The sequence below is a fragment of the Populus alba genome, chromosome 4, assembly GCF_005239225.2.
Source record: "Populus alba chromosome 4, ASM523922v2, whole genome shotgun sequence".
Taxonomy (NCBI): domain Eukaryota; kingdom Viridiplantae; phylum Streptophyta; class Magnoliopsida; order Malpighiales; family Salicaceae; genus Populus; species Populus alba.
The window spans coordinates 9,101,344-9,172,712 of record NC_133287.1 but is presented as its reverse complement, the minus strand read 5'-3'; the positions used below and the strand labels follow the sequence as shown (position 1 = coordinate 9,172,712).

The window sequence follows — 71,369 nt, the reverse complement described above, 5'->3', positions numbered from 1 at the left end:
GACGCGAGCCAATTTTAATGGAGTTATATGTGGAAACACATATACAAAAAAAAAAAAAAGACAAAAAGGGATGTCATGATTCATGGATAGCTGAGCCGAGGCGTTTATTATAAATAGACTTGGAAACCTTTTGAATATTTTTTGGACTAATTTTTTTTATCAACATATTTAGCTTTTTTTTTCTTTTTAATGAAAGATATATATAATGCTCGCATGCATGCCAAATACAAAATGACCCTTTAACCTATTTGGAATACAATCCAGAGTGTGCTTGAAGGCTGGAGCAACTAGTAAACCTTATAGGAATTAGGTTTATGGTATCTATATTACTACGATTTGAGATATGAGGATATGTTGTAGTGTCTTGATCATAGGCATTCCACTATCCAACATGAGGCAGCCATCATCAGCCATTCAAGAGTTGGTTCAAGAAAAAATTGTTAATGCAAAGGTCGATTTGAGGGTCAAAATGAAGGCGCAATATGAAAAATAAAGTAGAAAATAATGACAGTAAATGATGACTTACATGTCAATTTATTATCTTCTCACTCATGGACTTCCAAGGAATTTTTCCTCCACCTATAGCTCCAACATTTTTCAAATATATTAAGATATTTATAATTGATTTTACAATTAAATTAATAAATTAAATGTGTTCTTTGATTTAATTTAGTTGTTTAATGTTAAATTATTTGATCCAAATAAGCATGTATTTAAAAAAAAAAAATTACTGAAATATGATGAAATCACAAGACAAACAAAAAATTCTACTAGTGATTTCATCAAGTAATACAAGCTCATTTTTCTAGAAGAACTATAAAAATTTGTAAACTACTTTGATATCATTCGCCGACATAATTTGTATGTTAGTGATTCTATCAAAAGAATCCATCAGCAATGCACAATCAATTACCAATGATTAATTTATCGTTGATCAATTGGTAATATTTACTGATGGATTAGCCGAAAAAAGTGGTCAATAAATTTTTTTTCAATTTTCTAGTTGTGACTCGGATCAAAATTACAAAATATGCATGAGCTAAGACATGGATTAATGTTACCAATCATTCCAGTAATTAACCAATAAGTTATGAACAAATTCCAAACATCTAGGGATGCATGTAAATATCTTGCAAGCACATAACTACGTGATGCATTTCCTCAATGTAGGGAACTAAGATCAGACAGAAAAGAAATATGTATTCACACTATTTAACACAAACATCTCTTGGGAGTCACTTCAGTCTCCCCCTGCACTCTTTGTTGTTAAACCACATCCATATGTATCCCTACCTAAAAATTTGAGGACTGGCATGCCTCGGTTTCTGTTAGGTAATAAGATGTTCCGAGGTCCAAGTTAAAGAATCCTTTAAAAATAAAACCATATTATTTTAAAATAAAAATAATTAATTCTAAGTTGATATAATGATCTGGTAATTCATAAAAAAAAAATTCCAAGTCAGTTTATCAAATTTTCTACTGTGCAAGGCTCCAATGTTTATTTGGATGGATTATGCAAAAAAATTTTTTTTTCAATTTGATTCTGAATTTTTTTTTTTTTACAATTTAATCCTAATTAAAAACTTATTGTTTTTAATTTTTTTATAAAATGGTGAGATTAAAAAAGGAAGGACTGAAATAAAAAAATATGGCAAACATGGATGGCGTGACATAAGTTTTGTAAAAAATACACTTTGATGCTTAAATTTAACAATCATGTAAATTATATAATTTTAGCACTTCAATGTTTTTTCAATTCAATTTTGATATAAAAATTTATTTTTATTATTTTTTAATCCCTGACTTTAGTCATCACTAAGCCTCCACTTCTCATAATTTTGCACACAGTTAGTAGCATAACTTGCACTGTAGATCAAAATTAATTCAGCAGCTACGCAGCCAAAAGGAAAAAAAGCGGAAAACCTTTCCTTCACTGACTGGAATCATTTCCTTTGACCATTTTTCCTTTTTTTGCCAAACATAGGAAAGCAGGAAAGTGGGAATTCATGCAATATAATTTATATCATTTTCTTATCCACTGATGTAATAATACACCTTGGATTATTGAATTACAGAACACTTTGAAACAATTTCCTTTAAAATGCTATTCTTGGTCAAATCTTAGAGTGGGGGGGGGGGTCATGTTGTGTGTAGATAAGAATTTTTTCCCCCCTTTTTGTTAATTTTTTTTATTTTTCCTCTAATATTTTCTCTAAGTTAGGTATGGGAGGTTGATGATGAAAGCTAGTGTGCGTGTATGTTGATGATTGTTCATTAGGCTCAATGGACATGTAGTCACACGAGCAATTGTCTGTTCCAAGTGCATGCACCAACAAAAAGACTAGTGATGAAGAAACAAATTCTTTCAGAAAGTAGTCAAAAATCGCAGATAGACGAAGCTTTTAAGATTCTTATGGTCCTTCTCATTCAAGAAAATCTAAGAACACATATTGCTTATCTTCTTGTGAGCATGATATGGCCCATTTAAGCTGTCTTCTATCTTATATATATCTTTGGATTCAATGCATCTGTCCATGTTTTTCCTCTCTTTAGTGCCATGAAATTATTCTACAATTTACTCATTACAATCATTCAAGTCTATGAATTGGAAACATCAATGGGATTCTATTCATCCATATGTTTGTAGGACCTATATTTCTGATAATAAATCCTTAAGATTGTTTGTGTCTTGTTATCGTCATTGTTGTATGTCGCAAAGCCTATCGTATGATTCTATTTGAAGTCTGCCTGTCCCTTCAACCAGGGCCGGAGGCAGGGGGTGGCTGGGCCCCTGCAAATTTTTTTTTTCCTGGCTTCGTCCCTGCTTTCAACGCAAACTGTGCTTTTCACCCGATAGAAACTCATCGTTATGCAAGAAAGAAGTGGTTAGGGTCAAGTGATTATCCAAAGGACGTGTTTTTCCTTCAAAGACTTTGCTACTAATCTTGATGTTGCCATGATTTCAATGTTATTGAGCCTTGATGATGAAGCAGTTGATTGTGTGGTGATGGATTCTTGGTTGATTAGCTTTGAGCTACTGTTTTTTACACAATGGAGCTACGACTGTTGCTTGGTTAATCAGTATTATGGAAGTTTTGATAGAAACCTACCACCTACAAGAACAAACACCAGAGAGCTAATAAGAGAATGAGCCATTTCTTGGAGGTCTATTCCATTGGACTTTGCCTTTGTATCATCCCTACAGCTAGCTACTTACTGGGAATTGTTTTTTCTCAAGGGTTTTGGCCATTATAGTTTTTCTTTAGCTGCTAGTAACTAGTTTCATGGACAAGATTGATTTATGCAGGTGATGGTCAAGGGGAAGTGTACTTGATTTGATTCATAGGGAAACAAGCACCAATTACATCTATTCACATGTTTCCCTATGAATCAATCTCATTCACATCTATTCTCATACACATCATATTCAACATATTAATCAATCTCAAAAAATGTTTATACTCCTTGCATGTACCATACTATCAAATTTGTCTACATATTTCTGGTATATGCAAGGAGTATAAACAGTAAATCGATAGTATGCATGTTCATATAAGATCATTACTTAGATTCTGTTGACAGCTGCAGAAGACTATCTTCTCTTCCTGTTTCTCTGTCTCTTGCACACTAAGAAAACCCATGAACCACATGAAAGTGTCTGGTTAAAAGGGTATAACAGATTCACCAAGTGGCCCAAACGCCAAATTCCAAATCATAAAGTGGGTGCATGTATAATTTTGTCACAAAATGGATAATGAATATACAAGCAATACATAAAGCCAAGAGAGCCTGTTGAATCAAATGGATGCTTAACTGCTCATGCCGACAAAGCATCATCAATACATCGGATGTTAAACACCACAAATCACCATAGCAGGTCAAATTTGAAAAAGAGAAAAAGAAATTAGCCCTCGAATTGGACAAGTAAATAGCAATATAATCTCTCTTTTTTTGTACTCTATTTCTTACTTTTTTGTGAAGTAATGCAAACATCATTAGCGTTTCTGCCACATAAATAGACATTTGATTTGCGGCAAAGGGTGATAGTTTGGGAGCATATTCCTGTGCTTTATAGCAACAAAGAGTAATTGCCAAAAATGCAGTCAAATGGAGGACCATGTCGAGTGGAAGCAAGTGGTGATCTCTCCAAATCTTTCTCTCGACCATTTCTGTGTCTCCTGTGCGTCATCAGTTGAATTTGTTCCCTGCAGAATTGATAGTTCAGAATCAGTCACTTTTGACATGCACCAGGACATATAGATAGTGACCAAATTATCTAATCAACTGCAATTAAACATGTTAATTATTAGGGCAAAGATAAGCTGGTCAAGATTCAACAAGTTAATGTAAGAGCACCTGAGCCTTCCTGGAAGATTCTGTGAGATTTTTCAGGTCATTAGAACAGCTGGCAGCGGCAAGCTCCATGGAGAGAAACTGGGTTTTGAAAACAAGGTTAATCCAAACATGCTGGTGCTTGGAACTACAAGATGAAACAGTAAAAATGTTTGTACCAGATTTTTTCATGGTAGGGTTACCTCAACTTGATTCTGCAATGAGTGTACATAATTGATTATCTCCTCTAGCATAACTGCCATCCCCATTGACTGTATGTTTATGAACTCATGTCAGCTACATCTTATGGATATAATCAAGAAATTCAAACTTCAACTCTGAATAAGCGAAGGTACATGTTCTTTATACAAGAATAATAAATGCATGAAATATACTCAAAATTAAACTTGTGCAAAGGATTCTTACCTTGTGGCATCCAGGAACAATGTCTTGCAAGCATCTTAACTTGCTATTGATTTTCTCTCTTCTTATCTGACACAAGAAATAGTAAATTCACTGTCAGATTCTTCATTTCTTGGCTTTCATTAGTACATTCCTGTTCTTACATGTTAGTTAGATGATATAATAAGCCTAGCCAGTGGTTAATAATCAGGATTTCTTGAATGTGTAAACTCTATTCAGTCAAAAACATACAAATTTACCCTTTCTGCTATACTGTGACTGTCTGTTGCCTGGCCTCTCTTAGCTCTAACATGAATAACTTCCTTTGATTTGTCCCCTTCCTTCTCCTTGTTTTTGCCTTTCTTACCTCTTCCTAAGCTCTGAACACAACAAGAAAAAGCACTGCTCAACTTACTTATATCACAAAGACTAGGAGTTAAAAACTGAAATTATAAAACAACCAGTAATAACTTCAAGAAACAGACAGACACGCACTTTCTTTTTCTCTGTGATGTTTATAGAGGCTGTGGGAGGAACGTTCTTGGAGCTGCCGGTTGATTGTTCCATTGCTTTTGGCCTCTTCCTTTCATGGAAAACATTTTGAGTGACAGAATGAACAAGTGGAGCTGTACTCAAGATGTCAGGATGGGAAGTGCTTGAAAGGTTGTTGTGATTATATGTTGCAGGAAATTCAGGTTGTTGGTGGGCCAAGAAAGAGTCTGCTGAGAATCCATGGATGATGCTGAAACTCTCCAAGATACTTGGATTCAGCTCTGGAAGATGCTTGAGCATCTCCATGTTCATGTCCATCATCCCTGTCAAAGGTTGAGAAGCCCCAAGCCTCTGCAGATATTCTGCAAACTCAGCCATCAAACTTCCAAGTACCAAAGCTTCTTAAAGAGCCTAACTTTGCTTACATGTAAGAGGGTTTTGAAATACAATTTATAAGATTCCAAAATGGTGCATTATTAGCTTAACAGCTTGTATTATTAGTAACTTGGATCTTGATCCATCAAAATCTGGGTATCAATGTAAATTTGTTTTGCTTTACAGTTAAGCAAGTAAAAATAGAAAGCACAGGAGAATTACACGTGGAAATTTCATTTTCCGAGTCTGAGTTTCAATGGTAGGTACATGCAAAAGATATACATATCCAGTAGAGTAGGCCATGTATGTTTTTAGAGTGGGGCTAAAATATTGGAAGAAATATGAAAAAAGTACACTTCTTTTTTGCTTTGTCAAAAGAAAAGAAAAGGTTAAAGTATAAGGTAAACTTCGTTTCTAGCTTGCCTTGAGGTCAACTTGGGACGCTGTATCATTTACAAAATAAATTATATGGGCAATGTTTTGAGCAGCATAAACTATTTCTAGCACCAGCTCACCATTAGTGAATTTTCTTAATATCATTATATTTTTATTCTTGAAATTATTCTGATGATATTGTAATTGGAATTTTAATGTGTTTTAAAAAAATCTTTTATTTTCTTTCTTTTCTCTTCTAATGCGTGGCATTTCACAATTTTTTTTAAATGTTGTTTTTTGAATAACATGAAACGCTATTATACATTTAACTTTTAGACACCGTTTGTTTTTGCGGTGTAAAAATATTTTTTAAAAAAATTATTTTTTTTTAAATTAATATTTTTATGATTTTATATTATTTGAATAACGCGGATGTTTAAAATAATTTTTTAAAAAATATATTCTTGTGTGTTTAAATTTCTTTTAATTTGCATGTTCTCGTGTACACAAAGCGTCAAGGAATATTCTAATATAAATTAAATTTTGATTTTGTGCAAAATAAAACTTTAGATTATAATTAAAAAATTAAAAAAAAAATTAAAAATAAGCAGGCCCCATTTAGATTATTGCGTGGAAAGCTTGACTTTCCTCCCTGCAGATTTAGCTTATCTACTAGATTTATGGACCCACAGTACGTTATGGGCTCAAACTTTAAAAAAAAAAAAAAATTGTTTGGACAATGTAAGTTTCTTTTAAATAAGTTTTAAAAAAATACAACGTGGGACATAAACCCTATTATAACTCAATTTTAATCCTTATATTTTTTTATATATATTTCAAAAAAATTAGAAAAAAATGTATTTAGTCAATTTTAACCATTTTTTTATTCTTTTCATTATGTGTCAAATTAAATTAGAAATAATCATAAAAATCACAAAAAAAATACAAAAATACAAAAAGAATCTAAAAGATAAAAAGTAACAGATATAGTTGGAAGTGAAGATGGACCAATAATTGAGTCTCCCAATTCAAATATTGAGTTTGGGAGTTTTTAAAATCCCAGGAATGGTTTAAGTTGTAATAGGAGATTTAATTGAAGAGAAATTTAAGAAATAAGGCTCAATTGGGTTTAATTTGGCTGAAAATACACAATTCTGGAAACCATGGACCAAACAGAAAAAGGGGTAAAATATAGGGTTTAAATCAGACTATTCAAGGGCTAAATTGAAAGAAAATTTGGAAGTGGGAATTCTGATGGGACCTAATTTACTGGCATTACGAAATCAGGTAAATTGTCTTTCCATTGCTGGATACAAAGGGCATGCTAAATCAGATATCATGAATTTAACGATGGTTGCCTTTTCTTACCTGGGTTTCTCGGTAATCAGAAGGTGTTAGCTCTTTCTTTTATATAATCATCCCACAAACAAATCTTGAAACTTGTAAAATACTCAGCATGCCCAACTCAACTGGTAGAATTCCTTGTAATTATAATATTAATTACGACTTTATTTTATAAGATTATACCTTTCCCAGAGAATATAAAAACTTTTTTGTTTTTCCTAGTCATTGCAACGTCGGGTAGCCATGGATCCACCCGGAAAAAAGATTGATACATGAATCAACTTTTAAAAAAATTCTTCTGAACCTGAAAAAGAAAAGAATAGTTAAAAAAAAGGTGATGAAGTTAAGAGGAGGAACAAAATTATAAAGTTACAAAAAAAACAAAGACTTGTGTCAATATGATTGAACATACCAAATATATAAGTCGAGTCATGAAACTGAAATAAGTAAGTAAAAAAAAAGGTTACAGTTAAATCCCAAACAATTCTTGCATCGAATGATAAATTTAAAAGAAAATCTCAAAAACCCCAAGCAAGCCAAACTCTCGAATCTGAATCACAACTGTGACATCGAATAATAAAATTAAAAAGAAGATCAATTAAAAGAAAATAACTAGAAAACCAAAGCGAACCAAACTCTCGAATATAAATAATGTGAAAAAGATAACTAAATAGAAAACAAATCAGGAAACATCATGCACCTCAACTCCAAAACAAATACAAAACAAATAGAAAGGTATTTGGAGAAAATCACAAGCTAATATGAAAAAACCTCAACCTTGATTGATGGATTCAAAAAAAAATTTAATTCTTTATCGATACAATGTTGAAAAATGAAATCTTTTTAAAAAAATCAATTGAAAAAACTTGTCAGAGTAAATCTAAACGAACCTCTCAAACCTGAGTTAATCTTTAAAATTTGCTAAAATGAAGCTTGATCGCAAAAAAAAAAAAAAAAAAAAAAAGCCAACCCGCCAAACTTGTGTTCGAGGTGATGGGACCAAATAAACGAATAGAAAGAAAATCATGAAGCCCAATATATATATAACCTTAACTTTGAAGGATGGAACTAAAACAAAAAATTAATTTCCAACAAATATTATATTAAAAGATAAAATCAAAAAAAATATTAATTTTAAAAAAAAATCAAAGTAAATTCAACCAAAAATAACAAATAAAAAGACTCGAGATAATGTGAGTAAATTTGGAAATTCATAGAAAATCCTACATAAAACAATAAAAAAAAAAAGTATGGAGCCTAATTGATAATAATATAAATGTTGAAGAATGAAACCGAAAAATATAACTTAAAACATTGAAAAAAACCAAGCAAACTCAAGCGAATATTCTAAACTTGAGCTAATATTTCAAACATGCAACCTATGAAATCCCAAACCCAAGCTGAATAAAAAAAAACTCAATTCTCAATTAATTTAATATTGAATAATGGAATAGAAAAAAGATATATCAACTTGGAGAATTAGTCAAAAAAGATTCATTAAAGAATAATAAATAAAAAGACTTCAGATAATTCGGGTCATTTTTAAAATTAGTGAAAAAATCAACATAAATAAAAATAATATAGCCTAGTCTCTAATTGAATAAATATTAAAGGACAAAACTAAAAAAAAATATACGATCTTAAGGAAAGGGGAAAAAAAAAAAAACTAAGCAAACCTCTCAAACTCGTAACCCTTGGGCTCAATAGAAAAACTCAATTTTCAACCAATTTAAATGTTGAAGAAAAATAACAATTTAGAAAATTTGCCAAAGTGGGAAAAAAAAAAATAACTATGAGAATCAAATTTTAAAGTAAAAAAAGTTAAGCATGATTAAATTATAAAAAAAAATCAATTCAAAAAATTATTTTAAACAAAACAAATAGCTTTCAAATGAATGAGACCCAAATTTGAAAGTTAAAAAAAATGGAAGCAGTGAAATTGAATTTTTTTTACTAAAGTTAAAAAAATAAAAATCAAGAGAATGATGATTAAATTTGATAAAAAAAAATAAACATAAGGAGGATGAAATTGTAAAACAAAATTAAAAATGATCTTATACAAAACAAATAACAATCAAAAGAATGGAGATCTAATTTGATATGAAAAAAAAAAACAAAAAAGGATGAAATTGCAAAAAAAAAAAAATTATAAAATGATCTCAAACAAAAAAAATAGCAATAAAAAAAATTGAGGCCAAATTTAAAAGATAAAAAAATTAAAAGGGGATGAAATTAAAAAAAATATATATAATTTTATAGATTATTCAAAAAAAAAAAACAATAAAAAGACAGAGACTAAATATCAAGTAAGAAGAAAATGAAAGGGCTGGTCTACAATTTTGAAAGAGTTAGCGTGACATTCGAAGTGGAAAGAGAGAGAAGAAAGAAAATAAAAGAAATTGTCATTAGTACCAAATCAAAGGTGTATTTAGCGCGCGCACCACTATAAAAGAGATGTTGAGATCTTTTAAATACCATCATAAAAAACGGTGTTTGGTAATCATTATACTTTGTATGCATTGCTAAAAGGGCACAAGAGCTATATATTTAAAGTGTGTTTGACAGTGTGGTAGCGGTTGCTTTTTAAATAGCTTTTTGTGCCGAAATACATGTCAATGATGTTTTTTTTATTTTTAAAAAATTATTTTTGACATAAGCACATCAAAACGATCCAAAAAGTACAAACCGCACTTAATTTTAGCAAAAAAAAATTCAAAATTTGATAAAACGTAGATACAAACGCAATGTCAAACGATGTCTTAACTGTGCGTGTGTGGCAGACGTCCATAATTTTTTGTTAAAAATAATATTTGATAAATAAGAAAATGCCCTTGAGTCTTTTTTATATTAACAAAAAAAAAACAACCAGCTACAGGGATCAAAGATCCTGTGGAGTTTAGTGGAATATTTTTTAGGAGTAATAAAATTATTTTACTGTTTTTAAGAAATTGAAAAGACTAAAATGCTCATAAATGTAAGTTAAGCTATTTTTTATGTGAGGGATAATTATGTAATTTTATTATAAAAAAATAATGAAAAAACTAGCATTTTCTTGCAAAATTTTTTAAAAATAATTATATTACGGTGAAAAGATCACATCGTTGTCAATGCTCGATTAAAAAAAGGCTAAAGGAGATTACAAAATCTTATCCATGAGTGAAAAACTGAAACTTTTGGTAGTTACCCAAGCTTGATAGCAATGGCTGCCTTTTCTCTCCTCTCCCAATTCCATCCAAACCCCTCAATCCCCAAAACGACCACAAAACCCCTTGCTGTCCTCAACAAAGCCTACAAAATGCAGGTTCCTTATGAGTTGAAGCAGGGGCAGACACGTCTTTTCCACCAACTTCCATCTGGTCTGAACATGGAAGTGATTGAGCAAAAGGGTTGTGTTCTGGCAGACGAAGAAAACACTAGAAGCCCAGGAAACAGTGAAAAAAACCCACCTTTGGTTTTTGTTCATGGAAGTTACCATGCTGCTTGGTGCTGGGCAGAGCACTGGTTGCCTTTCTTTTCAGGGTTTGGCTTTGATAGCTATGCTGTTAGCTTGTTGGGTCAGGTCTGTGTCTTTCCTTTCTCTCCCCCGCAAATGTTTGATTTTTGAATTCTTGGTTTTTCAATTATTGTTATAATTTCTGTGTTGAATGTGCCATTTTCTTGAAAACTTGATACCATAAGTTAGTGTATAATAGATATGTATATCCTATATGGAAGAAAGGCTGTATTTTGGTGGAGCTTTATTCTTGTTGCTGTTTCTCTCTATCTTTTTTTTTTTTTTTTTTTGCTTTGGTTGACTGTTGAGAAATGTGTGATGTGGGCAAAAAAAAAAAAAAGATATGTAAATCGTTTCCTCATTATTTGGATCAATTAGTATAAAATTTACATGATTGATTAGTACAAAATCACGCGTTTTTGACAATTTCTGTCCGGTTTAAGTGGGTTTTAACAAAAAAGAGTTTGGAAGATTTGGTAGGAAAGGCATTTCTTCCTGTGACTTGCAAGCAACCAAGCAATGATCTTACATTCAAACATCACCAAATTTCAAAACTATAAGTTCGTTGTCTCATACTTTTATGTCTGGCTTGTAATCTTTTTTATTGTTTCATTCTTCTTCTTTTGAGATATAGCAATTCAGTCATTTATTGCTTAATGCCATCCCTGCTGTATGAGCTAGAAGAACCGTTTTCCTATCATATGCATTCGAAGGTGTTAATTATACGAGGGCATTGAGATGCAGTGGAACAAATACCTGGAATTATTTTGATTGCCATTATAGCACTGATTAGGCATATGTTGCCTATGTTTATGCAGGGTGAAAGTGATGCACCAGCTGGTCCTGTTGCTGGTTCTCTTCAGGTAATTTAGCTCTTCACTAGAGCTGATGAAGTCCTTCACAGACTTGGATGCTTTCCTTCTATATAATAATCTAAGATATCTCACTATTAAAATGCTTTTCTTATTTCATATTCACTTTCAAATCTGCAGTAGACACATGCAGGTGATGTCGCTGACTTCATCCAGAAAAAACTAATGTCTCCACCAGTCTTGCTTGGGCATTCATTTGGAGGATTAATCATTCAGTGCTACATTGCAAATATAAGGAATAAACAAACTTTAGGTAATATCCATCTTCTAGTTGATTGATTCTTATATTCAAGATGGTCGGGTTATTTTTAGCATGAGATATGATTGATAATATACTCATACCCTTCATGACAACACTGCCATGTGCATGTGGATCAAAACCTTAACATATACTTGATGAAATTAATTACATTTAAAAACAACAGTTGTTTCATTGTGATCGAGAACAAATATTTTTCATCAGAGTAATCTTCTCTGCTTTATTGGTTTGAGAAAGTCCCCCTTCACTTGTACTTTAACTGCAATGCTCTTCGGTCTTCATTCTAGAAAAGAAAATGCTGTACCCTGATCTTGCTGGTGCTGTGCTTGTGTGCTCTGTACCGCCTTCAGGTAATAGGTATGTTCGCTTTTTATGATGGATTTACTTTTCGCTTACTTGAACATAACCAGCCAAACTGAAATTTTGATTGATACTTTCCAGTGGATTAGTGTGGCGTTATCTGTTTTCCAAACCTGTTGCTGCTTTTAAGGTATTTGCTTCTGGATTTTGAAATAGAAGATTAGTATGCCTCTTTAATTTTTTTCTTTCCTCTTCAATATTGGAACCTGGATGTTGAAAAACTGGACTCATTACTTCAATTTACACTTCATCAAAAACATGACATCAGAATTTCTGCTCTTTATTTTCTTAACCCAAAGAGTAAGATTGGCTGATCAAATAAGTCTCTTCAAATAATAGATATGTTTATATGAACCCATAAGCAGGTGACACGCAGCTTGGCAGCTAAGGCTTTTCAAACCGATCTTGCACTCTGCAAGGAAACATTTTTCACATCAACTATGGAGGATCATCTAGTGAAACGGTTGGTTTATATAGCTCTTCTCCATATTCTTATGACCTGGTTTACTCTTCATATTGTTCTATATGACAAATCGACAATATACAACATATTTATGTGGTTTCATGTGTCTATTGTTTTGTTGATTTAAGCATATGGTATCAGACCTGAAATTTACTTTGGGTTCAAAATTACTTTTTGCACGACCTAACTAGAGCTGGAAGCTTACTTTATGTCAGGAATTTCTGTTTCTTTTTTAAAACTTCAAACTCACGTTTTTAAAAAGGTGTTAGCCTTAAAGGAAATGAATCAAATGATTTTTTTGCAAAGCTTATTGATATCGTTGGTAGATGACAAGATAATACAAGAGAAATTCTGGAAAATGTTTTCTCCCATTCACTAAGAGAGTTACAATATATATATACATCAAGAAGTATCAAATCCCTTAATTCTAGGAAAACATAATCATATCCTTTAATACTAGGCCTAGACAATAATTGAGAACTTTAGAGAGAATCAAGGGATATACAGCTATAACAGAAGAAATTAAAAAGAAATAAGAATATAGTGACAGCTATGAAAGAAATAGAATATACTGACAGCTATAAAAAGAAAGACTGACAGCTATTAAAGAGATGAAATAAAAGAGAATATATTGACAATGCTAACATCCCCCCTCAAATTGATGCTGGAGGATTACTAAGCATCAATTTGCCAACCAAAAACTGATGTCGTGGTCGAGTCATGGATTTGGTGAACACCGTCAGCAATCTGGAGATCAGTGGAGATATGTGGAAGAGAAATAACATGAGCATCGACGGCTTCGCGGATAGAGTGAACAATCCACTTCAATATGTTTGTGGTGGCTCATGGAAGACAGAATCGTAGCAATCTGAAATAGCACTCGTGTTGTCTGCAATGGAGGAGAGTAGGAGTAGTCTGCGGCAATCCCATCTCGGCAAGCAGGCCACGAAGCCAAACAATCTCTGAGCATGGCAGCGGACTCATGGCGCGATATTCAGATTCGGTCGAGGATTGGAGACTCGAACTTGTTGCTTACTTTTCCAAGAAATCAAGGAAATCACTAAGAAACAGACACCAACCTATAACAGAGCGTCTGGTATCAGGACAACAGCCCAATCTGCATCGCTGTATGCAAACAGACTAGAGGAGATCCAGCTGGTAGAATAGACCACGGTTAGAAGAACCAAGTAGATATCGAATGATAGCGACGGACTGCTGCATAAGTGTAGATGCGAGGAGATTGCGATAAAATTGACTGACTTGCTGAACAGCAAAGGAGAATATCAGGTCGAAGTAATAGTAAGATAATTCAAAGCTGCCAAACAAGTTGTCGATACAAAGATGGATTAGGAAAGAAGATCCCCAACATCACTTTGAAACTTAACATTCACCTCTAAAGGAGTATCTACGGGAGAAAGAAGCGTGAAGACCGGCCAAAGCAATCAATCATGAGTGTATTTCTGTTGGTGCACATAAATACCAGAAGAGGAAGAATGAACTCCAAACCCAAGAAGTAAGTGAGAGAGAACCAAGGTCCGTCATATGAAAGGAATCCCGAAGGTGTTGCTGAAGTCTGCTAATCAATGTCGAATCAGTGCCTGTAATGACAATGTCATCGACAATAAACAAGTAGAAAAAACATACCCCAGAGATGTTGTGCAAAGAAATAATGAAGAATCTATATTTGCTTTGCACAAAAGAAGAAGCGAAGCAAGGTAGTGCGAAACTTGTCAAACCATGGCCCGGGGAGCTTTGTTTCAAACCATACAAGGACCGCTTCAATTTACAAACAACCGATTTAGAAGATGAAACCAAACCCGGTGGAGGTGCCATATAAATATCCTCTTTGAGATCACCATGAAGAAACGCATTTTTGACGTCCATTTGATGAAGTGGCCAACCCTGTGAAGCAGCAATGGCAATAATAGTGCGCACAGTAGTCATTTTGGCTACAGGGGCAAAAGTCTCTTCATAATCCACCCCATATTCTTGTCGATTCCCCAGAGCAACCAACCGAGCTTTATAGCGGTCTAGAGTGCCATCAGAGCGAAGTTTTATGGAATATACCCATTTACACCCAATGGGTTTAACGGATAGAGGACATGAAACAAGATCCCATGTATGATTATCCTAAAGGGCTGAAAACCAGAATAATACTCCTGAATAGAAAGATTGCTTTGAGAATAATTAAAGATGTCGTGTTTCTAATTGGAAACGTCTAGCATTGTTAATCTTGATAGTAAAACCTTTTTCAGATATTCCCACATGGTTTTGCTGTTTTGTATGGCCTCAGATTCAGAATAATTAGGGGTCAAACTGACCCTATATCCAGGACATTACCCGAGTCCTTGACCTTCCATAAAGACAGTTTCTTTAGCATCAGTAGGGGCTGGATCACTCCCATCCACAATGACTCCCACAATTCTTTTCCTGTGACAAAGACTTGAAACTGAAATTCCCAAGCTGAATAAATTCTTCCCCAGTAAAATCGGACACCAAACAGATCAGAATTGTTTGACATCTTTTGTAGTGATACACACAAAAAAAAATCACAGAACCCAGGAGAATACAGACCCAGCTGACAACCAAGAACCAAACCAAAAGAACCAAGAAAAACTGAGAGTCCTCTGTATCTTAGGAACTGATCCAGAATAATCCAGAAATCGAAAAACAACAAAAAAGAACCTGATTTTGGGATACAAATTCAAAGGTAAGCTCTGATACCAATGACAAGATAATACAAGAGAAATTCTGGAAAAATGATTTCTCCCATTCACTAAGAGAGTTACAATATATATATACATCAAAGAAGTATCAAATCTTAATTCTAGGAAAAAACATAATCATATCCTTTAATACTAGGCCTAGACAATAATTGAGAACTTTAGAGAGAATCAAGGGATATACAGCTATAACAGAAATTAAACAAAGAAAGAAGAATATAGTGACAGCTATAGAAAGAAAATAGAATATACTGACACTATAAAAAGAAAGACTGACAGCTATTAAAGAGATGAAATAAAAGAGAATATATTGACAATGCTAACAGTAGAAACGTGCATATATCAATCAATTATGTTAGTGTGATTCACACCAATAGTCCTCAGGGAAGCATTTGATAGGTATGACTTCCGCTCAGAAGTCCTTTCAGAATGCTCAAGACTGTCAATCAGTATGTTATACCTCAGGGGTTGGCCAACTGAGCAAACTCAAAATTCATCTATGAAATTCCTAGTTGTAAACACTGAATTGCCATTGAGAATGTGCCAAGTCATGACTGTATTTGAACATTTATTGCGTTTTTTGGGGAGTTTTATGATGGAAATTTTTATGTGCTATTTTGAAACTGGCCCATCAAAGGCCAGGCTTTAGGTAATGATTTTATGGTTTTTGATGCCATATTTTGTGTTTTATTAATCTGTTATATAAATACTAAATATCTCCAATCAACCGGAAGCAATGAAAATCATATTTTGAAAAAAAGAAGGATGTGTTATTTCCACTTCACTACTAGTGACTCCTACTTTACCATTTTATTAGTGAGGACCTGTATTGAATACATATCTTAATCACTTTATAATTTTAGATTCTATGATAAATTCATGTTTGTGTTTTTGTTGAAAATAATAACAAGAAGAAGAAGAAGAAGAAGAAAGACTACAAAAAAAAAAAAAAACTATCTCAAGATTTGTTTGCATCTTCAATTGATTCAGATTTATACTTTATAATATATATTTTCTTAAAGAATATATTTTGAAGAATCTAACTTGTCAAACAGTGATTGGTATTTATAATTACTATAAGTTTGAGCTCCTAATATTTAACTTTAATGCTGAAATCAATACATTTTAAAATAATACTATAAGATTAGTAATAATTTAGATTTTATAGTATATGTACTTTGATACTCAAAAATTTTATGGTCGTGATTCATTGAGTAACTTCTTCATGATGATTGCAATATCTACCAGCTCAATTTTAAGGGGGGAAAAACTATTTTACATGGCTTGTATTTTTGGAAAATAAAGTCATAAATAATAAGCATAACTCTTTTTCTTGTATACTCTTAAAAAAATTAAATTCAAGAAGTACATTAAATGAGGCTATTTTAGTATTTAATAATATAATGCAGAAGTTACAAGTTCTGAATTGAGAAATAACACCACCCAAAATTCAAAATGCTAAGTTGCTGACCCTAGAAAATCTAGCCATTTGCTGTTTTTTTTTTTTTTTACCTTAACCATGCCAATTTAAAAGAATTTGTCCTCTCACATAGGCAGCTACATCCTTAAAAGTGCATCCATTTCTAGGTTTATGTAGTTGACCATCAAAGTTTGAGTCATTTTTGTTTCTTTCAGTTACCAAGCACTAATGAAAGAAAGCTCAAGAATGCCACTGTTTGATCTAAGGAAGCTTAATTCATCACTTCCAGTTCCTTCGGTGCTAAAATCATCTATTGAAGTGCTTGTGCTGGGAGCAAATGGTGATTTCATAGTGGTAACTTCATATTTAACTCAAGCAACTCATATCTTCCTATAAGTATTCAGATCTAATATGTTGAAATCGTTGGAGTACCTTAGTATTCCTCTCTCATGTAAGTATTAAGATCTATTTCTCTGAAAAGGTACTGTGTTTCTCATTATGCTCCTTATCATTAGAGATAATCATAGTTTCTTATCATTACAGAGATTTTGTGGTTTTCCTTTATCCCTACAAAAGGTTAGCCTGAGAAAGCACCTTGGTATAGAGTCTTTTTCCTCTGTATGTGATAGGGCAGGGTATGTTGTCTACATAGTGAAAATCATGCATGGCATGAATCCAACCTCAAGAATTCTGGTTCAACCATTTTGGTGTTGCCGACTCCTTCAGGCCTCCAAGGATTCAAAAGGGAAAAAGTAAAGTAAAGTAAAATAAAATAAAGTGAAAATTTCCGCAGTTGCTGCTTGTCTTAATTCATTCTCTTTCTTATCTGATCATGGCATGTGTCACACTCATCTATTCTATATTCAAAGCCGGATCCCATCCTTGGCAATGTCAGTTGTCATGTTTGTGTCTGAATTTCTGAGTGGGACCTTTCCTTCTGATGTTTTCTTAAAGACATGTCAGGGGTGGAGATTCACTCTTACAATGGTAAGGCACCAGAAGGGGCCTTTCTTGATAAGGGCCATCCTTATTATACTGGGAAAAAAAACCAAAAACAAAAACAACCTTCTTTGGTTGGTCTGAATTCAAGACCAAAATCCCCATCACCTTGCTATGCTCAATGGCATCCTGCTCCCTTGAAACCCAATTACATTTTTCTCCTCTAGCATCGTATGATTTAGCTCCTAAATTTTCTGTATCTTTGGCAAAGCATGCAATTGCCATATTTGTGGCCTAAGCAATTCCTGCATGAATCTAATTACCCTCATTATCACAGTTAAGTCTTTGAACAGTGATCGTCCTTTTTGGCAGAATAATCTCTGCTTCAATCTCAATGCTAGAGTTTTTCCAAATGGTATCATTTTATTGGTTTTGTAGGGATATATATCCTGGCCATTCTAGACAATTTGCCTGAGAATTTCTTACCAAAAATCTTGCAGCTTCAACCCAGGAGAAAAATGGAATTGTCATCGTCCCAGTTTGTCTAGATGACTGCAATTTTCATTTGTTTGTAGTCTGGACCTATTTTATTGCTTGCATTACCTCTAAGTAAAGTTTATTGTTTATTGCTTGATAAAATTTTCAGGACACCGAAGGACTCAACGAGACAGGCAGGTTTTATGGCGTATTACCAATCTGTGTTGAAGGGGTTGCCCATGACATGATGCTAGATTGTTCATGGGAGAAAGGTGCTAGAGCTATTCTATCATGGTTAAATTGTTTAAGCAGGCAGGAGTTAGGACCATTGTTTGATTCTGCTCGAAACTTGCTTATCTTGCAAGAGAAAATTGCGCGGTTCTTAAAGCCATAATGAATTTCAAATAACAAAGAAAAAGAAAAACTTAATTGTGGGTCTTGTATCATTCTCCTTTGTGGTTACAAGTATCATAGATTATACAAACGAATGGCATTAGGTCATGATATCTCAAACCACATAAAATCCCACGTTAAACTGACGAAAACCATCTAACCATTAGCCATTGCATGATTCCGTTATACTACATCGAACTCAGGCTTCTAGCTATAGCAAAGTATACAATCTTCTATGTCATTGTGCCATTGTTCCTAATCGTCTCACCCATGGCGCTAGCTGAAGAAGACGAGGTCGTAAGTCCTTCACCTGAACCCTTTCCATCTTAGCCAGCAGCAGGGATTTACCAATATGGGGACCCTTGCGCGAATTTAGCAGGCGAGGATGGAGGGGATGAAATTCTGGGTGGAACTTTGCTTGGAAAGCATGTTATCTTGGTTCTTGAATGCTGAGAAAAAACAAGCTTACTTGAGAGGCCAGTGGCGGAACCGCATGGGGGCAATTGCCCCCTTATTTTTTATTTTCAACATTTTTTTATATTAAAATATGCAATTGCCTTTTTAAATTTTTTTTTCAAAATACTTTTTATATTAGAATATTAATAATATTTTAACATGTTTAATTTTTTTTGCTGGCTACTAATTAATCCAAGTTAGCTATTGTTAACTATAATATAATATAATATATATATAATATATATGTGTAGCACATTTATTAATTTTTTTTCTTTTTTTTTTTCATTAATTAACTGAGAGCCTTTCTTCTTTCTTTCTAGCTACTATTTTTTGCCTCCTTTTCTTTTGCAAAATTTATCTTCAAGTCCTAAGCTATTAATTAGTTAAGTAAATAACTTTTATGATTTATGTTTTTAGATAAGTTTTCTTCATCTTTTCTATTTGTTTCATTGTTTAATTTTAGTTTTATTCCTTTACAATTAGTTATTGAAAATGTTAAGATTTATAATAATTTAAGAGTTTGTTGAATTAATATGTGTACGAGTAATATTATATGCACATAGATATAAATTAAAATGAGTATTAATTAATTGATAAGTATTTTACTATGAATTTCATATTAAAAATGGATAGCGATAATTAAAAATAAAGTATAGAAAAACTCAAAAAATTAAGGACACAATAGAGAAATTAAAAAAATATTTAACATTTATGTTTAACCCACTTGTAGAAAACAATAAGTCAACAATAACAACATTAATTTGTGATGACAATCTTTTTAAGTTATGGTTTTAGTTGCTCTCTACCAAATGTCAGTATAAAATTGTTGTCAAGAACTTCATTAAACCTTGAAAGATTTAGAAAAACACAAACATTGAACATACCCTAAACTAAAAATAGATTAATGACAGTTTGATTGTATATATTTAATAAATTGATAATAAAATTATTATGAAACAGTTTTAAAATATAAAATTTGAAAAGAAGAATGATAACGTAAGTATTGTTTTTATTTTGAAAGTATTTTTAAATTAATTTTTTTGATATGAGTTAGTACATATATTTCAAATTAATTTTTTTAATATAATACATGTCTATATAATATATAATATTAATATTTATTAATAATTTGTTTTTTTATTTAAAAAATCATGGGTCCGTCACTGTAAGAGGCTAATGGGAAAGGCATGCAATGAGGCATTAAAGAAGATGGTTCTTGAATTTCCTGGGTTTTAAGCGCTGAATCCAAATGCGTATAAGCAGTCTCATCCAAACTTGGATTGACCTGAAGCTTGATAAAATATTGATCTAAGAGAACTTTTAGACATTTCACTGACTCAGTTGACTGGTCAAACTGTTAAATTCAGTCCAGATCAATATATATATATATATATATATATAAACATTGCTTGAAAATAATGCCAAGTCAGAAATCCGTATGTTAGCCACCAAGAGTATGCTCAACGCATTTCTTTTATTTTTATTTTTATTATTATTTCGTACTAATCTCTTTCTTAAGAGAATTAAAGGCTTGAATGCCGCGAACAAGAAGAAGAAATAAATGTATTCAAAAGAAATGATCAAAAAAAAAAATACAAGTTTCTTTTCAACATTCTTATCATAACCCCTTTAATTTTACAATAAATAAATACAGCACTTTGCAATTTCTCCTTTGAAAAAAAATATTCTAGCCTTTTTGTGAGTTTTTTTGTGGTTTTAAACATTTTTATATATTTTATTTGATTTGGAAAAGCAATGAGAGAAAAAAAAATACCATAATGTTTTAGTCACAACATGATAATTACAAAATGGGCCAAATAAAGCTATGAGGTTTCACTTAAGAAAATAGGTGAAGATGCTTTTTAAAATGAAAGAGTATTTATTTGTGTTTTTTAAAAAATATATATAAAAACAACCTTACAAAATTATCATTAGCACATATTTATATATTATCGTTTAAAATATTCATAGCAACATTATTTTTTTTTCTTAAATTTATAGATATAAGTAATGTACGTTTTATTTTTTAAAAAAACTAGCTTATATTCTTTTTACTGTAAATATGTATAAATTTTTTATATCTTTATTTACTTCAATTACTATGTTAATTTGAATTTAAAATGATAATATCAATTTTTAGCTTCTATAAAATATTACAATAAGTTTATGTATTTTATAATTATTTAATTCAAGATAACATAATAACAAGTTTATTACAACAAAACCCAATAATATATTATCAAATAATTTCCATCAGAATAGAAAAGAAAACAAATAGGCCCTATTTTTCCGGCCCAAAGTAGAAATCAGCCCATATGTCTAAGCGAATCCTAACCGTCCAAAAAATATGTAACCCTAAATCTTTCTTATTAAACCCACACTTCATCTTATACCGTCGCTTCTCAGCACCAGCACCAGCACCAGCACCAGCACCAGCCAGAACGTCTTCTTCTTCTTGTTGCTGCTTTGGTAAGCTTCAAAGAATTCAATGGGCTCTCTTTAATTTCTTTTTTTATCAAACTCTTAATCTGAGATTTTTACCTTTTTATGTATTTGCTTGTAGTGATTCTTTTAGCTTCGTTTTTTTGTTATCTTGTTCATCAAGTGTTTTCTTATAAGGGTGCCTTTTGTCTCCGAAGCAAATGGGTAGCTTTTATTTTCTCTTACTTTGCACTTTTTTGAGAGATTAAAGATGCTGTCTAGCGTGTGCTTTTGTGTGCATGTACAGTATAGAAACACTAGATTATGCTGATGCATTAACCTTGTCTCCTGCATTTGTGTGCTTAGATTTGATGGTTTTTTTTTTTTGCAATGTAATCGGTTTGTTAGTAAATCGAGTAGAGAAGGTATAGAGGAGAAGTGAGAATGGTTTTTAAGATGATAAAAAATGGTACTTTTTTCGTAATGCATGAGTTGTCTGGACTGGTTCTTGGTTTTGAATTGTTGTGCTTTAGCCATGTATTTGTTTGCTAGGCTACTAATAGTGGATTTTAAAAAAAAAATTCTGTCTCTTTAAAACCCTTGGTAGCTTACCATCTGTTTGCTGCAAGGCGCTGAAAAAGTTTGGAGTTAGGTCAACCTTTTGGTGGGATATCTATACAGCGTTGTGGGATTCATCATTCATTGATGTTTTGTTCTCCCAACTCCTGGATCATTTCTGAAGAAAAAAAAAATTGAAGGGATCTTACCTATTGATGCATGACAGGAAATTAGGTGGCCATTAGGTTGACAACTCGTAAAAGAATGTGGTGATAGCTGTTATGGTGAACTTGAATTGACAATTATAGTACAGTTATTGAATGTAATCTCTTGCTGTTGCTAAGTAGATCTGTGAAGATGTTCACCACAAAGAAGAAGATCCAAAAGGACAAGGATGCTGAACCAACTGAGTTTGAGGAGACAGTTGCCCAGGTTAGCTCCTTAGGTTTCTATCTGATTACTTTGCATTCCAGGCTTAAATGAGTCAAGTGTGATGAAATCTAAATGCTTTTCTTCTGTAGGCATTATTTGACTTGGAAAATACCAGCTCAGACCTGAAAAGTGATCTAAAAGATCTCTTTATAAATTCGGCGGTGTAAGTAGACTACTGTATGCTTGTTATATGCAAAGCTTTTCATTCTTTTCTTTCAATTTTATGTTTTCCTTTTGGTGCCTGGTCTATTTGCTGAATTTTAATTTTGTAAATTTGCAGTCAAATAGATGTTGCTGGAAACCGCAAAGCTATTGTCATTTATGTTCCCTATAGACTGAGGAAAGCTTATCGCAAGGTTCATCTTCGCCTTGTTAGAGAGCTGGAGAAAAAGTTCAGTGGGAAGGTAACATCTTCTCAGATTCTTTGTTTTCTACATGTGTAATTGAGAGGGGGCCTATTGTAAAGTCTTGAACTTGCAACTACTAGGCTGCTGGTTTCATTCCTTAGAATAAGGTCCTCAGCGTTAGAAGTTCTTAATGTTGGTTAAATACAAGTCAATCCCGGTTTCATTTGAATATATATTTGAATCTGAACTCTGAGGCATGTTTCATATGCTTCTCTTATAATCGGGCAGGATGTTGTTCTGCTTGCTACCCGAAGGATCGTGCGTCCACCAAAGAAAGGCTCTGCTGTTCAGCGCCCCCGCTCCCGTACCCTAACTGCTGTGCATGAGGCCATGCTTGAGGATTTAGTGTATCCTGCTGAGATTGTTGGAAAACGCACCAGATACAGGATTGATGGATCCAAAATCAGCAAGGTAACTTGGACACTTCTAAGTCAAAAGGAACAGAAAATTATAGATGGAATTGTATGCCCTATCACCATAATCTCTGCTTTTCTCATGAAATCTCATTTCGTTTTTATTTTGTCTCAGATCTTCTTGGATCCCAAGGAGCGCAACAACACCGAGTACAAGCTAGAATCATATGCAGGAGTTTACCGGAAGCTTACAGGAAAAGATGTGGTTTTTGATTTCCCGGTAACAGAGGCTTGAAGAACTGTTGATGAGTTTTTGTAATGTTATTCTATTCAAGAGTTCTATAACTGGAAGCAGATAGGATACTATTTAAAATTTTGTCTCTTGAATTTGATTCAATGTCATTTGAATAGGACACGTTTCTTCAAGGTTTCTTTTACCATGCACTTCTGAGTTAACTTCCTAAATCTTATGGATTCTTATGAAAAATTTCTTACGCATAGGTGGTGGTGGTTGTAGAACATGTTGCACTTGGTTTTTTTTACATACTTGCATTAAGATAATAATTTTTTTTAATTTATTTCTGATATTTTTTAAAACAAATAGGCAAAAATGGGTAAAAACAAGTTGATGTTTTAATTTCGATATAAAAAAACTCCATTCAAAAGGCAGCTCAACTTTTTGATAATTTTTTTTAAGAAAGTCAAATTGGTTTCATCTGGTCAATTCTAATTTTTTTTTTTTAAAAAAATAATAAGTCAGCATTTTTCTCTCGCTAAAGTCATAATGATTATAAAAAAAAAGTCAACATTGTTATCCTGTAAAAGTCAAGATAATTTTATTTTGAAAAAATAAATACAAGCCATTTGTTTTGACAGGTTGATTTTATAACTATTATTATAATTATATTACTTCTTTTCTCACGTATTGTATGAGGATCCCATGTTTCATAAAAACTACAACTATACTCAATCCAAAGGTAAAAAGTAAAAACACTGTAGCTACCATTTCCCTTGCCAAGTTTAGGATTTGAGTTTTAATTTTATTTTTTTAATGCCTGTATGCAAATTATCCAAGAATATTCATTATCAATATTATGCTATAGTTAAAAACAAAATTAAAATAACAATTCAAAATTAGTAAAAATAAAAAATATTATTTCTTAGCTCTGTATACAAGGACACTTATTATTTTGCTATGGTTTTTTTTTTGTTATTATTATATGGGATTATTAGGAGTAATTGGATCATTTAATATATAAAATATCATTTCTATTAAAAAAAATAGCTGCATGCACAAGCAAGGGAGTTTCACGTCACACCTTTAGGGTGGCATGTGTAACACCAAAATATCTCCGAAATACTGCATGCACCAGCAAGTGAGCTTTGATCACATATTTTTTTCTTATTTCCCTCCTTCCGCTCTCCTCCTAAAAGAATGCGTTAGCCTTTTCAAAAATTAAAGAAGTATGGTTATCTATTTGTTGGGTCATTTATTTTATTGTAATATATTTGGTTTTGAATTATTTTTTGAGTTAATTTTTTTTTAATTTTATCTATTAATATTTTATTTTTATATCAAATTTGATTATTATTCTTTTAATTGCAATGTATTTGGTCTTGAATCCTTTATTAACTTAGTTTTTTTCTTCAATTTCATCCCTTAATATTTAATTTTTATATCAAATTTGGTTCTCAATCTTTTTATTTTTAGTTTTTCTTATTCTTTTCTTAATTAAAATTGTTTTTGTTGTATGTCAAATTTGATTTTTATTCTTTTCAAATCAACATTTTTTTTCTTATCTATTTTTTTATTATTTTTTTCAAGTTTATCCCTAATTATTTTGGTTGATTGATAATCTTATGTTGTTATTTTTTTCAGATTTGTCTTTTATGCTATAATACAATCTAATGATCAGTGTCATAAATTCTGAAGATTAGACCAGTTTGGCTTCGATCATTTTTTATTTCATTTATAATCATTAAGTTTGTTGAAAATATGTATTTGTTTTTTTTTTACCTTTTTTTTTTTTATAGTCTTCTTGATATCATATCTTGAGTCATAAATTTAACATGTTTATTAAGTTTGACTCAGATTTATTTTTTTATAGTTTTTTTTTTTAACTTAACTCAATAATCAGAATCTTAGATTTATTTTTTTGAAAATACTTGTATTGTCTTTATATTTTTTCTATGATGAAAAAAACTTCATGTTACTTGTTACTGAGGACATTTAAACAGCTAAAAAGTAAAGTAAAAGAGATAGAATAAGTTACTGGACATCTAAAATGGTCTAATAAAAATTCTAAATTAAAAGCTAGTTATAGAAAAGATAAAACCCCAAATGATGTTGAGAACAAACTCACTTACCCCCGTCCAAGCCTTTAAAATACTATTTATTTTTTATATTTTAAAAATATTTTTTTAAAAAATTTAAATTTATTTTTTTTTTACTTTAAATTAATATTTTTTTGGTATTTTCAGATTTTTTTGATACACTAATATCAAATATAATTATTTTTTAAAAAAAAACTTTATTTTAATATATTTTCAAATAAAAAATACTTAAAAAAACAATCAACACACTCTCAAATACCTTCTAAGAGTAAAACCTCCTGCGCTACACTCTTTAAATCACCATCCTTGTGCATCACAAGGTCCTCGGAGAAGAGTTGAAAATTGATTGCTTTTTGGCATCAGCATGATGAACCAAATTGAAAATAGTATATGTGATTATGATACTATAACTTTTACTATACCTTTGTTGCATTTATTCAATTAATCCAGCATGGGTTACATAAGTTCCCAGCAGTTTACCAGATAAATTGATAAGTCGGGCATTCCCGGCCCACCAAGTAAAACCTGTGGTTTATTACATATAATATAATACATATAAATAAAATCTTGAAAATAAATAGTACAAGGCATTGGAGACTGAATCAATCCTAAAACTGAGAGCTGCAGTGTCTACCACCTCAAGGTTTGAAAGAATCTGCTATTCACTCCTGCCCTATACAGATGCAACTCAGATGCAGTTGAAACGCTGATTTCAGAGTTGGCAGGTGCAAAGAGGACATCTCCTTCCATAACTACATCCTTGGATGATCCTGCGCACATTGCACCGTCGCCAACCATGACAAGAAAAATGGACGGACCTGGAATCGCAGGAAATACTGTTGATGCCCCTCTTGGAAGAATGCAGCGATCAACCTCAAATTCATCAAAAGGTGGAAGGTATCTTGTTATATATGGACTCAAAGGAAATCCTTTTAAGATTTCAGGGAAGCCCTGGATCAGAACCAGCATCATCATTAATGATTTTGCAACAAAAAGTTGCCAAGACAGAGCCACTAAAAGCAAATTTCCCATCCTGTTCTTTTGGCCCTTTCTAATAAATGACTTTTTTTAAAATGCAAGGCATATGGTTTCTGGAGTATCACATGCTACAGGTGACTGCAAGGGATTTGATTTAAAAAGCCCAACATATTTATCAAATTTAAACAAAAAACAAAGCAAATTCACACATAGTTTTGTTAAAATGAAATACAAACATGCATGAATATATTACCTGTTTGTATGTGAGCATGGAACAAAGAGTTTGAGTATCCCGGAGCTTGGGTGTAAGACCAGCCCGCACAACATTGTCTGAGGTTGCCATGCACTCTATACACTCACCGTATAGATATGCATGGGGTTCATTCGCCCCGAGATACAAAGCTTCACCAGAATTGAGCTTCACATAATTAAGAAAGAAGGCTGATATGACACCAATATCACCTGGATATTGCTTTTCTAACTGCAAGACCAACTGTTCCTTCCCTGTCAACTGTCTTATCTGACAGATAAAAAAGTTAAGGTGTTAAATCAAGAGCATGGCAGAAAATCAAGAATGATATAGCTTAACAAGTCATTAATAAAATGAATGCTTTTAACCCTAAATGCAAATCTCTTAAACGTCAGTCACGGCATTCAGATCACCTTACAAAGCAGGCATCTTTAATCAAGAAAATATCAACTAACCTTGCTTTCCATGTACAATCTACTTTTTAATTTTGATATTGCTTCAGCCGTGATCTCTTGGCTCGCTGACATGAGTTGGGTAAAAGCTGATCTCAGAACAGATTTTACTTTTTCCTCGTGATCTTGCTCATGGATTTGCAAGACTTGGTTTGCTTCCGCGCTGCCAACCAGTTCTACTATCTCAGGAACATCTCGAAGCACACCTTTAAGCTCCTGGAAAATTTATCAATTTGCTTCGATTTAATGAAAAAATGGATACGGCTTCAATGGATTTATTAATAAAAAAGACATTAAAAATATGCATGTGGAGATGCAATAAACAAAGTCAAGGTTGTTAGAAGAAAGTAATGGTGACCTTGGTCAACTGAGAGAAACACCGATGCCTATTCAGACCTAATCGATACAAGATAGATAGATTTTCACCCTCATTTTCTTTGGATTAATAAGTTCCCAATTAACATTGAGAAGTAATGGTTTTTCAATATGCCAGCAGTCTGCAGTAACCATTTCCTGTTCAAGGCTTCTTTTAAAAATGCATGCTTTATAAGGCGAAGGAGAAGTTTGTTGATGACTTGGTAATTCTCTCGCAACTATAAGGAACCCAAAAGGGCAGCAATAAAGGATAAGGAACTCAAAAGTATCCCATCATCTTAGCGATGCAATCCAAACAAGTTGTGGTCACATGATATTAAGAATCGCCAGACTGATGATTATTACAGCTGAGAACCACATAGTTCTAGCCCATTAGAAATATTAATAACAGGAATTACCAAGAGATACGGGTTAAGTTATGGTAGAAACACATCCATTTGATTGAATCTTTAGATTTCTCATAAAATGAAAAATAAACAATTTAAGGAGCCTATGTGCTTCTCATGCATCAGAATGACCTCTAAAACTCCTTCAATTCCAACAAAGATTCACAACACTACCAATGCACAAAAATCAACTCGAAGAATTTGCGAATTAGATAAATACAAGAAAGATAGAGATCAATCGAGCACCTCAATACTGATAAAACCACAGAGGGCCTCAAACTCTGTTATGGCTAAAGCCATCTCGGGCTTATGATTGTCATCCTTGTAACGATTTGGCTGCAACTTGTGTAGAACTTTTGCCAATTCCTTGTCTGGGTGAGCCTGTATCGACAATGCTTTTGCCACAGAAAGTACCTATCACACACCAAACTTTCAAAATCAAATTGAAAACATTCGATCAAAACACAGTGATTTTTTTTTTTTTAAATCAAACACAGATAAAGAAGTTAGTCTAATATACAGACACAAAAACCACAATTCATCCTAATCATAAAAGAACCAATTAAAAAAAAATCACACTCATGACTCAACGAAAACATAAATTCAAACACAACACAAACAAAAACATACAAGAAAAGAAAAAAAAGATTGTACCTTGAACAAGAAAGGGAGATCACAACCCCACTTATCCAAAACTCTATCACCAAGCACATTAGGATTCTTAAGAATCCATTCTTTCAAACTCATACTCCCGGACCCAATTGAGTCGCCATTCTCCACACCACTTTCCACCACAAAAGAAGGCCCAGAACCATGTGTACCCATCCAAAACTCAGCAAAAGGCTTCTTCTCTTCCAATTCCAAATCAGAACCAGAATTCAATTCATATAGCCTTGCAACCTCAGAACCCTCTGTCCCTTTTTTGCCCCAATCATAGTTTTGAACTGAACATCTCAGTCTCTTCAGCCCTCCTCCTCCTTGATGGTTCTTCTCCAATCCAGTCTCCATTGAATCAAAGACAAGACCTTCACTATATTATATGAAACAAAAAGAATGAGACTTCAAAGATGTGGATATAGCAAATGCCATGAAGAAAAGGGTGTGTGTATATAACAGATATTGCTGGTTTTTGAAGTGTTTGAAAGGGTAAAATGAGAGAGGGAAACAAGTTGAGAAAGAGAAAGAAAAGGAGACTTGAGAGAAAAGATAGAGGAAACCGCATGTAGTGGGGTCTGATCTGGCTACCAGTTTTCATTCCCTTCCCTTCCTGTTTAGCTCCTAACTCCCAAGATTTTCTTTCTTCTTCAGTACTTTCTGTTTTGTCAGCATATAATTAATGAGCGTGTTCTTGAAATCTCTCACTTGATATTGATATTAATTGAAGTACAAATTAATTCTATAATATTTTTTTATCATAAATAAAATATTGGACAATTAAATAAAATATTAAATAAAAGAAACATTTGACCCAAAAAAATTTAAAGAAAAGGAACCCGCATGTTGTGGGGCCTGATCTCTCACTGATCAACGCCATGTGAATTGGACACAGCATCACCATCCAATGAGGAGAATTTTTGTAGTTATCATTTCAATTTCTTATAATGCTTTCACGTTAATTAATATATGAATAATGTTTGACTTGAATAGTGTTTTGTCTTAATTTAACATTTTCTTGCATCAATTTCAGTGAAAAAGTTTTTAGTTTTATTTAAAAGTAATAAAACCATCTTGTATTCTGCGTGCTTGTATAATAGTGTGAATGAAGTTATTTTTTTAAAAAAATTTTAAATAATATTTTTTATTTTTGATATTAATAAATTAACACAATCTAAAAAAATAATTAAAATTAAAATAATTAAAATTTTATGAAAAGTCAATGCAACAGCAATCTCAAACAATCACTTTCTTGGTATATTCTTTCTACCTATCAACACAATAAAACAATATAAAAATATAAGAATGTGATTGGAATTATTTTTTAAAGTATTTTTATTATAAAAATTAATAATTTTTTATTTTTAATATCAAGAAAATAAAAAAATATAAATATATATCAATAATTTAAAATAAAAAAATTCATGAAAAGCCAATGCAATTACATTATCGAATAAGCACTCTATTGGTACATTTTTTCTACGAATCCTACTTTGTGCAACATGACTTCTTATCCGTGGATTGTTCAATCCATAGTATCAATTTTGACGAGCATATTCCAAGCTCAATTCATAAGAAATATATTGTCAAAATTGTTGTTTTGAATTCCGATTCTATCTTTGAAATTACAAGAATAAGATGCTTCTTACTTGCACGAGATTTACGATAAAATGAGAAAAGGTCCTTGGACCGCCAATAATAGAATAATATAAGGTAATGAGTTGATACAAGTTGGAGAAGGTTCCACCAGAAACTAATAATAATAATAAAAAAAAAAACAAGATATTATAATCTCAAACCGTCAACTTTAGTATTGGATATTATACATGTTATTCCACGTAGTTGGAATAAATATATAAAACACCCATATAAAATTGATAAAAATAATCTCAAAATTTATAATTTTTTTCCCAACAATAGGATTTGGATATTTTTATCGCCTAATACTTGGATAAGAGAGAGGGAGAGGGAGAGGGATAGGGGTAAATTCATAGTTTTATGATTGTAAAGGCAACTAAGGTGTACTAAATTGAAACAATATGCAATATATGGGGACTTTAAAGAATTTAATCCGTCAATTATTATACGCGTGAATCATACCGCTTGAGAAAAAAGTTTTCTGTTATGCACACGTGACGTTGGCAGGACATTTGTGGACGGAGTGGACGGCGGCCCACAGATGCCAACGAAGCTAAGATCCACTTTTTGTGTTGTTCACTCCACTAAACGAATAGAATCCACAAGAGTATATATTCCTTTTTCTTCTCTTCTTTTTCTTCTAAAAAGTTATTATTATCCTATATTTGGTTATTATCCAGAAGATATAAAATAAAATAGAGATAAAATTGTACTTAGTAGTAAAATATAAAATAAAATAATTTTTTTGTATCTTGTTTAGTTATAATAAATAAGACATAATAAATTATAAAAAAATTATTTTATTCTTAATATGTATTGTTATCAAATTTACATATTTAAAATAATAATTTGTTTTTTTTTTTTTACTTTAGTTTATATCGAGTGTTGAAATTGATAATATTATAATAATCATAGTTACAAGACCTGGTTTGACTTGACAGATTAATCTAAGACTTGAACTAGTTCAAGTTTTAAAAAATATTGGAATAATTGACTCGACCTGATGTGATCAAATACCTAGGTCAACTCAGGATAAAACACAAGTGAAAAACCCGTTGATTTTTTTGAAAAAAAAAAAATCTTGGGTCAGCCAGGTTGATATTCTCAACTCATGACTCAAACTTTGTCTTGAGTTGACCCTCTAGTTAGGTTTTAAAATTACGATAATAATAATTTTTATTCCTATACTAACTCAGACTAACTCTCTTAATCTATGACCGAGACCTTGTCTTGAGTTGACTCTCAAATTAAATTTTAAAACTATGATAATAACCATTTTTATTTTATGTTGACCTAGGTCAACTTGGGTTGATCCTCCTAACACGTGACTTGGGTCTTACCTTGGGTCGATCATTGAAGTGAGTTTTATAACTACGATAATAATCATTTTATTTATGTTGAATTGGGTCAACTCGGGTTGATCCTCCTCAGACAAGATATCGATCTTACCCTGGGTTGACTCTCAAGTCAGGTTTTAAAATTGTGATAATAATAATTTTTATGCTTATATTAACCCAAGTCAATGGTCACCTTCACTTGCGATCCGAACCTTGCTCCAGATTGACCTTTGAATCATATTTAAAAACTATGATAATAATTATTTTTATTCTTATGCTAAATCAGGTCAACCGACTCATGACCCAAGCCTTAACTAGTGACCCGTGTTTTACTCTGAATTGACCACTGGGTTGGGTTTCAAAACTATAATAATAATCATTTTTATTCTTGCATATCTTAGTTGAACAATTTTAAAATTAAGAGTTTTTTTACAAAGATATTTTAGAAATAGAAAATAATAAATATTGTCTCTTGAGACATGCCACTTACATACCTCATGTTTTGGAAGTATATAAATTCACTCAAAAATTATTTCATAGACATATTTATTTTTATATCTCTATCTTTTCAACCAAACACATTTCTTTCTTCATTGTCTCCATCTTTTCTATCTTGGAACAATAACCAAACGCTAGAGGCAACTATCATTTTCAATTCGTAGTTGCATTATCATTCATGTAATATTATTAAATTTGGCTTAACTCGGGTTGAATTTTAAATTAAACCAATTATGGGTTGACTAGGTTAAACTTGGTTGATTTGACGAGTTAATTCATGACTCGGTTGATCCGTTTAAAATCCAATTTAATTTTTTAAAAAATAAAAACGATGTTGTTTTAATTTTATTAAACAAAAAATTCTTTTAAACGATATCATTTTAGATTGATTCAGTTAACCCATCTAATCAGTAACCTAAGTTTTGGTAGGGGTAATCATTTTCGGTTTGGTTCAGTTTTTATATTAAAAAATTAACCAAACCGACATCATTAATTTTAAAAAATCAAAACCAAAACCGATTCAAATCGACTGGTTTCGGTTTGGTTTTTGTTATTCAAAAATCAATAAACCGAAAAGCAAATCTCAATGCCAGTGCCCACAAACTACAAGTAAATTTACAAGCAAATCTCAGTTTTTGTTGTTCGGGAAAACAAATCTGCCCGGTGCCCGCAAACTACAAGCAAATCTTGATGTCTAATGCCCACAAACTACAAGCAAATCTCGTTTTCTGTTGTTCAAGAAAACAGTTATGCCCACAAACTACAAGCAAATTATAACATAATAATAATAATAAAGCAAAAACCCAAGAGATGCAAGGATGAACTTGAAATGGAGTTAGAATCTTTATCATAAAAAAGCCATCTCTTTTTTTATTTGCCCGGTATGATGTGATTTGATTAAAGTAAATGTTGATGCAGGGATGGACTTAAAGAGATGAGAGATAAAGAGAAAAGGAAGGGGGGGCTATGGGGAGAGATGAGAGGCATAGAGAAGAAAAAGGAGGGGTTGTGAGAAGATGATGAGAGGTAGAGAAAAGGGAAGGGAGGGTGACTGCTGAATGTTACTTTAGGTTTAGGTTTAAAAATCTTATTTATACTTTTTTTTTCTTAAGTCCTGGCATGGTTGAACCGGTTCGGTTCGGTTTAATCGATTTCAAACTTTGAAAATTGAAACCGAATTGAACTGAAACTTTTTTGTGATTTTTTGATTGGTTAATCCGATTTTTTTTTTTGTTTTTCTAATTTAATTGGTTTATCAGTTATTTTGCTCACCTCTAATTTTTGAAATAAGATATAATAAAAAGAAAAAAAAAGAATGTTTTTTTTTACTTTTATAAATAAGCCATTTGGTAATCATTTTCCATTGAGAATATAAGAAGTTTGTTAGGGAAAAAAACAAATTGTTATTTTTCTTCACTCCAATCAACGAAGTATTATATGTATATTTATTCCAACTTCGTGGGATATAATACGTGCATGTAAATAAAACAACGAGATTTATGATTTAGAGTAATCATTTGGGGCAACGCAATTATTGCAGTTCCAGCTTCCTAAGGTTGCAAGAGTCACAACCTTGCCTTTTGATTTGCCACTCATATTCATTTTTCTCTCCTCCATCCTTTTTTATTTTTTTAAACATGCTTGTACATATACCTAGTTTGTTCGTACAAAAGCATAAAATGAGTGACTATCCTTACAAATTACATGTCAATGGAATGTTAAAAAAGATTAAAAAATACATGTGTTTTCCATGAAGAATTTGTTTATTGGGATTTAAAATATTTTTTATTTATAAATATATTAAAATAATATTTTTTTATTTTTAAAAAAATTATTTTCGAACCAGTATATTAAAATAATATAAAAACATAAAACATTAATTTTAAACAAAACAAAATAAATTAAAACTTTTAAAAAATATGGTTTTAACCACGTTTTCAAATACTGCTTAACCCATAGTTATAATATCTGATTTAAAAATTGATCTAGTTTGGGATGTTAACTTGATTCCATTTGGATTAATATGAAAATGTTGGTTTTTTTGAAAATAATATTAAAATGATATTATTTTAACAAAAATTTTTTTAGAAAAAAATCAATGAATTTTTAATATACTAGATTGATCGTTTATTAGACAGTTCGTAATTTTCTATTAGCAGGATTTGGTACTGTCGTTCCACCTTTGGAGTGACAAATTCATATTATTAATTCTAATATGGGGAAGATTCAATTTCCTCATATTTTAATGTTCAATCCGATGATAATTTCAAATCTTATCTTTCAAAATAATTTAGCAATATAAGAAAATTAATAGGAATTTGTGAGTTTTGAAAATTAGGAGGAAAAAAAAAAAATAGGAGAAAGAAGTTCTAAAATAAAATATAAGAATTTGTTTGGGGCTTCATCACTGTTTTTAAAATATTTAAACTTTTTAGATTGTTTTAATATGTTATAATAAAAAATAAAATTTTAAAAATAAAAAAATATTTCAATTAATTTTTAAAATAAAAAATACTTTTAAAAAATAATTATTACTGTTATCACTGAATAGTTTTTATTTTATTCTGGAACACCAAAACAGTAGTGCCATTTATATCAAGAAAAATTCTACCATGCATGCTTGTATACGGACAGAAATAGATACGAGAATGACATAAAAAAATCATATATAGTTCAAAAAAATAATAAAAATATTTTATTTATTAAAAAATTATTATTATTTTTAATCTCTCTCTCTCTCTCTCTCTCTCTCTCTCTCTCATGTCTGTAAATCTATTTAACAGGTGAGCCACTATCTAATATAAAAAATTAATTTAGCTTATAATTTATAACAAAATTAAAATATTGTAAAATAATAAGTTTTCTTTGATTTTTTTCTCAAAATTGTTTTTACAAGCCTTTTAAACCAAAACTTCTTATTTATTTCCCTAAAAAAATCCTATTTATTTACTAAATATCTTAGAAAAAAAAATTATATGAAAGCTCCTAACTAATTTTGGTTAAAAAAAAATGCAGCAATTTTAAGAGAATGAATAAATTTAACAAAGTACACAAATAAAAAAAATACTAAAAACATCCAAACTTTAGGGCCATTTAGTAATAATAGAAAATTCCAGGAACCTAACTACAAAACCCCCCTAAATCTTTTCGAGAACCCTCAAAATTAGGGTTTTACTTGCAGTTCTCAAAATCTCTGAGAGTCAACAACAATGGCAGAATCAATGTGCAGAACCCTACGAGACGGATCGTTAGAAGGAGAGCAAGCACCAGCTCTTACTGTCAAAGATACTACAGCTTCTCCTTTCGGTTTCCACGTCTTCTCTCACGTGCTCTCCCAGCTCTCCTCCTTCATTTTAGGCTCCAAATCCCAGTCCCGGTTTGTCCAATTCAAAACCACGCCGTTTCTGGTCCCTTTTGTTGTTTTATTAATTTAATCGAGATTAATTAATTGGTGTTGCAGTGGTATTGTGATTGTTGCGTTTTCACGGAGCCCTTCGTTTTACGTGGATTTACTGAAAAGAAGAGGGATTGATGTAAATTCATCTCATAAATGGTAAAAAGTTTTTTACTCTATACACACTGTTTGGTTATTGTGAAAGTGAAGGAAATGGAAAAAAAATATTAAGTGTTTTTTTTATATATATATAATTTTTATGTTTTTGGTAAAATCGTGATATTTTTTGTGATTGTAGAATTTGTGAAGTGATTTATGGGCGGGGACATGTGGGCTGAATTATTGTTGTTGTAGGGTTCAGATTTTGGATTGTTATACAGATCCGCTTTGTTGGAAGGATCAGCTTATGGGGTCGGGAAATTTCATGGATGCTTCCCTTGGAACTTCTTCAAGTTTGAGCCGTGTCTGTAAGGATGTGAAGGATTTGGACAAGATGTACTCTATGATTCTTGAACTGGGGAAAGGCAAGTTCTATGTGAATTTTTGTTGCTGCTTGGTTTTGTATGTGAAAGACATGACAATAATGGAAATAGAAGAAAAGTGGATTCTTCTGAGAAGTATTGTGCTTAAAAAACTGTTTGGTCCATCAGTTGGTTAATTTGCGAGTAGTTTTTTTCTGTTTTTACTTGCAGGGTTGGTTGGACAAGGAAAGGATCGTTTTTCTGTTGCCATAGATTCGGTAATTCTGGAACCTGCAAGTTTGAATCTCTGATAACTGTGTTTAGAATATGAAAAATTAGGGTTATGGCCATCGCTGTTAAGTTTAAAATGAAGTTCAGGTGATCCTGCTGGTGTGGTCTAATGATTTTCTAGTAAATTGTTGCTTTAGGTCTATAACTAAGTTCCACTTAGTTATGTGTGGTAATCTGAACAAATGGATTGCAGGTTGCTTTTCTGTGTGGAAACTTCTTGTCAAGTACTGATATGAGCCAAGAAGTATTTTGGGTTACTACATTGGATGCCTCTGTTAGAAAGTATCGTTCTGTTTTGGATGTGACCTGTGGAAACTTCCTGTGAAGTGCCAATGTTTTCCCAACAAACCTGATGAGGACAGGCTTAGCCTGAGGGAAGGCATTATTAGGGATTGTATGTCTAGTGTCTTACTTCAGAATATTAGGAGGTTCATATGCTGAAATGGATGGATTTGATTGCATTTTTGTTTTCTCCTAACTCACGTGGAATAAATTTGAAATATGGTTCTTAGAGCAAAAGATGCCAAAAGGTACTTGCATAGTGCTTTTTTGTCTCAGTTTAGTTCAGCAGGCATGCTCACATGAACAGTGCCCATGGAAAACCCAGAGAATTTGTTGATTGGTATCGAAATCATTCTCCTTGTTTCTCGAGGCATGTTCTAATGCAGTAGAATGGATCCTAGGACATAGAGATGATGTTGGCTATCCTTGGGAATGACACAACGCTTCCTTCATCATTACAGTTCTTAAAAAACCTGATCAATACAGATTATATTTATTTGATGTTGAATCACCAAAAGGACAATTTCAATCTGTTATCATAATTTAATAGTTTTGTTTAACTTGTGAGATATTGAACTTGTGGTAGTTTGTCCTTTTATATAAAATTCTAGTGACAGCACAATATGTCAGAATGCTCAGTTTTAATGTTGAGTAGTCTTTCATGTCTTACAGCTCATATGTTTGCCCCTTTTCTTCTATGATTTCATTCTGATGGATTCTTCACAATTTTAACCAGATAAATGAAATGCTAAGACATACATCTACACCAACAGTTGCAGGCCTTTTAAGCAACCTTCGTAGCCATGGTATTAGCATTCATGTCCCCCCCCAGACTTTCTCTAATTTAATGCACTGTTTTCCTTTGATATTTCTGCTGTTACTTGGCTTAGAACAAGAACTATATCTTTGGTGTTTAAATACATAAAAATTAATGGTTTGCCTTTCCTTTTAAATAAATCTGAATCCTTTAGGATTGGCAGAAGGGTTTTGATGACATTGATGTGGTTTAATATTGAGTGTATATTCACTGTTGTTTCATGATTGCAGAACAGATTTCTAGCATCTTTTGGTTGTTACATTCAGACCTTCATGAAGTCAAAGTTACATCTGCTCTTGAATATCTGTCCTCTGTGGTGGCCAGTGTAGAACCACTGCATCAAACTGCTGGAGGAAAGAGAGGGGATTTAGAAAACCTCTCTTTGTTGGAACAGAACTTTGGGAAAGGAAAGCTTCAAGTCCGATTCAAGCGCCGGAATGGGCGTGTTCGTGTGGTGGTGAGTGTCTCTCTCCTTTTCTCTCTTTGCCTTCTTTCTTTCTTCTGTTTTTTTGGAAGGGTCTGGTGGGATCTGTTGCCCCTGATTATGAAGCATCAAATTGCTGTAACGGATTTTTATTCTGTTTTTAGAATGAAGGATTTCATATTGATCAGTCAAGCAACAATTTTACATCTGTTTCATCTGAAGATGGGCTAGTTAATCAAATTAATCAAGGCCTTGTGCCAAAGGTCAGTGTGGAGTGCTCTCTCTCACACACACCAGTACATGCACCCATGCACATGTGCACCCCCAAGATAGCAGATGTACTTTGTGTAACTTCACTCATTTTTCTGTAACTGGTGCTTCTTTCAACAGGTGCAGTTTAATCTAGAGTTAACAGAGAAAGAGCGGATTGACAGGGCTAAGGTTGTACTGCCTTTTGAGCACCAAGGTGTGGAAACGTGGATTGATTAATAGATTTGATTCCTTCACCTGAGATTTTATTTAATCTTAGAAAGTACAAGATGTTTGCTTCTACATCAATTCTTAACCTTCACTTTTGTTTGCTTTAGGAGACGGTGGACCTATTCAAATCTATGATGGTCGAAGATCTCTTACAGAGAGCAAAACTGAGGCAACTCTTTCTTCAAGTGCGAATTCCCAAAAAACTGACTCTGGTGAAGGTGAGATAATATATTTTCGTGATTCAGATGATGAGATGCCAGATTCTGACGAGGACCCAGATGATGATTTGGATATATAATATATACATGCACTGTTCATGATTATGAACTGATGCCAGAGTGCATAAATTGTAAAATATAGGATCTCATTTTCTGGTTGTTTGCACGTCCCTTAAAACGGAAATCAATTTTTATTTTTCACTATTTGACTATTTTAGTCCAGCATAGAATACCTAGAAAAAAAAGGTTATTCCTCGGATCAGTGTGATGCTAATTTTTTGATAAGAGGCAGCGCAATGCTATATAAATGGATCCAGCAGACTTTTAAGCATGCAGAGGATAGCAGATGGAGGAAAGCCATTAAGTGTTCTACAACAACAATGGACATCTAGGCTAATGGATCCAGTCCAGGAAAAGATGGTTCTCAAGTTTGAGTTGTATCCTTGCCATTTCAAGAACAATTTAGTGTTGTCACCTCTATCAAGTAATTCCTTTTGCTAGCTTAAGAGGAATGCGTAATGGCCCTGTCCAGCATACATTTTCTTGCCATAAGAGAGAGCTTCAAAGTGGGTGCATGGCCTTGCCCTGATTTTAATGGAAAGGAGTAACCACCACAAGGATCACTGGACTGGTAAAAATAGCACGAGCCCATTGCATTCTTTTCACGTTGGGCAATAGTGAGGGATACAAGTACAAATCATCTAATACCCAGTATATTTTCACTTGTGCTTGTTTGCGAGCTTACTCCATAAATATAAAAAGCGTTGTGTTTTGATTTAACATAAGATTGCTATATAGGCTGACACTTGTTGCTCGTCAGGAGACTTATTTCTAGGAGTCTGGTGTTGTTTGGTAAGTTCCTGTTAGGCTTCTACATATTCGATCCTCCAATCTTCTGAAGACTGGCAGTTTTTTCCGCTTTTCTGAGTGTGCCTTTCGGTTTTTCTACTGACCTGTATATCTTTCTTGAGCGCGACGAAGAGTGTTGTGAGATACAGAGTTACAGACATTTTGAGTAATTCATGTGCTGTTTATAGTTTTGGATCACCAAAGATTGGAATTGATATAAGATGATTGAGCTACTTTAAAAGCCGATCTCCATATGTCAGTCGGTATCTCTATAGGCGAAATCCATTATCTGTACCACTCTTTTCTACGCACAGCCTGCCGGTTCCGATGACAATATCAGAGAGTACACTAAATGAAGCACCGTCCACACCTTCCATTACTTCTTTAACACATCAAAGTCACAAAGTAACTTATCTTAGATAGGATATGTTAGGGGTGCTAATACCTTTTCTAACCAAAACCAGTCTCTTACCCGTGAATCTCTAATAAGACTATTACACCTGAGTTTCCTAATAGTCCTCAATTAAATACTAGGTGGCGACCTCAACGAACCAATCAAAGCAAACACAAACAAAAAATCGCTAGCTAACGCCGCACGGTGACATGCGACATACATATTAATGTTTTATCTCAATGGTATCCTAATTTATAACCTTACTCTAAAGTTTCATTTAAAGCATCCACGTGTTATTTTTTACATTTTAAGGAAGGAGCAACTGTATGTGAATTGCAAGAAGTGTGATTTCTTCACCAGTATTGTTACTTTTCTAAATTTTACTATGTTTGTTGATAGGGTTAAAATTGATTCATCTAAGATATTTGTAATTATGGAGTGGCCGACTTTAAAATATGTTCAAGATATCTAGAGCTTTCACGAACTTGTATCTTTCTATAAAAAGTTCATCTAAAACTTTAATTCTTTTATTGCACTTATTATGAAGTGTATAAAGGGGCATATTTTATAGTGGCAGATAAGGCTGAATCTAACTTTCAGCTTGTAAAGTAAAGGATGGGTGAAGTTCCTATTTTACCACTTCTAGATTTTAAGAAACTGTTTGTGATAAAATGTGATGCATATAGGTTAGGAATTAAGAGACTTAGCTAGAATGAGAGGCCGAATGCTTTATTTAGTGAGAAGTTATCTAGCTCAAAAAGGAACTACTCCATATATAATATGAAGTTTTATGCTATTGTTCAGAGTTTTAAGCATTGAAGATATTACCAGGTACATAAGGAGTTTATCCTAATCATAGATCATAAAGATCTAAAATATATATAAATGGGTAACATAAGTTAAGTTGTTGGCATGCAAGATGAGTGTCGTTTCTATAAGAGTTCATCTTTTTTTTAAGGCATTGGCTGGGTAGCTTAAACAAAGTAGCTAATACCCTCAGTAGACAGGGTGCTCTACTCAGTATATGTACCCAAGTGACAGAGTTTGATTTTTTCAAGAGGGTTTCTCGCAAGATTCATCATTTAGAAAGATTTATGCTAAGTTAACGAATGAAGGTAAGTAAAATAATTTTATGATTATGAATGATTATCCTTAATTTCATGGTTTGTAACTTTGTATTCCGTTTTACTTATTATGAGAACATATCATTCATGAATTGCATTTTAAGGGACATTTTAGGCAGGATAAAATATTAACCCTAATGTCCATATATTATTATAGTCCGAAACTGCTAGATCATATATCTAGTTTTTATGAGGAGATATGTTGTTTGTCAAAAGTTCAAAAGATCCTTAATGAATGTCGGGCTTTATACGTCATTTATAGTTCTTGATACTATGTGGTTGGATGATAGTATGAATTTTATGTTAGGTTTACCCAATACCTAATGAGCTATAAATTCTATTTTTATCGTAGTATATAGATTTTCAAAGATATCTCATTTTATAGCATATCAAAAAACCATGGACACATCCTGGATGACCACCTCAACTTCAATGAGATGGTTTATTTACATGACATTCTTAAATATATGACTCTCGATAGAGACATAAAGTTTATCAGTAATTTCTAGAAGAGCCTGTGAGGTAAGATATGAACTTAACTAACCTTTACTAGTGTATATCATTCTCAAATAAATGGACATACATGGGTGGTTAATTGAAGCCTTGGCAACTTGCTGTGAAGTTTAATGGGAGACAAACCAAAATAGTGGGATTTGGCCTTGTTGCAAGCAAACTTTACTTATAACAAATAACAGGATCGAATTACCCAACGGAATCCATTTAAGATTGTGTATAGACAAAATCCTTCTAAAGTGCCAGAGTTGATGTTTGTTCCTCGTATTGGATGATTGAGTGTCCAAGTTGATGATATGACATATTACTTGCATGGTATTTATAAGCAAGTCAAGAAGAAAATCATTAACAACAATGCCAAGTATAAAGTCCTAGTTGATACTTATTATATAAGAGTGGTGTTTTAAGTTGGTGATCTAGTATGAGAAATGCTTACTCATGACAAATTTATAGTGGGTGAGTATAACAAGTTGAAGGAAAGAAAGATAGGCTCTTGCAAGGTGTTGTAGAAGATAAATAACATTGCTTATAGACTTCACCTTCCTAGCCATCTAAAGACTTATGATGTCTTTAACGTGTAGTGCTTGACACCATATCTAGAGGAAGAAAAAAAACTTAAGGACAAGTTCTCTTCAACTTGAGGAGAATGATGTAGCCAGGGTTGTACAAACTAAAGATTCCGAGCATTCATGTGAGGATCTAACCCTATTAGATGGGGATATGATACAAGTAGACTATATGGATGGCCTAACAGATGCTTTTATGGAACGTTGAGACATGTCTAAACCCAAAGGAGGCTTGATCCCACCAAGCTAGATCAACACCTTAAAACCGAGATAACAGAAGATTTGACTGTTGAATCGAGTTCAAATCTTTTTAAGTGATTCTATAAATAATTTTCCAATGGGACACCACTTAATGGGACACCACTTTATCCCTTATCAAATTGTTGGAACTCTTAGAATTAGGCTCAAAAAGTTGCTATTTGGGCCAATTTTGTTATTTTTCTAGAATTTTTTGGATTTATTATTTTTATTTTGGATTTTGTTTTAGTTTCCTTAGATTTTTCAGACTTTAAGTTATTTCCTAAAAAAGGTAGGTTTCTTGACCTATTTAAAGGTCTTGTAAACATCTTGAAGAGGCAACCATTAAATGCTTAAATTTCAGAGAATAAAATTGTTAATTTAAGTTTCACATCTTAACTCTTTTTCTCGTTATTTTTTTTGTGTTTTCTATACTGCTGTTATCCTATTAGCTTTCGATTGCATTATATATCCAAAGAGTTGTCCTAATTTTTTGAGGCATGTGCTAATGTAGTAGAACAAATCCTAGTATATAGAGATGATGTTGGCTATCCTTTGGTAGTGGCATAAGGCTTCATGGTTACAGTTTTTTAGAAACCCAATCAATACAAAGTAATATTTATGCATAATTAAATAAAAAAAAGTTATTCTAATATTCTTCATAGTATAATAGCTTTGTATAACTTATATGATATTGATCTTATAAAAAGCTTGTTCTTTTATAAAAAATTCTAATTAACAGCACAACATGTCAAAATGCTCAATTTTAATGTGGAGTAATCTTTTACATCATATGTTTGCTCCTTTTCTTCTATGGTTTCATTTTGATAGGTTCTTCATAACTTAAACTAGATGGATGAAATTCTAAGATATACATTTACATCAGTAGTAACAAGCCTTTTAAGCAATCATCAAAGCCATGGTATAAGCCTTTAAGCTCTTTTTAGATTTCTCTAGTTATAGGTAATTTTTATGATCTCTTTTCCTTTGATATTTCTTAAGTTACTTGGATGAGAGCAATCACTATTTGTTGGAATTTATTCACTATTATTTCATGACTAATGGTTTGCCTTTACTTTTAAATAAATATGAATCCTTTTAGGATTTATAGATGGGATTCCATGGTATTGATGTGGTTTAACTTTAGGCATTTATTCATTCTTATTTCATGGTTGCAAACTAAGTTAACCTAACAAACTTGCGATTTGGGATATAAAATTGGGAAAAACCATAGAAAAGGTAACAAAAAAATCACAAAGCTCAAGTCTCAATAACCTAAAATTGAAAAATAATCAATTAAAAAAAAAGGCATAAAAAAGACTGAAGTTAAATCGAACTAATCTCTAAAACCAGTGACCCGAATCATGAGACCAGGATCACTTCATAGAAGGCAAACACTAAAAATTACTAAGAAAAATCCTTAATTATCCAAAGTTAAAAACAAAACAAAACAAATAGCAATCAAAATAATGAGGACCAAATCTGGTATAAAAACTCAATGAAAGAAAACAATGATGAGGGATGAAATTGAAAAAAAAAAAAATCAAGAAACTGATAAAACACAAAAAATAACAATAAAAAAAACGAAGATCAAATTTAATAAAAAAAAATTTAAATGAAATTAAATTTCCAGGGACAAAATTGAAAAAACCCATCAAAAAGCATTAAAAGTAAAACAAATAGTAATCAAAATAATGATGGTTAAAACTGATAGGAATACAAACTAGAGGACATAATAGATTTTTGGAAGGGCTAGTGCATATTTCTAGGCCAAGTGAGAGAAAAGAGAGGAAACAAAAAAAGCTTATTGAAACCCAATTGCACCTTCATTGTGAACACAAGCACTACTATCGCGAGAAGGATAACACAATGCTTAAAAAGCTATCGTAGATGATAGTGTTTGAAAACCTGTAGAAGTCGTTCATTGTTCAAAAAGCACAAGTGCCTCCCACTTGCTAGTGTTGGCTACGCACGTGCCATTTTTTTTTTAGGTCCATTCAAAGACCTAATTGCCCCTCATTCAAATAGATAATTACAAAAAACATATGGAAAAGACTTAAGTGCCCCTAACCATAAGTCTTATGTTTTTTTTATTATTATTTTAAGGACAATGTGATTATTTTACTGTTCATTCAAAGTACAAAAAAGACCAAAGAGCTATTCTACCTAGTTTTAACCATTTTTACTTTTAAAAGTATGCAAATCATTACACTATTTATTTAAAATATAAAAACAATGAATGAATCCTTGGGAGAAGACTTCTTTACCCTTACGACCAAGTTATATGAGTTTTTTTTTTTTTTGTTTTTGCAAGGGTAAAATGATAATTTTATTGTTCCAATCCACATTAAAATGTCTTGGTGCATAATAAATCAATATGGCCTTTTAGTTTAGTTTTTTTTTTTTTTTTTTTTTTTTTTTTTTTTGTAATGAGATAAAAAAAATCACTTTATATATTTCAATGCAATTAATTAATCTAATAAAAAATAATCTGTTTTTCTTTTATTAGTAATGGTTTAGTTTTATTAATTTTCAATATATGTTATATTTTTCTTTCTTTTCTTTTTTATCAAGACCGATAAGAGATTTCATTGATATTATAATAAAAACATAAGATTAAACGTACATCAAAGAAAGACATAATCCAAACTAGATCATTAGCCCGCGTTGCAAGTCAGATCAATGTTTTTAACATAAAAAAATATTTAAAAGTTGCTAATATATTTTTTAAGAAAAAAAACTAATCATAAACGCAAAATATAATGTATATTAGATGATATTATTTTTAAATATTGATACGATAACATTTTGTTTTTAAATTTTAAAACTATATCATATTGAATTGACTTGAGTTAACATAGATCTATGACCTGGGTCATAGACCTTAATGCTATAGAAAAAAATCAAAATAAATTATGAAAGTCAATTCTTAATTAATCCAAAGTTGAAAGATAAACTTGAAAAAGTATATAAATTAAAAAAAAAGACAAAAAAGAAAATTACCCAAGTCAACTTGAGTTAATTTGTCAAATTTGGAATCTATGTAATGAAACCGGGATGACCCCATAGAAATAAAATAAAATAAAATAAAATTATGAAATTCAATTTTCAACAAATATAATGCCGAATGATGAAATAAAAAAAATCAATTAAAACAATGATGTTAAACTAGGCAGTTGAATAATGAGAACAATAATGTTAAAATTGGTTGTATCATGAATCAATTCCTATTGATATTAAAATCTTGATAAATAATCTTGAAACCTACGAGAAAACCTTGAGTTAGATAATTGTTTTTATTTATTTATTTATAAACTTGCACCTTTTATTGTGATTTATTAATTAAATCGTTTGCAATCATCTAACATGTTTAATTTTTTTATTTTGTAGAATTTGGTGGAAAGTTACATCTAGCAACGAATGATAATTAGTTCAAAAGTTACTTTGATGGTAAAATACTACTTTTTATTTTTACATATTCTAATTTATTTTATTATGTTATAATTTTATATCTTGATTTTCAGGTTTTGATGTCAATGGTATTAAGAAATTAAAATGCAATGTTCTTGTGATTTTGATGTGCTTTTCGATTAAATAATATTAACATTAATTACAAGCTTATCAGAACCAAACTGAATTGAACGGAAAATCTCACCCCCTAATAATTTAACCACTAATATTAATTTTATAAATGATATACATTTACACGTGTTACATCAACAAAAAAATAAATTAAAATGAATGAATATGGAAGTTGATGTCAGTGACATCAATGTAAGATATATATCAGATGCCATATTTTCAAATCCACACCATGATTACTGAAGAAGAAAAACTCTTTGTTGAATGCTGAATTCTATGTTCTCCTGATAATTATTTTAACCAATCATCAAATCAGCTTCTTCTGGATATGATTGCATGAAGAAATTTCTCACAACCATAGTTAGAATAAAACAATGGCATCCCCTGAATGTCATCAACCATGAAAGAACAGAACCAGAGTGCTTCCATGAAAGAATAGAACAGTTGATTGCATCTAAATTTCCAATTCAATTGAAAGTGAGTACAGTGATATCAGTTTTCTACAAAACAATAATTCAAACCAATCATCATAGCCTACTAATTACCCTAGATATAAGGGCAAAAGAATGAAGGGATAAACAAGATTGGCTGGATCACCAATATATAATGTTTCAAAATTGAAGAAATATCATGCACAGGAGCCATTCCAATATATAATGTCTTGGATCATGAGTCTGGAGTCTGGACCTGGAAATGTAAAGGGGAATTAGAAGAACTTGAAGATATCAATCATGGTGATTCTACAGATGTTACACGCTAGGGTCTATGATTGAACTTTACGCAAAGAACATTAGATAATTAAGCTCAAAGTGGAAATTTCCCCACGAATAATCCTTAAATTACTAACAACTCTCCTATATTCAGCTGACATTCTACTTCTACAGACACTCAGATAGTACAAAGATAGCTCAATGAAGGAAGCAAAACTCACAATACTCGGTTCAAATGAGAGTACAAAATATAATTCAATATCGCTAAACACTTCAAAGATCTAACAGCGACTCCGGCCATGAAGTAAATTAAACTTGTTGCATCCAAAAACTGCGAAAAAAGCCTATAATTCATGATTTCCATGGAGAACTTATTGAGACTTTCTCTGAGGCATTTAGATTTCTTCCCGTTCTTCATTTAGGCAAAGCATTCTTAAATGGGGTTCTTATTTCTATGAACTTCATATAAATTATGCATGTCACACTCAATGGAATTTTTCAGCATTTGTAATAGCTTCATTTCTGTTTCTCATGACCTTATTATAGATGACTTGCAGTGCCAAAATTCCAAATCACACAACTCCAATAGTCCATAAAGAATGAAATAAAAAAAAATAGTTCGAAAAATCAAATCCTTGCAAAAGTAGGCTTTACCTCAGGATAAGATGACCAGTCCAAGATATATGGATGCACTCAGAAATGAAAATGAGATTATTCCCCTGCAATTGAAGTCACACACAGAAAAAGGAAATGCAGAATTGTTAAAAGTGCACAAACTCCCTTATCACAGACATTGACTCTATCGACCTTTTATATTCCTGTCAAAGGTTAAAAGCTCACCAAATGACTCCCCAACCAACACCGGTACAAGGGCAAGGGCATATTTCTGCAAACTTCTCAGCATCACTGGAGTGGACTCTTCGAGATATTAGATCGTCATAAATATCTGCAGACCATTTATATTGGTCAGATAGAATCAATAATTATATTAATGGCACATGGTTAATTAAAAGGACAATAGAAGAACAAGAGAATATTCACCATAAACCGAAAACAAACTGTTCATCACACCTGCAATTGCGAGACAGAATATAAGCTAAATCTCTATTTCATTCACCTTAACAGTGACACCAAGGTAGAGAAGGAAGTTCAAATAAAAAAGGGAAGATATAATGGGACAAGCATTTACCAATAAAGAGAATGACATATCGGAGGATTCGTACAGTTGTTTTTTCTTCCAGTACCCAAACAACAGCGAGGAAAATAATGAATCCTGTGAATTGGGTTTGTTAAATACAAGATGTGAGTATTGAAGACAGTGTATATCAACAACAACAATGTATGAATGAATTGTTGATGGACATTCATGAAAACACTCACCAATACAAAGTCCTCGAAGAGTCCACTGCAAGAAAAAAAATCAAGTGAAAACATACAAATTTAAAGCTTGAGAAAACCTTTCAAATGAATGTCAATAATCTGATACAGATCATCATATTTAGGGATTATAATATATTGCAGAAAATATAATCTTCTTATGTCACTATCTTACATTCTGAGCAATAAAGAGAACAATTAACAGGGCAACAGCCAAGCAACCAGCTGCTATTCTTGCAGTAATGAGATTTGTGGATGCAAGTACCAAAGCCATCCCCCAAAATGACGAACCAAGATCTGGAAGCACAAGGCAATGGCACAAAATGTGAGTGCCATAAGGAAGCAGCACTATAGAGAACATGTCTAAAATCGAGTACATAAAAACTAACAGAACAAACATTGAGAGTTTATGAAAAAAAAGAAGTCCAAAGCAAACTCTTCATGGCTCCTGTATAAGCTTCTAAAGCATAAACACTGAGAAAGATAGCACTTTCAAATTGATGTTTCACTTTGGACTTGGCAAAATTAAAAAAATGGGCTCCACAACAAGTTTGACTTGCATTGTACTAATCCATAAACATGTATTGGTTACGGAGGCAAATAAGACTTGGAATTGGAGGCAAATAAGACTTGGAATTGGAGTAGTTCTAGAAACAAGCAATAAAAACTAGGCCCACTGTGATTAAAAGAAAAACTTTCAAGGGCAAAAGGAATGTACATCCTGCAGGCAATATCAACCAGTATACACCACCGCGTGTCTGTGTTACTCCACCTTCATTGGCATGAACTTGAATCCCTTCCACCTGCATAGTACAGTGGATACTAATAAACTAAAGATGAGCATTCCTCAACAGAGATCAAGAGGATAGTGTGAAATAACAAACATGGTAACTATCTGTAATTAATTATGCTATAAAAAAAAAATACAAAGTCTATCCATATCACAGGAAAGAAAAAATAATCATTCAAGGAAGAAATCACGGTGAAGGGTGAACATAACAACCAAACAATCAGAAGTCAGTGCCATACTTATAGAACAAGGCAGGATGTCCTTATTGAAAATTTCATTTGCAACTCGCTATAACTCTGAAGAACCATTCAGAAAGTCAAATAAAGGTATGATGGGCAAGATGAATAACATTGAAGTCATCTTTTCATTGACCAAAGAACTCACTTAGATCATCATTTCAATCAAAGCAATGGCACTAAAGGCAACTTCATGAACTGCTTTTCGAGAAAACCAATTACTTCACTTAATAAAAACAGAAGTCAAAATACCACAGAATCTATCTAACAAGAGCATGTCAAGTTGTTGTTTCCTCATGCATAATGGCATGTTGAATGATAACATTGTCGAAATCTATGAATACAAACATCATACATCTGACTCAACTACAAAGTAAACTATATGCATTCTGTTACATAGCTTAAGGTTGTACACAAAGAACCCAAGTTCTCATTAAATTATTCCTTAATATGACGGGGAATCATGAAGTACATTAGAGAATTAATTGTGAAGATCACTTTTATTAGTTAATAAGGAAAAATGATAAACTACACCCCTTTGAGCGCCTAAAAACGTCATCTTCCAATAAGCAAGAAAGCATGAAGTATACCTCAATATGCACGTGAATTCACATTAAAAGCAGCAAGCAGCAAACAGCAAGCTAGTTAATATGGGATCAAACAAGCATGAAGCATGTTAATAGTAATGCACAGAATTCCACTTAAACGATGAGTCAAATTTTGAGGGAAGCAATATTACCTAACAGAAAAGGTAATTTTGGTTTTTTTTAAACTCCCTAATTGCATCTTAAATTACATATTAGGCCATACTGTTAATAAAATTCAGTACTGAAACCAAAAGCATCTAACTTCCCTGGCCTGCCAAGAACACACAGGGCAAAGAACGAGCTTCATACCTGACCACATGTCAGTTTACAAGCAATCGCATGACTTGCTTCATGCAAAAACACAGTGATGAGCTTAAAGGGTGTCATTATGAACGTCCTCCATAACTGCAACAATAAAAATTCAACAATTCAGTGTCAAAGAACAAGTTCAACACAACCGGACCGCATAAAAAGTGACAAGGGCATCTCAATTTTCATCAATTAGTGTAAAAAACTAAACATAATTGAGCCAATTAGAACTCCTCATAACCCCTCAAAGCAAATCTTTGACCAAGTCGATTTGATCTTCTAATCTTTCAAAACACAGAGGCAACAAAACATAAAAGAACCCAAGAAACCAAAGCCAAAAACAAGAAACAGAAAACTGCACGTACCGCGAGGATAACAACAGAGAAGATTGCAATAGTGACCAGGAAGGAGACCTGGTCATGCTTGCAGCAGTTCTTGAGTTCCCAATTGGGCATTTTCGGGCTTGGAAGGTGAGAAAATGAGAAAAAGTCCAGAGAAAAACTACACAAAGTAAGAAACTTTGATGGGTTCGTTTTCTTTATAACAAAAACCTCTCAATTTCTCTCCAAAAAAACAAGGGTCATGTCAAGTTTTGCTTTCTTGTTGGACCTGAACGCTGTATTGTTGAAATGTCAAGGAGAAGAGAAAGAGCTTATTGCGCGCTGGATAGATTTTTTTCAAAGATTATTTGAAGCTTAGTTGTTCTTGGTGAGGGAATTAGGCAAGAAATAGAAAATAATGTTTGGGAAACCGTGTTTTTTTTTTTTTTTTTAAATTTGATTATTCAAAAAAAATAATATAATTTTTTAAAATTGTTTCAAATATGTCAAAAATAATTTTTTTTAAATAAAAAAATATATTATTTTAATATATTTTTTAAAATAACCACTACTAAACTATTAAATATTTATGAATTCTTCTGGTAGGAAAATTTTTAATTTTTTTTTTGGATTTTACTGATTATTAGTGTGAAATTGGAAAAAAGACTTGAATATCATTTAATATAATAATATAATAGTTGGGTTTAAACTCCAGGAAATTTCCCTGTGGGGGATGTGAAGACTTGAATTTGTAAAGAGGAGAAAAAGTCTATCAGCTAAATATTCCAAAATGTTCAAACCAAAATTCTTGAACATGCATGATTTTTCTCTGAAAAAATAGAGTAGGGGGTATTTTTTGGGGCCGCTCAGTTTTTATTTTTAAAAAATAATCAAATTAAAATTTTTTTTAACATAACTGAAACTGGTTCAAACTGATCATTTTTTTATTTGATTTGGTTTAGCTTTTAAAACCAAAATCAATTCAAATTGGTTTAGTTTGGTTTTGGCTCGGTATATCTTGGTTTTTTTGGTTTCAGGCTTATAAAACTGAATTAAACTAGTTTGTTTTTTTAATTTTAATTAGTTCTTTTATGGTATAATTTTTTTAATTTAATTAATTTTTTGATTTTTTTACTTAGCCGGTATCCATTTTGAGATTATTGTTTTTAAGTCAATCTTGAAATATTAAACAAGACGAAATATGTTGAGGGTAATTTTGTATTCTCATGTGGAAATTCAAATCATGGGGGTGAGGATAAATTATTGGATGTGGCAAAGGTGCTTCCCTTTTTTAAGTCAATCAATGCATGTCCTAACGGTAGGTTGTCACGTGTAAAAAGCTCCAGTTTTAAAAATTTTATAAGTCCACTATTCATTAAAATAAGGGCAGGAAGGTGGTGAGAAGTAGGGAAAACAAAATATAATAATAATAAAAAAGATGCGATCGGAAGGATAGTTGTTAGCCTGGAGGGTTGATTTATGACTGGGTTGTCCGTTGACACATTCTAGTTTAATTGTGTTTTTAGAAATTTTTGTTAGTTTTATTTTTTTTTATGTTTTTAAATTGTTTTGATGTGTTAATTTTAAAAATAAATTTTAAAAAATAAAAAATATATTATTTTAATATATTTTTAAATAAAAAACATTTTTAAAAGTGATCTATTATCACACAAACTCTTAAAAAAACTTTTAGATTCAAAGCGAGATTAAAATTAATGTTTTTAGTTAAGTCAGATAGGATATTAAAATAATAAAACTCAATTGATTTAATTGGATTTTTAGTAATGTAATTAATCCGATTTAAATATGGTTAGATCAATAATAATAAAAATATATATAACAATATTATTTTAATAAAAATTGTTGACCCGGGTTGCTTCAATGACATGCAAGATAACCTAATAACTTAAGTAATGTTTGATTCTATCTTAGGGCAAAAGATATAAAAACAGTATGAATAAAAATATATTTCTAAATTAAATTTAAAATGAAAGTATAAGCATACATAATCTTATAACCCACTATTTTTAGTTCTTTTATCCCCCGTGAGTAATTAAACGCTACTTATTGATTTAATCTATTCTTTTCTAGGTAATAGCTATAATAATAATAAAAAATAGATAGTTTTTTTTTTTTTTAAATAATTACAATCAAATCAAATGTTATTTGTTTTTTTTTATTCAAGTATCCTCCAATTTTTTTTAAAGGGTAAGACTAGTCCAGTTTGAAATTTGTGGTTATCCTTTCCAATAAATACGTTTTCTTGAAAATCAAATTTGAGTTTTTATCCTTATAAGTATATAGCAATGCTTTAACCAACACTTATTAGTAAATCAAATGTTATTTAGGTAGCCTAATATCACAACATTCGTATATAAAATTAGATATCTTGGAATAGGTAACCATCCTCTATTTAATATTCGAAAGTGGCCAAAGTTCTTTGTTATTTTCTATACCTGCAACGTTGTTTGCGTTATAACGTTGTGATTTTGGTTCCTGGGCAAAGCAAGAAAACCCAGCCAGGTCTAATATATGACCTGGTCGATGTTGCAAAGAAACTTTCTGACTCGTTCAAGTCTCTGAACAGGATTATGAGAATTGAGGAAGCCATCAAAGTACAGAAACCTAGTTTTTGGTTATTCATTTACTTTAACCTAGACACATCTTCAACTATTGGAGACAACTTTGTCATCGAGTGAAAAAAAAGACATAAGTAACAGAGTGAGTGCTGGCCGTTTTCTGTTTTATATGTACTGCAAAAGTGCTGACAAATTTCAAGATTTTGTGTGGAAAAGTATCCGAAAATTTGTTTAAAACATGGTTAGAAGTGAGATCTTCTGATTTTTAGCATTAAAACTTTGATATAATATTAAAATGACTTAAGTAAATTATAAATAAATAAATAAATAATTTTAAAGAAACTCTTGGTTGATATGTTTTACAGAAACTCAAACCATTTATAAATGTTTGTCCCACATAAGAAAAAGAAGAAGTTTTGCCTATTATTTATATATGAGAATGTGAAAAGTTAAAATTGGATCCATGAGAATTTTTCAGTTAAAAACATTTTATTTAAAGCCAAAACATTCAGGTTTAATTTGGTTTTATGGTAGGTAATCAAAATTAATAATTGAAAGAATTTATTCTGAAAATTATCAAAATTAATTTTGTATCAGTTTTGATTCCAAAATCATCTATAAAAGAAGTTGAAGAAGAGTGTTTTTGGTTAATTTTTTCTACCTATATTTTACAGTAATTATACACTCCATCTTTACTTATTTTTTTTAGCTTAGCTCCTCTTGTATTACAACTTTATTTTCTTTATTAATTTTCTTTCTAATCTAGAGCTTATAAATAGTTCTTGTAAAGGCCAATAAAAAGTGTTCACATAAAACATCTAAAATATTTTAAAACCAAAATATCATATTAATCCACACCATGAGCTTCACAAATAAAAAATTCAAGCATAGATCTATCAGACTTCAAAGAAGTAATCATTTGTACTATAAGACTTTCTAAACATTGACTTATCATAAGCAATGTATATATCATCAAAATCACTATCATTAGCATACATTCTTTTACATATTCAAATCCCAACAATTTTGTATTTATAGTATAAAGAAGAATATACCTCTTAGATAGTGCATTAACCACTACATTTTCCTTACCTTACTTGTATGTAGTCACATAAAGGTAGGTCTTGATAAATTCCACCCACTTGGCATGTTGATTCAACTTACTTTGTTCTTTCGAGTGTTTTAGTGACTAATGATATGAATAAATCACAAATTCTTTCAACCATAAGTAGTGTTACCAAGTCTACAAAGTCTTCACCAAGATATAAAGCTCCTTACCATAAGTCAGGTAGTTCAACGCTGCACTATTAAGCTTTTCACTAAAATAAGCAATCGTTTGCTTCTCCTATATTAAAAAACCCTAATAACTATTCCTAAAAAATCACATTTAATTTCAAAAGTTTTAGTAAAGTCAGGCGATGCTAATAAAAGTGTAGATGTTGAACTTATCCTTTTTTAAGAATATTAAATATATTATCTTGTTTAATACTTCATTTAAAACTATCTTTTTAATGATTTTAATGAGTGGTGCAGCTAGTATGCTAAAATCATTAACAAATCTCTTATAAAAATTAGTTAAACCATGAAAACTTCTTGCCTTGGTTTATTAACATAGGTGTAATCATTCTTGGATAGCCTTCACTTTTTCCTCATCAATCGTTATACTTTTTACAATAACAACATAACCAAGAAATATAATATTTTCCATGAAAAAAGTACATTTTTTTTATATGAGAAAATAATGTTTCTTTTCTTAAAACATTAAGTATAAAATGCAAATGCTCAATATGTTCATCCAAACTCTTGCTATAAACCAAGACATCATCAAAATACACAACAAAAAATCTTCCAATAAATACATGCAATATATGATTCATCAATCTCATAAAAGTACTAAATGCATTAATAAGACCAAATGACATAACTAACCATTCTTAAAGTCCATGCTTAGTTTTAAAAGTAATTTCTCATTTATCTTCTTCTTTCATCCTAATATGATGATAACAATTTTTTAAATAAACCTTTGTAAAAATACAAGAACCATGCAATTCATCTAACATATAATGAAGCCTAGAAATTGAATGACTATACTTTATCGTAATGTTGTTAATTGCATGATAATAACCACACATCCTCCAAGTTCCATCATTTTCAAGCACAATAACATCAAAACAACACATTGACTCAAGTTTTCTATTATGCACTCTTTAGACAAGAAATCCTCAACTTGCTTTTAAAATTTATTTGTCTCCTCAAGATTACTTTGATAGGTTGGTCAATTAGTAATTGTTTAATTTCTTTTTATTGGTGGTTAACCAGTAGGAATATCTTTGATAAACATATCTTTGGATTCTTGTAATAAAACAATTGCCACACTAGAAAAACAAAAATCAAGTTCATTAATGTTAAAATAAGTCTTTTTCTACACAAATACACTCATCACCTGGTTAGAATAAAAAAAACACTCTTGATCTTTGTTTTTTTTTTTTTTTCCTTCCATAAAAACATAGATGTTTTTTTATTTCTCCCTAATGACTCATAATATTTTCTCTCCTCTCTAAGCTCAAGACCTTTCCATGATTTCTCACTTATTTTGGCTTCACTTTATCTTTTCAATTTTAATTGATCTTTATAAACCTATTTTGGTGACAATGGTACAAGTGTGATGAATTTTTCATCATTTACAAAAGAGTTTCTATTTCTAAACCTATCATGCACTACACTTATATAAAATTATCATAAATGCCCCAATAACAAGTGGCCCGCATGCATAAGAATCACATCATACAAAACCTCATCATGATATTTCCCAATAAAAAAAAGATAGGATCTGTTTTTTAATCTTAACTTTTTCATATTCATTCAACTATTCAAGCTTATATGGTCTATGATGTTTATTAGTAATCAAATTTAATTTCTTAATAAGTATAGTACGAGCAACATTAACACAACTCCCACCATAAATAATCTTACTATATATGTTGGTATCGATATAGCTTCTTGTACGTGATATATTCTCTCTTTGTTACTCCTAATCATCTTTCTTAATCTGAACATTTAGTGCATGCTGAATAACCAATAATTTTACCTCAACCAAATACTCTACATCCCAATCACTAGCATACTCAAGTGGTGACATCTCAACATTAGTGTTGTCACTTTTGATCAATCTTGTCGTGATCCTTTAAAATCATACATCTCTTATTTATACATTGAGAAACTATGTATCCAACTCCCAAATACCTATTAACAAGCTTGAAATAAATCAAATAAATATAAAAATAACTTTTTTAAATGGTGACTCTAATGAGGAGCTTACCTATTATCCTAATATCATTATATTAGAAATTTGTATTATGTATAATGGTAAGTCTAGACACATATGTCATAGATATAATATTGTTAAACACTTGCTTTTAAATGAAATTATTTGCATTGACAATGTAAAGTCAAAGGACAATACTAGGGATCCGCTAACAAAAGTGTTTTCAAGAGAGCTTGTGTAAAGATGAAAGACTGTAATGATAGAAACCATTTCTAGCTAATTAGATATCTCAAAATCTAGGGTCAAATGAAAAATTAAGTATAAGTGCTAGATGCAACGTGATAAAGGATGAGTTGTGCTCTTAATGATTCTTATATCTTGGCACACCAAGTAGAGTATAGTAGAATACTCTTAATGAAATATCACTTATATAAGTAAGAAATATAGTTGTTTCTTTGATAATTTTGATAAAGGTTCATTTGTCTAAAGCACTCATGAACCCAAGAGTTATTCAGAACCAAAATAAACATAACACTCAGAACCAAATAAAATTTCTAGGTAAAGAACTATATGAATATTTTTTTTTTGGTTTATACAAAAGATGAATAATTCAAGACATTATGTTCATTATTTAATTAGTAAATCTAATAGTATTTCACTAGAAGTTATCTATCATGATATAATGATCTACCAAATCAGTATCTCTTAACAAATCTTTGAGTTGTTTTTAAATTGGTTAGATAGTTTCCATTTACATGAGGGATTGTTGGAAAAAATTGTTTAGAAAATGGTTAATGAACATATTCAATGCTAAATAAAAAATGGGGTCCACTCGCTTTTTGAGTTAAAACTTTGTTGGTTTTTTAATCTTCAACATAAGCTCTTTTAAAATAAAATATTAATATGATTTAAACAAATTAGTGATGAATAAAAAATTAATCTAAAAAAACTTTTAGTTGACATGTTTTGGTGAAACTCAAAACCTTCTAAAAGAACTATATCCCATATAGAAAAAAAAACAAAAAAAACAAAACTTTCTTTATACTTATAAAGTAGAAAGCTAGGAAGTTAAAATTAGGCCTAAAGAGTACCTAAGTTTTTAGAAAGGAGAAGTCTTAAGCAAAGTCGGTTATGGATTTAAACCCACGTGTGCACCGAACTGGCTTAGTCCAGCTCATGCTCAGGCTTAGGGTTGGGCTTGAGTTTGAGTTTATTGTAAAATAATATTTTAGACCACAAAAAATTATTATTGTTTGCCAACTAGAAGTTAGACTTGGGCTAGTCCATGAAGAATTATTTCTTACAGCCCATTGTTTTGTTTAATCCAGCCTATGAATGTTAATAGTCTCTTCCAAAAGCATTTTCACCTAAAAAAATTTAGATTTATGGACATTATATTCAAATCTAATTCTTGATTTATGGTGGCTAATCAAAATTTGGTAATAGTGGAAATTAATTCTGATTATTATTAGAATTAATTCTTCAACCTTTTAGCTTTTAAAGTTCACTATAAAAGGAGGAAGGGGTGAAAAAAATGTTTCCTACAAGTTTTTATTTTTTTCAAAATTTTACACGCTCTTCCTCACCTCTTTTTTGGTGTTTTTTTTTATATGCTTTGTGTTTTTCTCAAATTTAAAGCTTAGGTTTACTTTGATAAGAGATAATTGAGTTCTTTTACTTTGGTTTAAAGACCTTGTTTAAAAGTGCATCTAAACCAAGGTGGTGGTGTTATGTAATTTTGGGAGACATAATACAAACATTTTAATTGCACAAATGAGGAGTAATAAAACTTTAAGGATAAAGGATTCATCATTAACAATAAGAAAAATTCCATTACTTTAAAGTGCTTCAACAAGTAAGAACCTTTTTTTGTTTCAATTTAAACACATATTTTTATTGTTAGTATGCATGTTAGAACCTTGAATTAATATCAATTGTAAGTTTGAATATATATTTGTATGCATACTATAATTCTATTATTATTTTTGTATTGAAAACATGTTTTTCCATGAGTTTTTATTTTGCATGCTTATAAATTTGAATTTGTATGAACTGTAGGCGTTTCTTGAATATCTTTTATATTTTGAAAGCTTATAAACTAAATATCCTTGTTGAATAGTCTAGTACACTTTGAATAATAGAAGCTACTAAATTGTATATAGAGCCAAGTCTGCGTGTATTTTTGTGAAATAGATTTTAAACCTCTAACCCGTGTCATGAATTTTCCATGCTAACTTGAATTGGCCCGATGATTTTACATCATTTTATTTTATTTTATTATTATATGAAATTTGATCTTTATTATTTTATTTTTGCTTTGGATCCTTTTTCTAAATTGATTTTATTTTTTCAATATAATCCGTCAACATTAAATTGATTGAGAATTGAGTTTCGTAATGTTTTTTTTTATATGATGATCCTGATGTCATGACTTAGGTCACGAATATCAAATGTTAACCTATATTACCATTAGTCTTTTTTTGAAAAAAAATTTACACCAACTATTTTTAATTAGATTTCGTCCTTCAATACTAAGTTTAGAACTTATTTGTTTTTAATTAGATTTTTCATGCTAACTTAGATTGACTTAGGCTATTACATCATTTTATTTTTATATCAAATTTGATTTTTATTCTTTTATTTCTTGTTTTTATCTTTTTTTTATAAAAAAAAATTTGATTTTTTTTTTAATTTCATCATTCAATATTGCATTGTAAATAATTGAGCTTCGTATTTTTTTTCAATGCGGTGATCCTAGCTCGTGACTCGGGTTACAAATATGAAATGTTAACCCAAATTCACATCATTCTTATTTTATATTTTTTTCTTACACCTCACAATTTAGGTCATGAGTTTTCCATGCTAATTCAGATTGGCTTGGGTATTTTTTTTATAATTTTTTTCATTCTTTAACTTTGAGTTATCTTGGAATTTAACTTCATACTTTTTTTTACAAGGTTTTTTTTTCTACATGTTATCATATATATATATATATATAACATAAGTAGGTCTATAACTCAAGTTGCGGAATTTATTTTTCTTTAAAACATACTAGCAACGCATGCATATTATTTTCTTAAGTTACAAAAACAGTTGATCGGTCCGAGATGAAAGAAGAGCCACCTATCTATAGCTATCTACATATTGATTACTAAGATCATTAAAAACAAGATCCAACCATTACTTTTGAAGCTCATTAGTCCTTTTCAGAGTATTTTGTTCCGGGATGACTTATAATGGATAATAAAATTATAGCTTGTTAATAATATAAATCATACTTGGGACCTCATCTAACAGCTTAAACTATTGGGTTTAGATGATTCTTTGACATAGTGTTAGAGTCTTCATGACCAAGCGGTCACGAGTTCGAATCTCACCGTTCCTATTTATTTGATGAAAATTAAATACAATGTAGTGTGAACCTGTGTAATTTGAAGCCCAAAGGGCTTTCACTTATGAGAGTGTGTTAGAAAATAATATAAATTATATACTTAGACCTCACTTAAAGCTTAAGCTATTGGGTTGGATTGGTTTTATAACATTGTAATAGAACCTCGATAACCAAGTGATCACGAGTTCGAATCTCGTCACCTTCATTTAATTTATTTGATAAAAATTAAGTACAAGGTAATACGAGTGTGCAAATTTCAAGTTCAAAATGCTTTCACTTGAGGGGATGTGTTAATAATATAAATCATATGTTAGAACTTTATTTAAGAATTTAAATTATTGGGTTGAAATGATTTTTTAACATAACTTGGGTGAAAAAAAGTTAGGAGAGGTTTCATGTCATTAAAATTGATTTAGAAAAGGTTTATGATCGTCTGAGTTAGGTTTTTATTTATGATAAACTTCAAGTGCAGGCTTTATGCTTAATTTTACAGTTCTGGTTAAGCCATGTATTTGTACTTCTTCTGCAGCAAACTTAGAAATCTTTTTACTGGGAACAGTATGCATCAAATTCAGGAGGTTCGAAGGTGCGTGGATTTATTTTGTGCCTATTCTGGTCAGAAAGTCAGTATTGCCAAAACTCGTATTAATTTATTTTTTTTGCAAGAATGTCAGTTTGACCTTGGAAAATTCTATTGATCAAGCTAGTGCTTTTACTAAAATGTGATAATCTGGGTAAATATTTAGGCGCGCCTTCGTTGCATTTTCGGATTACTAGAAGCACGTATCATCATTTTGGTCGAGAAAGTTCATCATCGTCGACGTCTTTCGGGCTAGCTGGCCGTATAACTCGATGCCAGTCCGTTTTAGCTTCTCTACGTACCTTTGTATACAATGCAAAGTACTAAGCTGCCCAATGCCACTATTGATAACGTTGAGTGGCTGTGTCGGTTTTCCCGTTTGGGTTGAGCATAAGGGTCAGCTTAAAATACATTTGCTTAGCTGAGCTACTCTTCTCCACCTGAAGAGTCCTGATGAAGGAGGCTATGCTTGTGAAACTGGGTTAGGGTTTGCTTACTCAGTGTCAAAGAACCATTTCAACTCAATAACTTAAGTTATTAAATGAGATCTTAAAATATGATTTATATTATTCTCCAACACTCAGGAGGATAGTTTACGGGTCAAGCCATAGGGTTGGTTTTTATCGTGTTCCATACAATGGATTGTTGGGAAGGCTAATCAGGTTCGGTTTTGGCTGGATAAGAGGATGGATGGTTTATACTCTCCTTTGATTATTACGTTTTCCCCCTCTTAGTCAGCTGGTCCCTGAGGAGATTGCTACTGTTACTGTCAACTATTTTGTCATCGGTTCAGGCCTGGAATTCGTCCATGTTTGATCCATCTTTTTCAGTCGATGATGATGCAATCACTTGGAGTCTTTCCTCTGATGGTGATTTTTATTCTAAATCAACCTATGAATTACTGGAAAAGCACAAGTGGGGTGAAAGCAAGTTCATTGGTCCGTTTCCGAAACTTTTTTTTTTTTTTTTACCACTTACAGAAGATTTAGGCAAAGTAATATTTGTTCGAGTGTCATATTTGGTGTAGCCATTCGGAAAAGATAGAAGTGGAGAAATGATGAGATATTTGGTGCAGCTGATGTTTTAGCTTTTGTTTGTGATATTGAAAAATCTCAGCAGTTGGGTCCTGCTGCTAACCGTGATAGAAAGGAGCTGTGGGAGTGCTGGAATGATCAAGGGGATATAGCACTTTTCAATACAGATCCTTATAATACTCTTAAATACTTTTGAAAAATATAAAACCCTTAAATTATTTAAATATAGTACTTTTGATATAGTACTATCTGAGCAAAAAACAATATGTTTTTAAAGAATGCGGTTTCAATAATGCATGGCACAACAAACCAAAAGAGCTTGTCATGGCAACCCAGACGAGCATGATGCAAGATCCAATTTTTAATGTGTATATTTTACTTTACTACGAGGTAAGGTTTCGGCAAGGTTGTGAAAAATAATTTTTTTAATATGATATTAAATATATAATATAAATTTAAATTATAAAATTATAAGTAAAATAATTTAATTAATTATATATTAGCAATTTCAATTAAATAGTAATTAATAATATAATATAATTAAATTAAAAATAAAATAAATAATAGAAAAGTTCATACAACTTTATTTTATAATTCATATTGATTCGTGTACTTCTTAAACAAATCGACCTACTCACTTTGTTATTTACAATAAACGAGTTTCTTTAAATTTTGATAGACCATTTAACATTAATTACTTCAAAGGTCAAGCATGTCAATTTACAACTTTTATTCTATATATTTGCCAGCTAAAACAGAGTAATACATCAATTGATATGTTAATAGTTTACATAAGAAAGTGTGAAGAATGAATATGTATTTTAATTTTACAGAAATAAAATCCATAAATAACTTGTATTATTAAAAAAATTATAATAATTATTGTCAAAATCAAGCCTTTGATTATCAAATTGCACAAGTTTTGCAAGATATGAATTTAAAACAATGAAAATGTTAAAGGTGTAGATTACCAGAATACACAATTTTATATTTTTTTTCAAACTCGTAAAATCGCTCTGATTTTACTGATTTTACCGAGTTTGAAAGAGTTCGATTGAGTTTGATCGATTTTACTAGTTTTCGAGTTTTAAATCCGATTTGACATGTTAAATATATATAGACTTGTAAAATCATAAGATTTTAAGAGCCAACTCATTTTTTTGATAATATTGATTTCAGGAGTCATTGGGCCAAAAGACAAAGCAATTCTCAGTAATATAAATCCAACATAAAACCATTTAAAAACTAGAGCATCCTTTAAACTTCATTTTACTTTTTATATACATTATTTTCTTGTTTTTTTATGTATTATTTCTCATAGAATTAATTCAACCCAATAGTTCAACCCAATAATTTAGGTTTTTATATGAGATTCCAATATATGATTTATATTATTTTTTAACACACTATCTCAAGTGAAAACCCTTTCGGCTTAAAACTTACATAGATCTATATTATCTTGTACTTATTTTTTTCAAATAAATGGGGATGATGAAATTCGAATTCGTGACCGTTTGGTTATCAAAGCTTTGATATCATGTCAAAGAATCAATTCAACCCAATAACTTAAACTTTTAGATAAAATCTTAAGATATGATTTATATTATTCTTTAACATTATTGATTTAAGTGTGGCCACAAAAGGGTTCAAGCTCATCACTCCATTAGCTTAGGACATAGCCATGGAAGGCCTAATTTTTATAAGAAGTCTTTTCATGACTTAAATTACGTATTTGAGTGTGTGGTTGTGGTTATTTTTTAAAATACTTTCACTCGAAAATATAGTAAAATGATATTTTTTATTTTTTAAAAATTATTTTTAATATTAGCACATCAAAATGATCTAAAAACACCAAAAAAATATTAATTTAAAGTAAAATAAAAAATAAAATAAAATTTAATTTTTTTTAAAATACTTTTAAAGCACAAAAACAATCAAAAGTGAATCATCCCATGCTATAACACCGTTTTTTCTCTTTAACCCACGTTTAATCAAGATAGATTAGGGATCTTCATGGAACAAGAAGATTATAATTATAAAAAGTTTAAACCCAAGAAACTGGAGCCCATGATTCATCCTCAGAAGTAGTTAATTGGTACCCCACACACACACACACAACTCAACTCATGCATAGGTTTTCAGATAACAATCAGAGTGTGTAAGATCTAGTTAGCTACCATTTTTTTCAGCTTTATGGTAGTCAGTCCAGAGGTTCAATCACAAAGACCAGCGAGGATGGTGACAAAACTTGCAAGGTTTCATGGTGGGGTTCTTTCATCTTTGGTAACAAGAGACCACCTTTGTTGGAGTAAAAGATCGGAATTTGTAGCCATAGTTAGTTTATGTCACGTGCCAAGTGGCCATGGATGGAAAAAGAAGAGAAAAAAATTCAATGGAGATGATGGAAAAAGGTTGAAAAGAATTCCTTGGGACCATTTTTTGTTGGAACATCAACTATCAATTGTCTTGTAAGGAATCCCAAAAATAATAAATATAAAAGAAAAAGAAGTGAACTAAACCATCCAACCATTGGGAATTGAGAGGAAAACAAAAATTATTCTTGAGTAAGAAAGTAAAATTGAAAAAGTTGTCAAATAAAAAATAAAAAAACTTAATTGGGGTAGTGAATTTAATTAATGTACTTTTTTTTTAATATTTTACCAGGATATCCTTATATCCTTTTAAAGGATAAGATTAATTTCGTTCGGGGCTCATAGCTACCACTTTTAATAAGTGTTTTTCTTGATGATCAAACTTGTATTCTTACTCTTATAAAAATATAACATTGTCTTAATCACTAGACCAATATTTCATTAGTATTTAATATAAGTTATGAATAATATAATTATTATTTTGCTCTTCTAACATTAAAAAAAAAAAACACAATAATCTTAATATAAGAGATAATTTGATCTTTTCCTCGATTGTTATAACAGGATTACTAATTTTTCCTCGAAAGATTCACCGATGCAAATGGGCATATTTGCCCTGGGTTTGATGGACATTTCTTGACCCAGTTTCAAACGGGCCAAAGTGAGGGTGAATTGTAATTTCCAGGCACAGCATAGATCAAATCAACAACAAATTATGAGTCCAGCAACTAAGGCTAATTAGGATACACGGGTGGGTTCAATTAAAGATTTGTCTCCCAATCTATCATTTTTCTTATAATAATAATATTCATAATTTTATGCAACTCAATAATTGAAATTGATGGTGTTTTAATTGTAAGTTAAATTATTGCTCCGAGACCTCTATTTTCTTGGCCATCAATGTCTTGTCGCAAAACAGATTATAGAAAGAAAAAAAGAAGAAAAAAAGGATGTTTGATCTGAGTTACTTTATGCGTAAATTATTGTATGTATACTGCTTCTTTTTTTTTAAATACACACACATATACTTTGGTATTTTTCCCTTGTAAGATGCAACAATATTGGAACACGGTTAAAAAAATGAGTCGGGTTTTTATTCTATTTTTCCAGAAATATATTATATTTTAACATCTAAAATAACGAGGAATTATACAATATTTTCTTAAGAACAAAAACGTCACTTGTATATTGAAATATGAGTTTTCTAAGGCTTAGACATGCGCCAATTTGCTTTTTTAAAATGTTTTTTCAAAGTATTTCTTAAAATTGATTTTTTTTTTTCTAATTGAATTTTATTTTTAATCTCATCCCTTAGTATTTGATTTCAAATTTTTTTTATATCAAATTTAGTTCTTATTTTTTTTATTATTATTTCTTTTATTTAGGGTTTTCTTATTAATTTTTTTTTTCAATTTCATTAATCAATATTTTATTGATTTAAAGTTTTTCTATCTTATTTTTTAGGGTTTGCGTTATATTGGATTGGCTTGGGGCTCATGACTAGGGGTATAAGTTTTGAAGGATAACATGAGTTGATTTTGATTTTTTCTTAGGTTCTTTTTTAAAACAACTTTTAGGGTAACACAAAATTGATCTTCATTTTTTATACTTTTCTTTTTATGGGATTATCTTAATCATGTGTCCATGATTGAGAGGTTAACAGATTAACCCGGGTTGACTTAGATATTTTGCCCTTTAACATTGAATAGTTTGATAATTGAACTGTATGATATTATTCAATTTACTTTTGATGAGCTTCATGGTTGTTTTTTACATTGTTATTTTTTTTTCAATTTATTTATTGTCATTAAATTTTCTATTTGTATTATTTAAATTATTTGAACATATTAAACCCATTCAAGTCAATGATCTTAGTCTCGGAATTTGTTTTTTGTTTTTTAAAAACTTTTGTGTCGCCTTAGAATTTTTTTTATGTTGGAAAAAATTTGAACTACTCGCGGTGTAGCTGGGCTCGTATCTAGTTGATACTACATGGTGTGGATGGGCTAATTTTATTTGATTGTTTGATACGTGAATATCTTATAAACATATCCTTAGCACGATTAATAAACCCGTCTTAGTAGGTTGACTTTTTTTTTTTTTTTTCTCTAAGTTGAGTTTTTTTTTTTTAAAATCAATTTGGAATTAACTTGATTAATCCGATGAGTTGATTTGATCAAAACTTGATATGACTTTTAAAAAAATTAAAATGACTCATCTTGATTGATTTTTGTCAACCTAGGTTAACTAGTCTAATTCATGACCTAGGTTCTGGTCAACCTAGCTCTTGGCCCAATTGGGTGTCAAAAAAGTTAATATGGAGTTAACCTAATCGATTCAATGGGTTGACTCAGTCGAAAACTTGTTCGACTATTAAGAAATAAAATTTATAATGACATTGTTTTGATTTAAAAAAAAAAAAACACAACTCATTTTGATTTACCTATGTAAAATCTAGTTAACTAATTTAACTTGTAACCCAAGTTTTATATCAATTTTATAACCCGAACTAGGTTTAATAACTTTAATTAGTAGGTGAAATTGCCTCAAGAAAATTAGCGTCCCAATTTGTTATGCTGGTTTTGAAGTAGAGAAACAAAAGGACGTTTTCTATTTGAGCCCTTATTAATTAATGGACTTTGTTTTGCGACTACTTATAATCTATATAGTCTTTTTCCAACCAAAGAAATTAAATGAAAACATGTAATTAAGGTAAAGCTGTTGGAATATGTTTGGTAGGGGCATATTAGAGGTTAAAATTTAGCCTTGTAATGTTGGAGGGTAAATTTACCATTTTTTAGTCTTTCTCTCCATTTTTTACTCAAAATATACACCAAATAATTTATTTTGTCTAACTATTACTACACCTATAAAACTTATTTTTATAAATAATTTACTCTTTTTTTTTCTAATTTCATACATAACTACTTTAATTTTATTGTGATGCAAATCTAGTCTTTCATGAAAAAAAAAAAAAAAAAAGCTCCTGAAAAATATTAAAAGAAATCATCTTAATTTTAGTTTTGCTAAAATTAATCAGGATAGTGACCATTCAACCAACTAGAACATTATCATTGGTTGGGCTGATAGGTCATGAGAAAGATCATAGGGTCAATATAGATATATTGACAAACTTGAATTGATTGATCCAATCAATCAGATTTCATCAAGTTTAAATGGTTTTGATCAAATTTAATCCAATCTTTTATGAATTCAATTTGAATTATCAGCTCATACATGACTATATCATTAGGTTTCCATACTAATTAGCATAGTTTAATAACACTATTTGATAGCATGCCTCAAGAACGCTAGAACTCCATTCTGCTCCTATACTTAAATTGATTTCTATGTGTTTTTTCTAAATGCAAAGAATTTAACACCATTCCCATGTTTTTGCTAGTCATGTGATGGTTAAAAATATATATTTAATTTATTTTAAATAATAATAATAATATAATAATAATAATAGTAGTAGTAGTAGTAGTAATTAATTTTTCATGATTTGAGACATAGGGCTTAAACGACAACAACCTTTCATCAATAATCTATGCCTAACTCAAACAAAAACATCATTGTTGCATGGGATTTGGCTCAAATAGCTACACCCAATAAATTCTCACTCTCAGCATACATATTTATTTTTTATTTTTTAGGAGTCAGAACATAGTATCGCACATCACTCCACTCATATAATATTTTTATTATTAACTGGCATACTTTTGTTACATTTTATGCAAGACAACACTTTTTTTAGTCAATGGTGACAACTCACCACTCTTTATGCAAGGCAAACACTTCTTTCTCAATAAATAACTTTTTTTTTTTTTTTTGTAACATATCACTACTTTCATCAATTGCTTAACCAATGATGTTGTTAACACTATACTCAATGGTGGACACCAACATTTTCATCAATCAAACAAAACATCACTCTCCACACTCGAGGTAAGTCAACATGACCAAGGTTTACAAATATCTTAGATCACCAGGTGAACGGACAAGCTTCTCATACTCAACATTTCACTACACATATTTTTCTTAATTCTCTCGTACATTAGTTATCTCATATAAATTACTGACTTAAGCATTTAAGAGTTTCTTATTCCACGAGAGACTTATTTTTTAGGCAAACTTTTGGTCACTAGTCAAACCCAGTAAAACCTAGATAGAAGCCCATAATTAATGGAAGAGATGCTTAAGGTGGAAAGACTCATTAAGCCTATTGCCATAGAAATTTTGATTGATGGAGTCTACAATTATTTCTTTTGGAAAATGCTCTATACTCTCTCTAATCGAAACCTTCTCGGCGTCAAACACACAATAAAAAATTATATTAGGGTGGAAGAAGTTAGTGTGACCTAACAAGGACACCCTCGTTTCCACTCATAAGTAGAGTCTTCATAATGTTATTAGTCTCCCACAAGATCATTCATAAAAAGCACCAAATGCCATGTCCATGATCGTCTACCATTCTTATAGCTCATGACTACACTTATGATCACTATATGAATAAAGGTGCTAGTTGTTATCAGAGAAAATGAAAATATTTCACCTCCCATGAAAAGTGGCACGAACATAAGGAACCTTAATAAATTCTTTCTTTTTAATCATGAACATGAGCATGATGCTAAGGAATGTCATGCCTTGTAAAAAGGAGATAGAAAGATTGATTGCAAGAGTTTACCTCCAACAATTCATGAGAAAAGAGACAAAGTTAAAGCAAGAAACAAAACAAGTCTACACACTTGATAAGCTACCCGAGATCATATAATTCTCGGGCTATCCCATGTAGTGTATATTTGTTTTTTGAATTTTTAGTAGTCTTTCTCCAAATCTCCATGTCCCTGAACTTCTTTCTAAAAAAAATATTCATGTCTCCATTGAGTATTTATATGTGTCTCTAAATCTTTTTTAAAAAAACTAGGGATCCTTCTCTAAATACAAGGGACCGCTTGTTTGTTGGTCTTTATGATTATTTGTCTCCAAGTGTTCATAACGTTTTGTCTCAAAACGCTCATGACCATCCAAAATGATTAAGGATTCTTCTTTATAAACATTGACAAGATTTGTATGAAGAAATCTTATACACAAAACATTAATGTACGACATAACAACAAAAACGTAACCATTCTTCTCTCAAGTAGGTTTAAACAAAATAATATTTTCACGCAAACCTTTCTGTGTGTGTAAGTTCTTATAAAAAAAATTAATTTGTTGTCGTTTAGGCTAAGTGACCCATATAACAACCACCTTTTATCAACGGTTTAGGCCTTGATCCAAATGGCTACACTCAATAAATTATTACTCCTAGCACATACACTTTTTCCAATCTCAAGAATGTGACATTGTGCATTGCCTTGTTAACATAATATTTTTCTTTTTTCTTTATGATTAACAAATATATTCTCTCTCCAAGTACATATTTTTATATAAAGCACCACATTTTATAGCCATTAGTGATAACACACCATTCCTTATGCAAGGCGAGCACCTCTTTTTCAACTAATAGTTATTATCTTCAACGTATTATTATCATTCATCAATTACTCAACCAATGATATTGCCGAATACTATAATCGATGGTGGGCACCAGCATTTCTAGAATTCAAATGTAACACAAATCTCAATGTTCAAGGTGAGCGAATGTGATTAAGATTTATAAATACCTCAGTTCACCAAGTAAAAATATATGTTTCTCATACTAAAAATTTCACTACATATATATTTCTTTTCAATTCTCTTATACATTATTTATCTTGTATAAATTACTAATTTAAGCATCAAATATTTCCTCATTCAACGAGGGATATATTTTTCAAGCAAACTTACAATCATTGGTTAAGCCCACCAAAACTTAGATATAAGCCTATAATTAAGTTCATATATCTTGGCCTAGTTTCCTGACCATGGAAATTCTTATACCATGTGTGAAGTTTTTTCCTAACTTCATCATCATGAAAACTTAAATCTCAACCCTCGTCACTTTGTTTTTTCCTTTTCTTTTTTGCACTAAATAATGGAAGGCATTCACTCTTTTCTCTTTGATGGTTTAGGAAAATGCTAAAATAATTTTAGCAAAAATTCTAATACTAGCCTTCCTGTCTCATCACTCTTGTGCTATTTAGATTTCATCCTCCTTTTTTTTTTTTTTAATTATCTATGTAATGTCACACATGATAATTTTCAAAACTAAATTTTATTTAATTTTACAATAATTAAAATAGAAATTGATAAATGATTTAAATTTTGAAAAAAAAATATTTTATTAAGTGAATTTTCATTTGATTGTTAATGTGTATTTTTATTTGTAGCTTGATTCTTAAATAAAAAATAAAGATCATTAAAATAAATATTCATACAAATACCAACCATTTGAACTAAGAAGGAAAAAAAAAATCTTTTCAATCAAAAGTCCCTTTCCTTATTCATTTAATTTTTTTGTTTTGCCAAAAACATTTTTTTATGAAAAATATTTCTTTTTATACAAAAACTTATTAGGATCTAAGAAAAAAAATTCAATAAGAAATATAAATAATCATGACTTGATAATAAGTACGTGATAGAAAAAAATATTTAAAAAACTTACAATACATAATAGATGTTTTATTCTTATTTTATATTCATGGTCATATTGTTTATATATATATATATATATATATATATATATTAGGTTTCATATATAATAATTAAAAATTAATTGTTAATATTATAGTAAAAAATATAATCTTATTTGAAAACTATTACAAGATTGGATAATATTTTAAGTATCATTTTAATTATTTTATTTATAGTGAATTTTATTCAAATTTGAAAAAAAAATAAAAAATTAAAGAGAAATACAAAAAGAGGCTAGGTGTTAGGCTTGAGAGGATTAGCTAACGTCCATGGCAAAAAAAAAAAAAAAAAAGCCCACATATGTATAGGCTTGAAATGTCAATATTGTGTGCTTTGCCCTTTGTTTTTTAAATGAGCAGATGAAACATCATAAGCTTAAATTATATTTCTAATAACATAGATGTCACATTTTTCACCTAGGAAGATGACACGTTGTTATCTTGTTCAAATTTTAGGTATCTTAGCTGGCTGGAAAGTCAAGTATTGGATTCTTAGACCTAAAAACCATAATTTTAACTTATTTTTACCTGAAAACACCTACAAAACATCCTAGTAACTTAGTGGAACCATTTTTAACCCTAAAACACCATAAAATTGATTAAACAATCTAAAAATTAGACTGAATGAAAAAACATTACCGAGCTTTAATCTTTTTTTTTTCCTAGCAAGATGAAAGTTCAAAACCATCTTAATGAATCTTAACTTTTTAAGATGAACTCATTGACACCAAAATCTCAATTTTTTTTATGACCCGAATGAGATTGACTAAGCATTTTCTCCCTCGTTTCTTTTTTTCTTACAACTTTTTATCTCCCCTTCAACGCACTGTGACCAAAATGCAATCAAAATGAAGCTTTCAACCTAAATATAAGATATTAAATTAATAGGGACTATATATATATATATATATATATAATCAAATTAAAGTTTCTTTTCATAAAATTGATGTTTAACTTACCGATAAATACTCACAAAGATCTCATACACAAATAAAAGTGAATACTAACATATAAATTGATGTAAACATCAAGTGCAATGATGAAATATTGAAGAAATAAAGTTAGGGGATGGAAAAAAAAAGTTATTGTGGAATGAATTATGCTATCTACATTAGTTTTATGAGATAAAGAATAGTAAAAATAAGTTCTTTTTAGTGTTTTTTTTTTATTTTTTGCAATTGCAATTATAATATTGGATTTTATTTTAATAAATTATAGTTAATTATCACATTTAAAGTTAAATTTAAAGTGGGATCCACTCACTTTTAGGGTTAAAATTTTATTGGAAATTGTTCTCCAACAAGATTTCATTAACACATAAT

At 30.9% G+C, this 71,369-nt stretch overlaps 6 protein-coding genes and 1 long non-coding RNA gene across 9 annotated transcripts; 4 read left to right on the top strand and 3 right to left on the bottom strand.

Moving 5' to 3' along the window:
- Positions 1–3,792: 3,792 nt before the first annotated feature.
- On the bottom strand, positions 3,793–5,696 carry LOC118055978 (transcription factor BEE 3). The gene is made up of 6 exons (XM_035068031.2): positions 5,230–5,696; positions 4,995–5,114; positions 4,759–4,824; positions 4,536–4,604; positions 4,357–4,434; positions 3,793–4,205 (listed from the first exon to the last, which is right to left on the bottom strand). Exons 1-6 carry the CDS (start codon positions 5,602–5,604, stop codon positions 4,104–4,106), a joined length of 810 nt encoding a protein of 269 aa, XP_034923922.1. The 5' UTR covers positions 5,605–5,696; the 3' UTR covers positions 3,793–4,103.
- On the top strand, positions 4,308–5,842 carry LOC140955484 (uncharacterized). Its single transcript, XR_012169633.1, has 2 exons — positions 4,308–4,525; positions 4,630–5,842. It is a non-coding gene; the product is annotated as an uncharacterized lncRNA (long non-coding RNA).
- Positions 5,843–10,440: 4,598 nt separating this feature from the next.
- Positions 10,441–18,766, top strand: LOC118055977 (uncharacterized). Its single transcript, XM_035068030.2, has 8 exons — positions 10,441–10,879; positions 11,632–11,676; positions 11,809–11,938; positions 12,232–12,301; positions 12,386–12,434; positions 12,670–12,767; positions 17,126–17,264; positions 18,496–18,766. Exons 1-8 carry the CDS (start codon positions 10,520–10,522, stop codon positions 18,718–18,720), a joined length of 1,116 nt encoding a protein of 371 aa, XP_034923921.1. The 5' UTR covers positions 10,441–10,519; the 3' UTR covers positions 18,721–18,766.
- A 2,798-nt stretch (positions 18,767–21,564) lies between these two features.
- On the top strand, positions 21,565–23,772 carry LOC118055975 (small ribosomal subunit protein eS7). Its single transcript, XM_035068029.2, has 6 exons — positions 21,565–21,644; positions 22,502–22,586; positions 22,676–22,749; positions 22,867–22,990; positions 23,222–23,404; positions 23,522–23,772. Exons 2-6 carry the CDS (start codon positions 22,512–22,514, stop codon positions 23,639–23,641), a joined length of 576 nt encoding a protein of 191 aa, XP_034923920.1. The 5' UTR covers positions 21,565–21,644; positions 22,502–22,511; the 3' UTR covers positions 23,642–23,772.
- Positions 23,773–26,057: 2,285 nt separating this feature from the next.
- On the bottom strand, positions 26,058–29,470 carry LOC118055974 (mannose-6-phosphate isomerase 1). The gene is made up of 5 exons (XM_035068028.2): positions 28,776–29,470; positions 28,368–28,535; positions 27,364–27,576; positions 26,912–27,178; positions 26,058–26,631 (listed from the first exon to the last, which is right to left on the bottom strand). Exons 1-5 carry the CDS (start codon positions 29,127–29,129, stop codon positions 26,311–26,313), a joined length of 1,323 nt encoding a protein of 440 aa, XP_034923919.1. The 5' UTR covers positions 29,130–29,470; the 3' UTR covers positions 26,058–26,310.
- A 5,889-nt stretch (positions 29,471–35,359) lies between these two features.
- On the top strand, positions 35,360–38,819 carry LOC118055973 (elongator complex protein 5). The gene is made up of 9 exons (XM_035068027.2): positions 35,360–35,624; positions 35,709–35,801; positions 35,997–36,166; positions 36,335–36,381; positions 37,413–37,482; positions 37,724–37,950; positions 38,082–38,180; positions 38,308–38,383; positions 38,505–38,819. Exons 1-9 carry the CDS (start codon positions 35,458–35,460, stop codon positions 38,693–38,695), a joined length of 1,140 nt encoding a protein of 379 aa, XP_034923918.1. The 5' UTR covers positions 35,360–35,457; the 3' UTR covers positions 38,696–38,819.
- Positions 38,820–46,286: 7,467 nt separating this feature from the next.
- LOC118055972 (uncharacterized) lies at positions 46,287–50,602 on the bottom strand. 3 transcript variants are annotated; one of them, XM_035068025.2, is made up of 10 exons: positions 50,255–50,601; positions 49,890–49,985; positions 48,686–48,770; positions 48,143–48,264; positions 47,971–47,995; positions 47,780–47,863; positions 47,632–47,661; positions 47,431–47,536; positions 47,244–47,309; positions 46,287–46,559 (listed from the first exon to the last, which is right to left on the bottom strand). In XM_035068025.2, the coding sequence occupies exons 1-9, from the start codon at positions 50,342–50,344 to the stop codon at positions 47,246–47,248; spliced, it is 702 nt and encodes a 233-aa protein (XP_034923916.1). In that variant the 5' UTR covers positions 50,345–50,601; the 3' UTR covers positions 46,287–46,559; positions 47,244–47,245. The 3 variants fall into 3 exon arrangements, with proteins under 3 accessions (XP_034923916.1, XP_034923915.1, XP_034923917.1); XM_035068024.2 differs by having other exon boundaries at positions 46,287–46,567; positions 47,245–47,309; XM_035068026.2 differs by lacking the exon at positions 47,632–47,661 and having other exon boundaries at positions 46,287–46,567; positions 47,245–47,309; positions 50,255–50,602.
- Between the last annotated feature and the right edge of the window lie 20,767 nt (positions 50,603–71,369).

Excerpts from the sequence above, each read along its gene's own strand:
- LOC118055973 (XM_035068027.2), top strand. The coding sequence starts at position 35,458 with ATGGCAGAATCAATGTGCAGAACCCTACGAGACGGATCGTTAGAAGGA. Across the intron at positions 36,382-37,412 it reads TTTCTGTTGCCATAGATTCG|ATAAATGAAATGCTAAGACA; the intron begins GTAATTCTGGAA and ends AATTTTAACCAG. Across the intron at positions 38,181-38,307 it reads ATCAAGGCCTTGTGCCAAAG|GTGCAGTTTAATCTAGAGTT; the intron begins GTCAGTGTGGAG and ends TTCTTTCAACAG.
- LOC118055974 (XM_035068028.2), bottom strand. The coding sequence starts at position 29,129 with ATGGAGACTGGATTGGAGAAGAACCATCAAGGAGGAGGAGGGCTGAAG. Across the intron at positions 27,577-28,367 it reads GTGGTTTTATCAGTATTGAG|GAGCTTAAAGGTGTGCTTCG; the intron begins GTGCTCGATTGA and ends TAAATTTTCCAG. Across the intron at positions 26,632-26,911 it reads CCATGCTCACATACAAACAG|GGCTTCCCTGAAATCTTAAA; the intron begins GTAATATATTCA and ends GTTCTGATCCAG.
- LOC118055978 (XM_035068031.2), bottom strand. The coding sequence starts at position 5,604 with ATGGCTGAGTTTGCAGAATATCTGCAGAGGCTTGGGGCTTCTCAACCT. Across the intron at positions 4,605-4,758 it reads TTGTTCCTGGATGCCACAAG|TCAATGGGGATGGCAGTTAT; the intron begins GTAAGAATCCTT and ends ATAAACATACAG. Across the intron at positions 4,206-4,356 it reads AATCTTCCAGGAAGGCTCAG|GGAACAAATTCAACTGATGA; the intron begins GTGCTCTTACAT and ends TCAATTCTGCAG.
- LOC118055972 (XM_035068025.2), bottom strand. The coding sequence starts at position 50,344 with ATGCCCAATTGGGAACTCAAGAACTGCTGCAAGCATGACCAGGTCTCC. Across the intron at positions 49,986-50,254 it reads TCTCTGTTGTTATCCTCGCG|TTATGGAGGACGTTCATAAT; the intron begins GTACGTGCAGTT and ends TTATTGTTGCAG. Across the intron at positions 47,662-47,779 it reads ATATGTCATTCTCTTTATTG|GTGTGATGAACAGTTTGTTT; the intron begins GTAAATGCTTGT and ends TCGCAATTGCAG.
- LOC118055977 (XM_035068030.2), top strand. The coding sequence starts at position 10,520 with ATGGCTGCCTTTTCTCTCCTCTCCCAATTCCATCCAAACCCCTCAATC. Across the intron at positions 10,880-11,631 it reads CTGTTAGCTTGTTGGGTCAG|GGTGAAAGTGATGCACCAGC; the intron begins GTCTGTGTCTTT and ends ATGTTTATGCAG. Across the intron at positions 12,435-12,669 it reads AACCTGTTGCTGCTTTTAAG|GTGACACGCAGCTTGGCAGC; the intron begins GTATTTGCTTCT and ends ACCCATAAGCAG.
- LOC118055975 (XM_035068029.2), top strand. The coding sequence starts at position 22,512 with ATGTTCACCACAAAGAAGAAGATCCAAAAGGACAAGGATGCTGAACCA. Across the intron at positions 22,587-22,675 it reads TTGAGGAGACAGTTGCCCAG|GCATTATTTGACTTGGAAAA; the intron begins GTTAGCTCCTTA and ends TTTCTTCTGTAG. Across the intron at positions 22,750-22,866 it reads CTCTTTATAAATTCGGCGGT|TCAAATAGATGTTGCTGGAA; the intron begins GTAAGTAGACTA and ends GTAAATTTGCAG.